This window comes from Talpa europaea, assembly GCF_964194135.1.
Source record: "Talpa europaea genome assembly, chromosome: 14".
Taxonomy (NCBI): Eukaryota; Metazoa; Chordata; class Mammalia; order Eulipotyphla; family Talpidae; genus Talpa; species Talpa europaea.
In genome coordinates, this window is record NC_140082.1 from 60,868,517 (window position 1) to 60,940,605 (window position 72,089).

Sequence of the window (72,089 nt, forward strand, 5' to 3'; positions counted from 1 at the left end):
TTAATATAACCTCTTAGAGGGCAATTACCTAAATAGATTTACCTAAGAGATGTTTATCATAGAGCTGTTTATAATTCCATAAAGCTAAGAGCAACTTGAATATTTATTAATAGGAATCTGGTGAGATAAATTATGATACAGCCAAATAATGAGATATGTACTTATATGGAAAGCTCTCTAAGATATATTATTCTTTTTTTTTTAGGTTGTAGGAAAATATGTCATTTTATGGAATTATGAAAATATATATATTCTTATAGAAAATATGTATGCTTATATATGCATATGTATGCATATAAAAACATCTGTGTTTTAGATTAAAAACCCCCAAATTAAAGCTTTGGAAGAAAACATACAAACAACTGTTAGCAATGATTACCTGATAAGACGGAGACTTGATGCTCTTACATGTGGGCAAAGTGGCTTTAATTTTATATTTTGTTTCCTTGTACCTTATGGTACTGTAACAGGGTGGTCCCCAGGAAAGGGGGAGGTTCCCTGCCCCACCCAAGGGAGGGTGGAGCTGAGCAGGAAGAGGAGAAGCTGCAGAAGAGACTGAGGAAGGAAGGAAACAAAATGGAGCCAGGAGACCTGGAGGAGGCGCATGGAGCCTAGAGACACGTGAAGAAGCTGCGCTTGTCTTTTGGTCGTGGACTGGGTGACACAGATGTGGGTGAGACCCGTGGGGAGGTGACAATGGCAGCTTTTATCTTGATGTTGATTTTGCTCTTTTCCTTCCGGGCTTGTCTGGTTGTTTCTGACCCTTTTCTGTGAGTCCCATGGGGAGGTGACAATGGCAGCTTTTATCTTGATGTTGATTTTGCTCTTTTCCTTCTGGGCTTGTCTGGTTGTTTCTGACCCTTTTCTGTGAGTCCCCACTGGAAGATGCTTTAGACTTGGGGCAGGCTTTGGGGACTTGCTCTGGGCCGATCCCATTTGGATGGAGTTTTACCCACCAGGGGACGGGTAACTTTGGGTGCTTCATTTAGAAACTAGACTCTTTGCCTTACCTGTATTGTTTCCTAGTTTATTAAAGTTCCTTCCCATTAAAGTCTCCTGTGTTTTGTGTTGATGCGGCGGATGGCAGAACCCATTTAGAATAGGCAGGTTTGCGGGGTTTGGGCTGCCCCTCTCCCTGTCCTATAACAGTACTATTTTGATTTCTTCACCATATTCATGTTTCTTAATTAGTTTAAAAATTCAATTTTTTTAAGTTGCAATTTTTTTTTTAAGATTTGTTTATTTATTTATACAAGCACTGTCAGGTACAGTCAGAAGTGTGGGAGGGTGAGAGGATTCACCAGAGCCAGAGTGGGGAACAGAGCAGGCAGACTGACGAAATATACTGCTGAGGGGAGCAGAGGGCGTGGCAGGAGAGGTCTGCGTGTCATGTGGGACCCTCACCAGCGGCCGGAGATTAAACCAGCGCTGCAGAGGCTGCGGGCAGCTTCGCAGCCCAGCGTTCAACCGCTGCCACCAGGGGAGGCCCTAAGTTGCAAATTTTTACAAAGAAAATATAAAACTTCTTTTTCCAGTAATGGCTAACTAGGTTCTTTGGACCAACTTCTCGATGAAAAGTACTTCTTAAGAAATTTTAATATTAGTAAATACACCAAAGAACTGCTAAACTAGTGATGAATTAGCAGGCAGGCAAACTTTAAAACAACTAAACAGAATGACTGCAAGTCTGTAAAGGTTAGAAAAATTCCTACTAATGTTACCCTTTCCTCAATATAATGATTCCAGTGTTACTGGGCAACCCTGCTATAAAACAGGTTGCCTGACTGTGGGTCCTTACCCGTGGGCTTAAAGGGAACTTAAACTGCAGGCACACACAAAAGGTTAGCAAAAGGTTTATTTACAAGGGAAGGGGAAATGAGGAAATGAACAACTGAGGGAGAAAGAGAGGGGGGATAAATTCTTAAATGCGTCCTACCCATTCTGCTGACCTGGAATCCCAAATGACCCACTAAGACCAAGTGCTGCCTAGCCAAGAGCAAGACCCACTCGTGTGGCTGATTATAAACACAAGCCAGAGAAAATGACTGCTTAACTCTGCCCTTAGGTCCTCACAACCTCCCTTTGGGGATCACGGGATTTGTAGTTCCCAGTGTCTTGATGGAGTGGGGGTGGAGTCCACAAAGCCTGTATGGAGTTTGCTCAGGACATCCTTTCCCCCTAACACCAGTAAAAAGAAAATAGACAGCCAGATAGAGCACAAATATTTTGCATTGAGGGTTTTTGCTAATCCTGACAAAACCGCTGCTCAATATGGAAACTTTTTGGGTGGGAAAGGACATAAACCAATCCAAGGCTCACCCAAAGTGGGTGTCTGAAAAAGAACACCCAACTCACAGGGCTACACTCTAACACTGAGGGTGAGCGGGAGGAAGGCCATGTCCCCTCCTTCAACTCTAGGGGCCTCAATAGAGAAGCACCTTTGCACAATAAAAAACAGGGGGTGGGTGGGCCTCCCTGGTGGCGCAGCGGTTGAGCACTGGGTTGTGAAGCTGCCCACAGCCTCTGCAGCGCCGGTTCGATCCCCGGCTGTCGGGTGAGGTCCCACATGGCGCACAGACCTCTCCTGCCACCCGCTGCTCCCCTCAACAGTGTACCTCGGTCCTTCTGCCTGTTCTGTTCCCCGCTCTGGCTCTGGTGAATTCTTTCACCCTCCCGTGCTTCTGACTGTACCCAGTGCTTGTATAAATAAATAAATAAATATATATATATATATATATATATTTAAAAAAAAAAAAACAGGGGATGGGGAGAAGAGGAAAGAAAGAAAACCTGTTCCTGAGTCTTGGTAAATTGCTTTACCTTTAAAAGGACACATAGCCCAAATTTAGTGTGTCCTACACACTGAAAAGCAATCACAAAGACTCTCAGGGAGGAGAAACCTTCATTCTAAGTCTCAGGGGATTCCACAAATATTTTGCAAAGGGAATGAACAATCAGTCAAAAATAGCCAAGTGTATTTGAAAACAAGGCACCATGAGTGAGAATCACAATAAAAATAAGGACAAACTGACCCAGATACTTCAGAAATAGGAATTATCTGACATAGACTACAACACAGTACTTATTATGTTTAAAGGAATAGAGATTTAAATAAGCTATGTATTTTCAGGGAACAAGAAACTATTAACAGTGATAGATTTGAATTAGAAGCCAGTAGAACTTTCAGAAATAAAATATATATATATATATGTTACATAAAATTTAAAACTCAGTGGACAGGTTTGACAAGAGAATTGACAAAGCTAAAAGGAGAATTAGTAAAACAGAAAATAGATCCCAAAAATGTATCCAGAAAGCAACTCACAGAGACTAAAAGATGGAAAATATGAAAGAGCTGTTAAGTAAGATTCACCAATGTCGAGGATATTTCTCCATGTGTTTTCTTCTAAGTCTTTTAAGGTTTCAGTTCTTACATTAGGTCTTTGATCCATTTCAACTTGCTTTTTTAAAAGATTTATTTATTTATTTATACAAGCACTGGGTACAGTCAGAAGCGTGGGAGGCTGAGAGACTTCACCAGAGTCAGAGCGCGGAGCAGAGCAGGTAGAAGAACCGAAGTACACTGCTGAGGGGAGCAGCAGGCGCGGCAGGAGTGGTCTGCGCGCCATGTGGGACCCTCGCCCGGTGGCCAGCCGGCCGGCAATAGAACCGGCACTGCAGAGGCTGCGGGCAGCTTTGCAACCCAGTGCTCAACCGCTGCGCCACCAGGGAGGCCCCCAACTTGTTTTTTGTAAATGGTGTAAGGTAAGGGCTCTGTTTTCATTCTTTTGCATATAAACATCCAGCTTCCAGCCCCATCGAAAGTTATTGGCAATATATCCATGGGTTTGTTTCTGGACTCTTTATTCTGTTCCACTGACTTTTTGATGTGTTTATGCCAGCACCACACTGTTTTTTTGTTACTATAGCTTGAAATCCAGAAGTGTGATACCTCCAGCTTTGTTCTTCTTTCTCAGAATTGCTTTGGTTATTTAGGGTATTTTGTGGTCACACACAAATTTTTGATAGCTTGTTTATTTCTGTGAAAAATGCCATTAGGATTTTGATCCACACTGCATAATCTGTAGATCATTTTGAGTGCTATGGACATTTCCACAATACTAATACTTCTAAGCCAAGAAAACAAGAAGTAATTCTATTTGTTTGTGTCTTCTTTTAGCTCTATCATCAATGTCTTACAGTTTTCAGCACATAGGTTTTTCACCACCTTGCTTAAATTTATTGTTAAGTATCATATTGTTTAGATGCCATTGTAAATTGTATTACTTTCTTAATTTTTCTTCCAGATTGGTTCTTGTTATTTATAGAAATGCAGCTGATTTGTGTCTTGATTTTGTATCCTGCAACTTTACATAATTCATTTATTAGTTCTAACAAGTTTTTTGGTGGGTTTTCTTCTATAAAATAATGTAAGCAGAGACCATTTTACTTCTTACTTTCTGATTTGGAGGCTTTTTCTCTCTTCTTTTCTATTGACTCTGGTTAGGATATTCAATACGATGTTCCTGATCTTAGAGGAAAGACTTTTAATTCCACCACTGAATATGATGTTGGCTATCAGTTTGTTGTGTATGGCCTTTATTGTGCTGAGGAACACTCCTTCTATACCTAATTTGTTGAGTTTTTGTCAAGCCAGGATATTAAATCTTGTCAAATGATTTTTCTGCATCTACTAAATGATTGTAATTTTACCCTTCATTCTTCATTAATTTGCATACATTAAGCCATTCTTGCATCACAGGGCTAACTTCCACTTGATCATGGTTTATGATTCTTTTAATGCATTAGTGAAATTGTTTTACTAGTACTTTCTTGAGAATCAAATAAGTAGGACTGAGTGTTGGGTGGTTTGTATACTTAAGATAAAAGAGCATGCTAATAAAGTGACAGAGGATGGAATGCTGAAGCCACAGAAGAGAGAGAAAATATTCCAAAAGAGCTGTGAGCAGGGATCAATTTGACTCAGAACTTATAGGAAAGGCACAGGGGGTGAAAGGGGGGAAGAGTAGGCAGTGAACAGGGATTTATAGAATTTAGTATAGGGGAAGGACAAGAAGTTAAAATTGCTCATTCCTAAGGAGAAGGTAATCTTCCTAAGTGAAGGTAATCTACCCAGATAAGGGGGCAGGGATGGCAGGGAGGAGGGGTGTCAGGGAGGGAAAGGGTAGATTAAAAGACTAGAGAATACTATTCAGCAATCAAAAAAAGATAAACTCATGTCATTTGCAGCAACATGGATGGAGCTGGAAGGGATTGTGCTCAGTGAAATAAGTCAGAAGGAAAAAGAAAAATATCGGATGGGTTCACTTATAGGAGAAATATAGGGGAAACCAAATAAGGGATCAGGGAAAGAAAAAAATGCAAAACTAGCAGGCAACTATAAATTGGAGACATTTAGCAGGGAAGGAGGAGGGAGAGGGATTAAAATGGGCAGAAAGAGCACAAGAGACTATGGTGATGGTTCACAAGTGAATTGGTGGTGGGAATTTTACAGGGACTATAGCTGAGAGGAGAAATCAAACATTGTACAAAAAGTGAACAATGACGTAAAGTGTGTATGTGTGTGTGTGTGTGTGTGTGTATATATATATATGTGTGTGTGTGTGCATCTACATATACATATATATACATATGCATACATATAAATACATATTTTTTAAAAAAGACTTGAGAAGAGTGATGAAATCCTTCATCTACTTTGGAAAAGTACAATTGTCTTGTCTAAAGCACTGTTAAAAGAATGCTGTTTTGCCCTGGTAATTATTTTCAGATTTCTCATTATGTGCTTACAGCTAGAAAATGACATTTTTCTGCTAAGTTACTTCTCTCTGATGATTGAATCTGTTACCAAAGTTTGCAGATATATCCTAATGACCCCAAAGACAAATCGAAAAAGAACGATGTGCCTGCCTCTAAATCCTAACATTAATAAATATGTTCACAAGTCATGTAAGCCCCAAATTCCTGAGTTAATGCTGTCATATAGCCAGTGAATTTCTTCAATACTTGGGCCATGGTGGCTCACACAGCAACACATCAATGGTATGGATCAACGTGCTCTGTTTCTTCCCCATTTTTGCTTAGTGTTTAACATTTTGCAACATAATTTCCCATGCTTGGCCTTTTTGGGTTCTCAGAGCTACTGTGGAGTAAGCATAAGAGGAAGTCTCAGCCTCACTTAAGATGAGGAAATGGAGACCTAAGAAGTTGAGAGTCTCATCCAAGATCACTCTGCTCTACGAGACAGAGATAGGACCAGAACCTCATACGTTTCTCTTTCCATCATTCTACATCATTCCTTGTGAGAGCAGAAGGGGCAAATATGAAAGAAAATAAAAATTATCTACATGTAATTATAGATGTGTTTAATATATAACGCAAAATAATTTGAAATGAATGAGTAGTTAATACTTAATGAGAGCCTCAAATATTTTACTAAGTGCTTTACTCATACTAACACACTTAATTCTCATAGTCACCATGTGATATGAAGTGAGTACTATCATTTACCACCATCATTTATCTGTCATTTTACAGATAAAAAAACTGAAGCACGGGTGACTTGAGCCAAGTTTCACCACTGAGAAGTGTAAGTGCTGAGATTTGAACCCAGAAAATCCAGTTCCAAAGTCTGTGCCAAATTGCCACCTACACCATTTAATTGTGAGTGTTACTCCATATCCTTTTAGAGTAGTGACTCAAAAATGATCCATGAGATTCCGTGAGACTCCATCAGGATTCCAGCTCCAATAACAATATCCCTTGTTATCCTTTGCTGGAAAAGGATCCCTAGCTGGAATCCAAATCAATCACCTTCCAGCACTTTGTGGTCTCACTTTTCACTATAAAGCCACAGCTGTGTTTAAACCCATGATGGGTTTCCATTTAAGTGCAGGGCAAGGGTCCTGAGTCTGGGAGCTCTTCAGAGGAAAAAAGAGGGGTGGGGGGGAGCCTAGAAAGGAGGAAATTGTTCCAAACATCTGAAGGCGTGCAGTTATCATGCCCTTAACCACTCCAACCTGAGGCCAGCCTTCCAACAGGCACCTGACGTTAGCTGAGTAAGGAAGCATACTATTCCCCCAGCCAGCCCAAACTCCAAACTCCCTGATGGTCCAAAGAGGGATTTCCTTGACGGGTTTCCCACAAGATACTGGCTGCCAGCTTCCTTCTTCCCACAGGGTGAATATGAGACCCAGGACCAGCCCCACACCTCACCCAGGTAAGTTTGTCCCCATCCCTCTATCACAGTCTCCCTTTTCTCCTCCCCATAGGATGACAGCATCTGCACCCCACAAAGTCCCTGGGCCTCTTGTGTGCACTAGGGCAGACTCTCTTAAATCATTGGCAATTGTCAACTGACCCAACCTGGAGCCCCTCTCTCTCCAGGAGGTCTGGGAAAGGGACTGGAAATTTTAACCCTCTAATTACATGGCTGGTTCTCCAAGCATCCAACCCGTATGTGCTGGTGTTTTCCAAAAGTTACTTCCATTGACATAATGAAAACAACTTTGTCACTCTCAAAACTTGAAAATTCCAAGGACTTTGGGAGCTGTAAAGCAGGAACTTTGGATGAAATGAAAGTAGAAATTGTCTAACAAGAGAGGTCTGGCTCCTTGGTGTGAGAAGAGAGCAGACTCTCTTTTCCTTCCTCACTCCACACCCCTCAAAAATAGACCCATTCCTGTCAGACTCACCTTCACCTTGAAAAAAGGTGTCACTTTTTCATCTCTAGGCCATGGTGTCTATGATGGCAAAGGTCAACGCTCAATCCCTCCCATAGGCCACCATCGTAAGAGGGCACTCCTGGAGATGGGCACTTAGCCGAGGAACTGATTCCTTGCTTCAGCCATTGACATTCATTTAGGCCTTTTACAAGAATTGATGAGTGAAGGTACAGGGGTAAGGTATAAAGGGGCCACACTAGACTGTAAGCACCACAGGGCAGAAGCCAGGGCCACTTTCACACCCTGTTGTATCCTTAACACCTCACACAGCTCACATTACGTAAAAGCTCTCGATAAATATTTGAAGACTAAATGCATGCCTTCAGATGTGTGAGTGAATGAATACTTTTGGAGCATAAGACAGGTGACTTCAACTAAGGACTCGGGAAAGACACTGAGGAAATGAGTTCTAAGATGAGATTTGGAGCTTGTCACCAGTTAAGTATTGTTGAGGTGGGAATAATTAGCACTCGTACATACTCCTCATTGGGGTCCACAATCAGATGTCTAAAGCTGTTGGCATGTGGACAATACCTTTTTTTTTTAATTCTTTTATTTATTTATTTATTTATTTATACAAGCCCTGGATACAGTCAGAAGCGCGGGAGGGTGAGAGAATTCACCAGAGCCAGAGCGGGGAGCAGAGCAGGCAGACCGACGAAGTACACTGCTGAGGGGAGCAGCGGGCGGCAGGAGAGGTCTGCGCCATGTGGGACCCTCGCTGACGGCCGGGGATGGAAATGGCACTGCAGAGGCTGCGGGCAGCTTTGCAATCCAGTGCTCAACCGCTGCGCCCCGGGGAGGCCCTGGACAATACCTTTTCTATTCTTTCTACTTACAAACCCACTCCCCTCCCATCCCTCAGGCTCATTCTGCTATCCAAGGTCACTCATATTGCTGGAGAAATGACTGAGACCTCCCTATCACATCTAAATGCTAAAGGTGCTCATCCCTTTTGGGCTCTATTTGATGAAAGGTCTGAAGTAGGGCATTAGTACTTAGTGACTGAGGCTCTTAGATCTGGGGGGCATCCCTGGAGGCCTCATGTTGTCTTGCTGGCCTTCTCTACTGAGGCAATAAGAACAGTGTCCTCCAGAGGGTTCTGGTTCTGCTTTGAGAAAAGAAATTAATTATATTTTTCTTCTCTTCCAATTTGTTCTTTCAAAAATGTTTTTTGGTAATCTGGAAGCCCAAGGCCCCTGCTTCCTCCTCTTGTACCCCCACCCGCACCCCAGCACACCCATCCTCACATGCGCTACTTACGGGCATAGTGGGGACAAACCCAACACTGTTTAGGTGTGTCGTGGACCTTCCACATGGGCATATATTAAGTCATCCAGTTCCATGACCATCTTATGAGGTTGTTACTATTATTACCCCTATTTTCAGAGACGAAGTTACGTAATTTGCCCAAAGTTACTGAGTCTAGATTTTAATTTACTTTTTGAAAATTCACTTTAACCACCACACTAAGTTGCATATGGCATCTGATTAGTGAGAACACCACTCAAGTTTCAGCCGTGAGAGAAAGAAAAGCTGTTCATTGTGTTCATTGTGTCCCTATGGCCAGAGCAAGAGACCCGCAAAAGGAGACTGGTGTAGGACAAAGCTGAAAAGATGGGCAGAGGCCAGCCAGCAGGGGCCAGCCAGAAGGGAGCTGACTCCATCCCAAGGAATGGGAACCACTGGCATGTCTCAAGCAAGGGGTGTCACAATCTGATGTCTGTAGCGCGGAAAAAGGGCAAAGGTGGATTGGAGAAGTGCAAGGCTGGAGTCTGAATCCCGGTCATTTAGGAGTCTGTTTTATTCTCCAGGTAAGAGTTGGCTTCAACCATGAGTCGGACAGTGGAAGTATGCACAAGAGCAGTTGACTAGAAGGATATCTAGGAAGCAGAACCAACTGGACCCCATGTTCGAGAGGGTGGGGTGAAAAGGAGGGGAGTCAGTTTGCTTGAGTTTCAGGGTGCTGGCTTGGAGAGTTAGGTAGGCACTGATGTCATTCACTGCAATAAATGACACAGGGAGAGGAGCAAACTGATGAGGAGAAAAATGATTAGCATGTCAAGTTGGAGTTGTTGGAAGAGACAAATACAATGTGTGAGAAGTAGTTGGGTCATTGGGGCTGGAGGCAGAGAGCGGTCCAGGTTGGAGAGAGGCCATATGACTGGCAGTCACTGAACACTTCAGGCAAGACCACAGTGTGACAGCTGCCATCACAGGCACAGGGATGGTCAAGACCCAGGTCTTATCTCCTGCAGGCCTCTGAGAGCTGCACACAGGAGGGCATAATCACCTCTGCTTGGGCCACCAGACATGCCTTCTCGGACCTTGCAGAATGATAGGGAAATTTAAGAACGATCATCCAAGGCAGGTGGCATGAACAATGACACCAACTCAGGTGCCCTGGGTGGATATTTCAGGGAAGAGCAGAGTAGAGACGTGCCAGTATGGCAGGGTCAGGGAGGACAGCTGGGTTTTAATTGTCCAGTAAAATTTACTAAGTGAGCATTGGTGTGGCAGATTCTAGACAGGGGCGGTTCACCATCAAGAAGTAGCATGAAGTTACTGATCTGACCATTTATGCAGAAAGGATTAACAAAGGGAAAGAGGGAGTTTGTGGCAAGGAGTTTGTGGCAGTTAAGAGTTGTGTTAGGTATCCTCATATCAAGATACAGAAATGCAATCTGAACTTGCTTGAGGAAAACAGAGTAAGTTATAGGCACCTACAAGTGGGAAGGAAATAAAAGGCCTTACCTCAGACATGGCTAGATCCAGGTGCGCCATTTGTCCTGTGTCACCCTCTACCTGCCTCCTCGTATCTCAGCTCTGTTCCCACTATATTGATCTCATTTTCTTCTTGCTGCACACAGCTTTTCTCTATGCCCTTGAGAGAGCATCATGCTGGGCAGCCAGCTTCTGCACACACCTTCAAGAGACCATTGCTTTCCAGGCCCACCCAAGGCACATCTGGAGTTACCCAGAAAACTAAATTTTTGGTTTAACAGAACTTATCACTCATTTAATCCTTTTCATATCATTCAAAAATATGATCTATGATTCCATATGAATTTCATCAATAATTCCTGAAAAAAAAAGAAGGGAATGGAGGCATCACACTCCCAGACTTCAAACTATACTACAAAGCCATAATCATCAAAACTGCATGGTATTGGAACAAGAACAGACATACAGACCAATGGAATCGAATAGAAAATCCAGAAATAAACCCACAGATTTATGGTCAACTAATCTTTGACAAAGGAGCAAAGACTATGCATTGGAGCAAAGAAAGTTCAATAAATGGTGCTGGGAAAACTGAGTCGCTACATGCAAAAGAATGAAGCTTGACCACTACCTCACACCATACACAAAAATCAACTCAAAATGGATTAAAGAACTAGACATAAGACCTGAAACCATAAAATATATAGAAGGAAATATAGGCGAAACACTACGTGATTTGCACATCAAAGACATCTTTACAGACACATCACCCAAAGCAGTGATAGTGAAGGCAAAGATAAACAGCTGGGACTACATCAAATTAAAGAGCTTCTGCACAGCAAAAGAGACAATAACAAAAACAAAGAGAAACCCCACCAACTGGGAGAACATTTTTGCACCCAACACTCATGATAAAGGACTGATCACAAAAATCTGCAAAGAGCTGATGAGACTCAACAACAACAAAGAAAATTATCCAGTCAAAAAATGGGCAGAAGAGCTAAAAAGAAACTTCTCTGAAGAGGAAATGCAAATGGCCAACAGGCATATGAAAAAATGTTCAACATCATTTGTCATCAGGGAAATGCAAATCAAAACTACCATGAGATACCATCTTACACCAGTGAGAATGGCACATATTAAAAAAACTAGCAACAACAAATGTTGGTGAGGGTGTGGAGAAAAAGGAACTCTTCTGCACTGTTGGTGGGAGTGCAAACTGGTCCAACCACTGTGGAGAGCTGTGTGGAGATTTCTGGACCTACTAAACATAGAGCCTCCATATGATCCAGCAATTCCACTCCTAGGTATTTACCCAAAGGACACAGAAACATCAATTCCAAAGAACACCTGCACCCCTATGTTTATAGCAGCACTGTTTACAATAGCTAAGCTTTGGAAACAACCCAAATGCCCAAAAATAGATGACTGGATCAAGAAGATGTGGTACATATATACCATGGAATATTACTCAGCATTCAAAAAAGATAAACACATGCAATTTGCAGCAACATGGATGGCGCTGGAAGGGATCATGCTCAGCGAAATAAGCTAGAAAGAAATACCGGATGGTCTCACTCATAGCAGGAATCTAGAAAACTTAAATAAGGGACCAGGAAAATGAATAACTATAAGAAAGTGAAAATCAAAATCAACAAAAAACTATGAACCAGAGACACTTTTAGGGGGGCGGGGGCGGCAGGGGAGGGATTGGGGTCAGAATGGGGGGGCTGCAATTGTATGGGGAATATAAAAATAAAATTTATTATTTAAAAAAAATAAAAATAAAAAAAATAAACTAAAAGATTACTTTAACCTAAAAAAAAAAATTAAAAAAAAAAAAAACAAAAACAAAAATATGATCTAAAATCCTTCACAGTCTTTCAAAACTTTCAGGGCCTAAATGAATATTTGTAGCCACAATGGAAGTAGGTGATGAAGTTTGAGTGCAGAGTATTATAATTTTTCTCTCTTCTAAATAACTGGGATAAGGAGTATTCTAGAAAAGTACGGTCTTAGTGTTTGAAATATTTTGCAGCCAAAGATCATCATATATACACCAAAAGTTACAAACTTGTTCAAGCACCAATATCATAAAACCCAGGAAAACATGTGTTGCATGGGGACAGTCCCACGCTGGGGCGGTATGGAGTTGACCTCCATGGCAGTCCTGTCCTCTGGATGGAACTTCTACTGAAGAACACGTCCTGCCTGGGGACATGATGCCACCTCTCTTTGCTCTTGAGCACAGACCCCACTCACATTTTTGGTTTCTTCATCAAGAGGGCAATGCTTAATCATGAACAAAAAATACTGAAAGATTCACTGCCTCTTAGGTGTTATAAGTACCTATAGGTACATAGTTGTTATAGGTACATAGTGTTATTTCTCAAGAATACTTACTGTAAGGCCTACCTTGCAGCCTAGGGGTTAAGTCTCAGGGCTATCACTGCTAGGGCCTGAGTTCGATCCCTAGCCAGGGAGCTAACCCACATACGGCACAGCAGACCTCTCTTAGCTTGCCCACTACTCCCCTCATACAGTGTATTTTGATAGATCTGCTTCCCACTCTGTCTCTGGTGAATCCTCTTCCATCCCTCCCCCTGCACCTCTAGCCTACATCCCAGTTCTTCTATGCAAAAATAAATTTTTTCAAAATATATGTATTATAAATTCATGATAATTGCTCTTTAAAATTAATGATTCGGGCATAATTTCTAAAAGCTGTTATACAACCACCTAAACTTCATCACTTTTAATTTGTAACAAATTTAACATATAAAATATCTGAACAACTGATTTGCTTGAACTTTGCTGTTTGACTTAAGGATTTTCTTTTTCAGGTTTCTATTGAAGACCCAATGCTTCTAATCAGATTGAGAATACTATGATTTTGAAAACCCAGTTCATCAGACACCTCAGAGTTCAATTTTGACAACTACTAGCTTATCCTCCAACTTTTTTTTTTTAAAGATTTATTTATTTTTTATTATTTATACAAGCACTGGGTACAGTCAGAAGCGCAGGAGGGTGAGAGAATTCACCAGAGCCAGAGCGGGGAGCAGAGCAGGCAGAAGGACCGAAGTACACTGCTGAGGGGAGCAGCGGGCGGCAAGAGAGGTCTGCCCGCCATGTGGGACCCTCCTCCGGTGGCCGGGGAGCAGCCGGGGATCGAACTGGCACTGCAGAGGCTGCGGGCAGCTTCGCAACCCAATGCTCAACTGCTGCACCACCAGGGGAGGCCCTATCCTCCAACTTTTAACATCAGTCTATTTGCCCACAAAGAAGTCTCCTAGTCACTAGAACACAGTGTAAGTTGCATTCCTGTGTGAAAATGAAACATAAACTTCACACCAAACCATTTAATTTTTCGTTCCAACCAGATTTACCTGTTTCCAGACTCTCACATGTAGTCAACAGCCTTCATAAAAACACTGATGCAACATGCAGGGAAATCCTCCAGCTGCTTTTTATTCTAGGCAGTGTCTCTGTCATTGTTGGGCTCTGGTTCAAGTGAGTGAGGCAGTCCTGGAAAGCAGGTTTGACTTTTCCCAAAGTAAACCATGGCAGCTGACAAGGTATCAGGCATATTTTCATGAACTTGATTCCAGGTAGTGATCTCTGCAGTTTTGATAAAATGTTCTCATGAAAGGTAGTTCTTTGGAATACTTTGCTTCCCAGCCTGCTCTGAGAAAACAAAACATCATTGCAGGCCTGATCATGGACTTCAAAGACCTTTAAATACAATCTTGTTCTGACTTCATTAGATCAACTCTTCCCACTGAAGAGCCAATTCTGAGAATTCAGCTAATTGGGTTAAAATCGAAATTTATTTCTGTAAGCATAATTTTTATTATTGAACACTATGTGGAGCACCGATGAGAGTCCCTATGTAATATCAGACCACCTGTGGAACACCAGCCAGATTTGATAAATGATAAATGATAGACAAATGCTCAGGGAGATTAAGTGACTTGCCCAAGCTCACAGTGCCGCGGGAGCAGAGCCAGCAAGCAAAGCCACATTCATCACACTTCACCATGTCAATGGGCCCATGGACAGAAAACATATCCCCATGTGCACACAAGATCAAACAAACAAACAATCCTCTCTGTAGTAAGAAAAGTGGGGAGGGCGGGGCTCATATTCAGAACTAGACTATAACAGCCATGAAGAAAATGTTACCATTTACTTCGGTGCCTAGGAAATTGTAGTTTCCAAAAGTAACCACCAAATAACTATACATTTTCAACTGAATTTACATTTAGAAAATAGTGAAAGATTTTAACAAGATGTAAGGTGAAGTCTTTTTTTGGTCCAATTCATTGGCTACAAGTTTTTTAAAATGATCCACAATTTGCTAACAGTCCATGATTAGGACAACCACAATTCACACAAAGGCCTTTTTCCAAAGCAAAAGACCAAGAATCACAGCGTGGCATTTTTAATACGTTTGGTGTGAGCGCATATTCTGGCACCACATCCTGTGGTCCAGTGTGACAATGGAAAGGACATGAAGGTAATGTTTGATCTCATTTCACTGACACAGAAATGCTGCTCTCATACACGGACTTTCAAATGTGCAGATGCTTTTGTGGTTGATAGGTTTGTTTGAAAATAGTACTGTATCTACAATAGTCTTGACCATTTCTCTACTCTCTCCAACACCAAATCCTAGTAACTATATGACCATTTTCTTGGAGTTGGGACCAACCCCTTCAAAATGCTAACTTTCTGAGATCCTATTTGTAAACAGCAATTAGCCCCATTTGCCTATGGTCCAGGAGGGTTCCAAACAAATGATCCCAGAAAAAAAGGAGTTTTCATGGGGAGTTGGTACACAGGCCTCCTGTTTTGGTCCCCGATGATCCCAGCGGGGGGTGGGAGGAAGATCCAATAAAGAAAGCAAACAAAGCAACATCTTTTTATTTTCAACTTTATTTCCAACTTAAGACTTCATTATAAAACTTGTCAAATAAACATGTCAAAAAATTAAAAACAAAGTGTAGCTGATACTCAGAAACTGAAGCACTGTGTTAGTAATAGACTCTTTTTCATTTCCAGAAAAGAAGTAATATCCTCCTTCCTCCTCCAAAGCTTCCCTGGCGAATCTTGCACAGAATACGCTTATATCTTTCTGATGCAGGAGAAATAATTAAAAAAAAACCTGCTTGTATACATCAGTACTAATTAAACACTGATAATTTCACTAAAACAATGTTTCAAAGACTACAGGATGCACAATGCTAAAGCAAACCGACCTCATAATGGCATTAGCATAAACTAAGTCATATACACTTCAAATCACAGTGTAGAACACTGCAGATCTAAATGGCTCATATATAAAATGTATCATTAAAAATCCAAACATATACACTGTATTTATAATATTCCCCTATGTTTAAGATAGTGAGAATACTCTTAACTTTGAATACAAAAGCTTAGTAAGTTTACTGCTATTCCTTTATACGATAATTAATGAGACTACGTAACATCACTAGGATTTAATGGCTGAAGCTACCTTATACAATTCTATTAAACTAAAAGATCTTAAACTATTAAAATGTTTTAAGATGAACAGACTTCTAAAGAGGAACACAACACTCCCGTATAGGAAGTAAGAGTTTTGTAAATACAAAGGATATACAAAATACAGTATAAAACTGCATAAGCTAAAACAGTAGCAAAAACATGGTTTAATTAAAAAAGTCAAAAACATACAAAAATATCAGCCTGAAATGGCAAATTTTCAAAAACCAATCTGTGTAAAAATGTTTAAATAGTGATGTTACTCTAAAAAATATATATTTATTCTCTTTTATCTATTTGCAACAGTTTGTAAAGGCAAACAAACACCTGCAACTGAGGTAGCAAAGCCAAATTCACAAACTTTGGATTAAGAAAAATACCCTTCTATGTTTTAATAGCATCTTTTATACAATATTGAGTTCTAATTGTTTCAAAATTTTTAATTCACATGTATTACTTTACAAAACTTAATTTAAAATACTGAAAATGTTTTTGCTAAAGATACTTAGTCCTGATAATTATCTCACATTCAAAATACTGTACAGAAAAAATCTGAAGTCACCATATATTACATAAAAGCTATATATTTACATTTCTAAACGCAGTTTTGGAAACTGAGGTTAAGCAAACTGCTTTTACCAAGTCTCCCTCACACAGTGTCTGCTAGTTATCTTTTACCCCTTTTCACATAGAGCATTTAATATAGGACTGGTTTTTACTTCCAAATAACTAGTGAAGATTTAAAGGGAAACAAAGAAACTTCTATTCCCCAAATGTAATAAATCATAGGTGTATCTTGAATGTAACAGAGTTTTCATTTAAGAAAAACCAAGTGGCAAGAAAACAAATAGTTGAAAAGCAATCAAAATCATAAATGTGAATAGTATTCTTTTCAGTGCATTTATAAGACTGTTTCCAGATTTTTAAGGATCAAAACTTTCCTATTGGAATACAGATTCCAACAATCTTCCCTGTTGTTAACTGTTATGATTTAATAAAAATAAGTTCAGCATAGTAAAAGATTTATTACTTGGCTCTATAGTCCTGACTCAAAAAGAAAAGAAAACTTAAAGATCCTGTCAGTGCAATGAAAGAAGGCTATTTCATTTTGGATTTTTCTTGTTTTTGCAAATGGAAGTCAAATGGCAGGGCCTGTGACAATGCACCAGAGCAGAATCAGTAAATGTATGGGAATATGCGGTAGGGCACAAGCTGGCAGTACTTCTCCCAAGCCAGGCCGTACTTCTTCCTGCAGATTTGTTCATCACGTGCTTCTCGGTGGACAAGCAAAGCGGTGAAATAAATCACGTAGAAATAAGGCAGAATGTGATTAAAACCTGTAGACAACAACAGTAAATAGCGCTAGGTGTTTTTATTATTACTACACAATATTAAATTTTTCCTGTTTTTCCACAAATCCTCTAAATATGAACCATAAGATTTCATTTTTTCCAATAACGAGGAAAGCAGATAAACTGATTAATAGGATCCCACTACCATGTGGCAGAAGGCAGTATTTGAACTGAAAGTTATTCAAAGAGGAGTGATTAATCCATTATGAAAACCCATCACTAGCAGAATATCTGTCTTCATATATAAAGCAAATCTCCCCAATTTTTCCCTCCACCCCTCAATGAAAAACACTGCCAACCCCCATTGCAGGGTGGGGTGGGGTACGGCAGAGCAGGGTTCACCAAGCCTGCAGGCCTGCACCACAGTCCCTTCCACACTGGTGTAAAACACAGACAAAACAGAACTGTCTTCTTAAGAACTGAAGTTTTTCAGAATCTATGTACAATGGAGTCATGAATAAAAATTTATGTCCATATATTCTGCTTAGAAAAAAAGCTTTCAGAGCCTCCATGGTGGCACAAGAGGTTGAGCACCGCACTATGAGGCAATCTGCAGCCTCTGCAGCACAAGTTCAACCCCCGGCCGGCCAGGGAGCAAGCCACATGGTGCAGCAGACCTCTCCTGTGTCGCCCACTGCTCCCCTCAGCAGCGTATTTCAGTCAATCTGTTTGTTGTGTTCCCTGCTCTGCCTCTGGTGAATCCTCTCACCCCCCACACTTCTGGCCTGTGCCCCAGTTCTTGTATGCATAAATAGATAAATCTTAAAAAAAAAAAAAAAAAAGCTTTCAGGCATAGTTTAAAACTGAAAATTTTGCAATTAGAAATTTTGAGGAAAAGTTCAGGCTCTGTGAATTCCTAATTCTCCTCAGAAGCGAGATAATGAAGGGTTGCATGCTCAGAGCACAGCACCCAGGTCAGGAGGAACTTCCGCCATGATGGCCCTAAAGTGTAACAGGGCAGAAGGACTCACGGCAACTCTGCCTGCGCTGTCCCATCAAAGGACACACACACACCAAGCAGGCATTTAGCACATGCTTCTTTACTTACCACATGGGAGAGACCACGCCAGGGCCATGATGAGATCACCCAAATAATTGGGATGACGAACATAGCCCCACAATCCAGAAACCAGAAGATTTTTTCCCGTTGAAGTAGGAATGGTTTCTAAATCTACATAAAAATACAAATATTATTTTAATGATCTCTATACAAACGAAAACATAAAATGTAAATACAAATAAAGTAATGTAAAATAATAGTGTAAATATAAACTAACACTTACGCGCAAGCTTTGGATCAGTGGGATTTTTCCGGAATGCATTTTTCTGTGAATTTGCCCGTCGGAAGATTATGTATCCACAAACTGTAATTTTTTTAAAGTTTCATGTTAACAACTTAGATACAGTCAATTATTTAAAGGCATCTTCAACTTTACTTGGAAATTATTCTAATTTCACTTATAAATTATTCTAACTTCTAAAGAAGCTTCCAAAGTACAGAATAGTTTGATTACTTAAGAACAATTCAAAACCTCTCAATCTCAGAAGATTAAATGAAGAAAACTACACTGAAACCTTACAACCATAGTGTTCTCATCATCCACCTGGGAAGACCCTAGACAAAACTAACAAATAGTTACATTTGTGAATAAGATGTAATACTGGCCACAATACAATAGAATTCATACTAGAGTCCAGCATAGTCCAGAATAGAGGGTATCTCAAGGGTATCTCATCTGTTAGTTATGCTGCCCACTAATAACATGAACACTATTTTAATAAAACCAGATCTCCGAGTCACTAATATCTTGCACACAAATACATGCAGGATCCCATTGTAAGTCTACAAGTTAGCAGTTTTATTTCAAAATCAGCCTTGACATATCACTATTAACTATTATACTGCCTCAATGAAGTAGTAAGAAATAAGACCACTCCCTATTTTCAGCTTCATTGTAAGAAATAACAATACTCCCTATTTTTTTTTAAAGATTTGTTTATTTATACAAGAACTGGGGTACAGGTCAGAGGCGCGGGAGGGTAAGAGAATTCACCAGAGACAGAGCGAGGAGCAAAACAGGCAGATGGATCAAAGACACTGTTGAGGGGAGCAGCGGGCAAGACAGGAGAGGTCTGCCGCACCATGTGGGTTTCTTCCTGGCCGGCAGGAAATCAAACCCACACTGCAGAGGCTACATACAGACAGCTTCACAGCATGGCACTCAATCCACTACGCCACTGGGGAGGCTCACCACTCCCTATTTTAACTGTAAAATACTATCTGGAATAATATATAAGCATGGCTGACAAGGGCAGCTGGACTAATGATGAAACTAAATTTTATTTTTAAGATTTATTTATTTTTATACAAGAACTGGGGTATAGGCTAGATGCGCGGGAGTATGAGAGGATTCACCAGTGACAGAGCGGGGAACAGAACAGGCAGACTGACGAAATAACTGCCGAGGGGAGCAGTGGGTGAGACAGGAGAGGTCTGCCTCGCCATGTGGGATTCTCACCGGCCGGCAGAAATCGAACCCATGCTGCAGAGGTTGCAGACAGCTTTACAGTGCGGCGCTCAACTGCCTGCACCACCAGGGAGGCCCAAAACTAAATTTTAATTTAAACAAATATTTTGGCTTCTTCTTCTTCCATGCATACCAATTAATGGTCAAAATGAGCTGTATTTGAAGTTCAATGTTAGTTTTCCACACCCAGCCTCCGGTGGAGGTGTGGAATAAACAGTGCCATGAAAGAAGAGCCATCTCCAAGGAATCCACCATTGCCCTTTATGGATCTTAGCTCAAGCCAAAACACTTCGCCTGGCTCTTCCAAGCATGGCTTGTACTTTCCCACACTTCTCCCTTGTTGAGTTTGCTCCCCCTGTTTAATTCACCTATCTCCCCATTCCACTTTTGCCCACAAAAATTCAAATCAAACACTGCATTCTTCAATAAGTTGACACCGATATTCCCCGGAGAGTTCTCTTTACTTTAAATTCCCATCAAACTTTGTCTCTAACTTCCTCTTCTAGCACTCTTCCATAGGCCTTGGAGCAGTGCTTGAGTCTTACTTCTCCTGTTAGAATATAAACTCTATGAAGGTAAGAAAACCTTCCTATTTTTAAAGAGGTGTATCGAGGGCCTCCCTGGTGGTGCAGGCAGTTGAGCGCAGCGCTGTGAAGCTGTCCGCAGTCTCTGCAGCGCCGGTTCGATCCCAGCCAGTCGGTGAGGGTCCCACATGGCGCAGCAGACCTCTCCTATCACACCCGCTGCTCCCCTCAGCAGTGTATTTTGTCAGTCTGCCTGTTCTGGTCCCCACTCTGTCTCTGGTGAGTCCTCTCACCCACCCACATATCTGGCCTGTACCCCGGTTCTTGTATAAATAAATAAATCTTTAAAAAAAAAAAAAAGAGGTCTACCGAAAATAGGTACCCAATTTAAAAAAAAATCATTATTAAAACAGTTAAGTTGTAAATTAATTTAAATGTATTAAATTTAAGAACAAAATGAATTGTTTAAAACTATGTTTGGAAATCTACTAAAAATCTGAGTATATAGTCTTCATTCTCTTTGCAAGATACAAGAATCATTTTATTACTCACCCATAAGAGATTACTTCAAACTTGAACTAACTGGCTATTGAAAAGGGCATGTTACAAATATGTAGATATGAGAACAAAACAGACTCAGTACCTACCATTTAATATACAGAGAATAAAATTAATACTCACATTTCAAAGCAATAATCAGAGAAGCCACTGGCCAAGACACTTCATTTGGATGATGGACTAAATAATAGGCTTGGAAGCTATAGATAAACGGAACCCACACTAAATCTCCAAAAGCCAGCATGAATCCAAATCCATCATGGGTAATATCCATGGTTGTCAATAATGCTTCCTGTGGAAAGAGGGGAAAAAATTTTTTACAAAATTTTGGGGGAGAAAAACTTCTAAATTTAAAGTATCCAAAAAAAGTACTAGTTTATAGTCAAATACATAAAGCAATGAAAAGTTCTTTGTGGGGGGAGATATGTTTCTTGGCATGTATATCACACTAAGTCATTTTGCCAGCTTCAGCTCCTGTCAGTCTCAGTCAGAGATCCTAAAATAAGAGGTCTCAGAAACATTTATGCTGCCATGCCTTTTTCCAGGTAGTTCCCTCTCCAGTTTGAATACCCTTCCTCAACCTCACTGAAGCTGCTGCTTCTTGACTCCACCCCAGCAGACTGGGTATTCCCAAATGCTACCACCTGCTGGTAGACTAAAGCAAATGTGTTATGTCTGCAGCTGGCCAGAGCACCCTCTCTCCACTTGACATATCACCTGGGCCACACCAGCAACTAGCATACTCCCTGCCAAAGACTAAGGGTTCAAAGTCTGACTATTGAAGGCATAAGAGATACCAACTCCCTTTGTTTCAATTTCATGGGCATCAGCCCAATTTCTGATCACAATCTGGCTTTTCATGTAGAAAAATCAGAAAATAAATATCTGGCAACAAGGTAAACTACCTGCTTTACCTCTTATGGTAAATTAATAGACATGAATGCCTGCTCTTGTGGGAGTTGGTTAGCATGAACAAGTAGCCAGATGACATCAGAACCTGGATGCCTGAGGGCCAGACTCTAGACTGTGAGACACCACCAAAGTCAAAACTCACAATGTCAGACCTGAAGTTATTTTAAAACTTCAGAACGTACTCTAATGTAGAAGAAAAACTAGCTAGTTTAAGTTCGGTTGGAGAGTCAATGTTCTAGGTTAAAGAAAAAGTGACACCTCCAAAGAACATCTTTCCCTCAGAAAGAAAGCAAAATGATCAGGATGAGAAAAATGAATATCACAAACCCAGTGGGTCTCTAGGGTTTGTGACTCTTGTCTCTTCTCTTTGTGACTCTTGTCTCTTCTCTCTGTGACTCTTGACTCTTTAGTCAAGAGTGTCAAGTCTTAAGCACAGATTCTCAAGACCTGCAATCTGGTTTTCTAGGCCAAAACAAGTTAAAGGTGATTTTCTTAAAAAGATGAGAATGGATTAAAAGGCAGATGCAGTGATAACTGGATGTGGCCGAGAATGAGAAACAAGGTATGAGCTCCTGGTACTGGACAGGACCCTCAGCCCAGCCCAGTTCCTAAGGCTTCAGGGCTGAGGACAGCCCAGCAAAGGCTCAGATGAAGGGTTATTTATATTTAAACACTATTCTCAATTTCTTACAGTTCATATATAGCTGAATTTCAATCAACCAGCCTAATAAAATTACTAAGCATCTGCTAATTGCCCAGCAGCATGCCAGATGCTAAAGAACACACACTGCAGTTCTGTCCTCAAGTTTACCACCTGCTGAGATACTCATAGCACACAGAAAAATACTAACATCCCAACTCCAACCCTCTACCTGTTAAAAATGCCTCAGTATGCAAACATTTTCTGTTAACTAAGAAAAGTCAATGTTTGGCTAAATCTCTAGAAAAATATTAATTTCTAAGCCCCTTAAAAAGTGACTACCACAATAGTACAGAAATCTAGAAGGAAGAGACCAGAAGGAAAGAATCACTGATCAGTTGAAAAGTTTCAGAAAGGAAGCTTAAAAAAAAATCTGAGGTGATAAAGCAACAGTGAAATATCATTTGGCATATTTAACTTTGCGCAGACCTAGAATTTTTAGAGGACTCCGTATCAGATGCTATAAACATCTATGTAGCTCCAAGCCTAGGTCTGTGTTATATGGTAGAAGCTCAACAAGAATTTGTAATTTGACTACTTGTAACTGAGATCTGTTTACCTCAGAGGTGCTAATTCTCCCCCCAAAAAACAAAGACTATCAAAATATTGAGTTTTCAGGCCTCCCCTGGTGGCGCAGCGGTTGAGCGCTGGGTTGCGAAGCTGCCCGCAGCCTCTGCAGCGCCGGTTCGATCCCTCACTACTCCCCAGCCACCGGAGGAGGGTCCCACATGGCACGCAGACCTCTCCTGCCGCCCGCTGCTCCCCTCAGCAGTGTACTTCGGTCCTTCTGCCTGCTCTGCTCCCCGTTCTGGCTCTGGTGAGTTCTCTCACCCTCCCGCGCTTCTGACTGTACCCAGTGCTTGTATAAATAAATAAGTAAATAAATAAATAAATTTTAAAAAAAAATTGAGTTTTCAAAGTCATTTTCAAAGACTATTCTCTGTGATCCTCCATGTAAGGCCAAAATCAAAGACTAGTCTGTGTGTTGGGGGGTGGGCAGGGGCGAGGAAGGTAAGCAAATAAAAGAGTTTTTTTAAAAATGCCTCTACACAAAGGAGAGGAACCCTCTCTAAAAATGTTAACAGACTACCATGGAAACTTGTTTTGGAACATTATAATATAGGCTGCCAATTTTGTTTTTATAATTGAAAGATAACTCAACTTGGAATTTGGAGATGATTACAAACCCAGCAATAAATTAATAAAAAGTACTGTAAAACAGGCCTGAGGAAAAAATAATTTTTAATCTGTTTAGCTAAGACATAGAAGATTAGCAAAATACTTACCAATCTCCAAGTAACAGAAAAGGACAATGGCTTATCAATGTTTGGGAAAAGCCATACATTAGGAACTTAACTTTATTTAAACTGGTTTCTTCAATGTGTCATCACTTCTGATTTTATGTCCATTTCATCAGCACTATTCTTTGTACTTTGAATGAACCATCAACCATAAAATATCTTACCATGATTTAAGAACTAACTTCCTCTTCACAATCCAAAAGACACTATCCTAATTTGATTATCCATCTATTTTCATATAGTAATTAAGAAATTAAATTCTATTTATAGGAATCAGTCACATCCACAAAGCCAAAGTCCACAGAGCTTAAATATTTAGCACCTAAAAGAGCAGCTGATATACACAGAAGTATCACCAAGTCTCTAGTCATCTAATCACCAAATCTCTTACCATCTGTTGGTGCTCATTGTTAGCAGAATACAACCCATGGACCAACATCTCATCTAATGCTCGCAAACCCTGCAGGCAAGGTTGTATTCCCCTCACTTCATGTGTAAGCAGCAGAGGGTCAGAGAAGTCAGGTCACTCACCCATATGCAAAGCTTTCTGATGCCAAGGCATCTGCTCTTAAAATTAATTACCTCATTCCAGAGAGCATCCACTACGTATACAAGCTGGAAACTGTTAACCAAAATCATTGCTAAGGATGGGACAGCACGATTATATACCTTCATCTCAGTCAAAAGCATCACCAGGTTAATAACCACCTGAAAAAAAAAAAAGGAACAAGTATGTCTCCAAAGTACCTCTCTGAGGATCATTAGCAACCACAGAGGTAAAGATGATAACTCCCAGCTGAGAAACCTGCAGATAGTACATTACCAAGTAATTACCATCAGTAACTAGGCACATCAACATCACAAATCCCTTGATATGATGCACTGAAGACAGATTATTTCTATAACATTCTTGTAAAAAATTCACTCCAGTCCAGAAAAAACATTGGACTAACTCAAACTACGGGACTCTCTTATAAAATAATTGAACAATACTCTTCATACTGTCAAGATCATGAGGGACAAGGAAAGACTAAAGCAAGTATTACAGACTAGGGGAGACTAAGACAAAATAAAAATAAAAGACATTGTGGAACCACATAGAATACCCTGGAACAGAAACAGGTCAACAATGGAAAAACTGGTGAAACTTAAATAAGATCTATGGGTTTAGATAACAACACTGTAACAATGTTAATGTGGTAATTTTACTATGGTTATGCCAAATATTAACACTGGGAGAAGACTAGGAGAAACAAGGGCACTCAATTTTTACAACTCTCCTACAAGACAAATTAGATCAAAAATTTTTTTCTGGAGGTGAAAAAATACTTTTTCTTCTTACACGAATTCATCTACCCTATCACTTTCCTACACAAATACAAACTGATATAATCAAAATGAAATAAATCCTTTAATTTTTAGTAATATTTAACAGGGCATTTTACTTTGTACTATATTTACAGTAAGAAAATATTTGGCTTTAAGTAGGCAGGTTTATGGAAAGCTATAATTATTCCCCAAAACATATTTCATTTTAATTTAACATTTCTTTCTAAATGCAAGACTAATTTGTACTACTAAAATGAAATTTAAAAAAAAAAAAAAGACATACCCATCCAATCAATCCAGGGCGCAATTCACAAAAATATTTGAGATCAAAATTACCAATCCGAGGATTTAATTCACGGCCAATGAAGAAATCATAGATGGCATTTCCTGAGAAGGGAAAAGTTTTTACCCAAACAGAATTCCAAACCCAATTATGAGGCACAATTCCAAGATTGTCTAATATCCAGGGGTCATAACTCAATTGCATTCAAGAGCTTGACTGAGGGGTTTAAGAGGTAGGGTGGGGATGTGGCTGGATCTGGAAGTATCTATCCTGCTACACACAATGGGAGTCTGTGGGGACAAATCCCGATTTTAAGAGACCTGGAGATTTTTTTAAAAAATGTTGACTCAAAATTTTTTAAATAAGCAATTTAATTATTCAAATGTTTAAATATTTTATCAACCAATTTATATCCTCTGTTTTACTGGGTCTTTTTTAAGGATATTTACTACTTTAGACAAAAAAATACTAATCATACATTGTAATGCTACTAACATTATTAAAATGTTACTCTAAGTTCCTAAAATGTCTTTCTGTAGCAAGTGACTAATAGTAAAATAGGAAAGTGTGAGGGAGATAAAAATGAAACATACTTTCTTCCTTTAAATTTTTAAGAAATATCATCTTTTTTTTCTTATTTCTCTTCATTTCTCAGAAACTGAAGCTAGAAGAAAAGCAATCTACACAAGCGTAGAAACGGCTGTTAAAGGGCTATAGGATGCTTTCATGACACAATTTCTACCCTGCTCACCAGAGCTTGCAGGCGACAACTCATCCCGGCATGCTTTCAAAGCCCGGGTGTAGAGATACACACTCAAGACCACAGCAAAAACAGTGGCTGCGAATGCAAGCTGAAGGAAATGACGGTATACATAATTCAGGTCTATGCGCCAGTAGAGACAAGCTCCAACCACTGCAGATGTCAGGATGAAAGCACAGAATCCTTAAAAAAGAAAAAGGCAAAATATTCACATTAGCCCAGGGTTCACATGAGATTCACACCATCATAAAACAATGTAATGCTATTTTAAAAAGTCTTAATTCCGTTTTTCAAGTCAAATACACATAATACGTGAACAATGCCTCTGAGGGCTAATCTTCAATACAGATATTGTGTATCTCTCACACAATTTTTCATATATTCTGACATACTAAGTTGTTCTTTTTCATTGTGAGTAGTCGTTACCTGCTTTTAATTAAGCTGAAAAGTACACAGAAAGCCCCTATTAGAAAGCTGCAAAGAACCTCAAATTGACATAATTCAAACTCTCAGACCCAAAGTCAAATGGCTAACTACTAACAGAAATGGATCACAGATTTTAGAGTCTTTAGGGCAATTCTGGTAAGCATCAAAATATAAATATTTTTACTTGAAATAACTTAAATCAATAATGGTTTCAAAAGATCCTGGTAATATTTTTACCATCCCAAACACATATCTTAAGACCCTGCCCTCAAAGCGGTGGCCACAACACAAATATTCCTGAGGCTAGGCAGGTACTGAGGGGCTCGAGTTGGTGGGGACATCAGATAGGGTCTGTGGACCCAGAGACTTTCACACACAATTCCAAATTTAAAAAAAAAAACAAACCATGAGGTTCATAGAGGAGCTCTTGTTCCAAGTGCACCCTGCTTTGGTCGACCAGCGCAGTGAATGAGCACACTGACAGGCTATCTGGTTTTTTCTTTTAGCTAAGGAAATAGCTTTCATTTCAGGAGTTCAGTGCCTCCAAGGGCTGCGTTCTGAGTAAGTTGTCAAATTACAATTGGATAATCAGTCAAACACATAAAAGAGGTAGCTATTAATTATAAAAGAATTCTAAAATCAAAACTTTTATAAAGTGAAATAGTGATCTCTAATTTATTATTTTTTATTTCCTCTTTTTTTTTTTTTAAAGATTTATTTATTCATGCATACAAGAACCAGGGTACTAGCCAGATGCGTGGGAGGGTGAGAGGATTCACTAGAGACAGAGTGGGGAGCAGAACAGGCAGAGTGACTGAAATACACTTGTGAGGGGAGCAGCAGGCGAGGCAGGAGAGGTCTGCCACGCCATGTGGTATTCTTGCCGGCCAGCTGGGATCAAACCAATAATGCAAAGGTTGCAGGCAGCTTCACAGCGCTGTGCTCAACCACCTGAGCCACAAGGGGAGACCCTCTGATTTATTATTTAAATCTACATTTCCACATATCAGGCTTATTCAAAAGTGTCACTCTGAACTTCTGTAACTTTTCCTTTAACTTTCTGAACATTTACTTAACTCTCAGAAAATGTGTGAATATTAAAAAAAAGAATTACAAAGCATTTCTTACCCTCTAGCCTATGTGGATTTAAAATCATCTTTCAGAATGTCTTAGAAATCTCCTTAGTTTGTGGGCCTCCCGGTGGTGCAGCGGGTTGAGCGCAGCGCTGTGAAGCTGTCCGCAGCCTCTGCCGCTCCGGTTTGATTCCTGGCAGGCCAGGGAGATTCCCACATGGCGTGGCAGACCTCTCCTATGGTGCCCGCTGCTCCCCTCAACAGTGTATTTCTGTCCTCTGCCTGTTCTGCTCCCCGCTCTGTCTCTGGTGAATCCTCTCACCCTCCCGTGCCTCTGGCCTGTACCCCAGCTCTTATATAAAAGTAAATAAATCTTTAAAAAAAAAAAGAAATCTCTTTAGTTTGTAACACCAAAATCTCATGAAGAGAAATCTTATACCAGAGCCAGAGCAACCAGATAAGGAAATATTTAAAAGGATCAAACAACCAATCCAGCCACTGCCAACTGGCTCTCTAACAGTTCCAAGTCCAGGTACTGCACTCACAAGTATGAAATCACTTAGAAAAGTAATACAGTAAATCATACACTAGAAGGAATCCCATGAAACACTAATATCAACAGACCTGATGGCAATATATTAAACACTCCACCCTCCCAGACTCAGTCTCACTGGATCTGCAAGGCAAGAGAGTAAGACAGAGACAGTGATAGAAAAAAGAGACACAGCGATTCTAAACCTGGTTCCAGCAACAAGGAATTCAGTAAAAGTAAATAACAGTAACAGTAACAGCAAATTCGATGGGCCAGATACTGAGCTCAATTTGATGCTTTACATTCTCGGCACAAAAGGCAGAAGGCAGATCTAAATTATCTTTGGCTTCCTTTTTAGAGTACAGTAGACCAATTTCAAATAGAGTGGATTCTAGATAAGACACTGAACAAAAAGTATCCAAAGTTAGAAAGGTAAGCAATGACAGGTTAAAAAAAAAGGTCAAGAATTAAAATTTATAATGTAAATTCCAAGAAAAGGCAAATAAATGTCTACTCAATCTAGTTAACATGAAAAATTGTTTAAGGATAAACTAGCCATACATTTCTTAAAGGCAAGTTACTTGCACTTTATCAAAATCTTCATGTGGCAAAGTTGGACTGTTCTCACATACTCCTAACAAAACAGGAGAGAAAGGGATCTGAGGCTTCCCTGCGCACAGATGCAACAGGAATGAAGCAAGCACTATCAGATATTTGGGGGGTTTCCAGGCAAAAGCACTCTGAATATATCAAAGAAACTTATCCAAGACTAAGATTGGAAGTCAGTGGTGGAGCAAAGGTCCAGTGGCTACCTGAGAGCATGAAGCCCACAATCAGTGCAGGACTTTTTAAGTCATAGTGATGAATCAGAATAAAATACATAAGACAAAAAACAGATTTCTATAACTAGCGGTAAATGCTCCTAAAAAATAAGGCTGGATAATGGGAAAGAATGACTGGGGGGCTATGTTACTATACACAGCATAACTGTTACATGTTGGCTACAGATATAAGCAGTTTATTTGCATGTCCTTCAAAGTAAGAGAAAATTTACTATTTTTCTACTCTAGTGTAATCAGCTTTTGACAGTTTAAAGTGTACTATGCTCAAACATTTGAGCTATCAACATGAGTTTTTCAAAAAAAATTACCATTTAATCTATACTTGAGTCTTCTTCCATCAGTGAGAAGTGTCCCTTCCACAACCTTAAAAGAAAAAGTTTTTTTTTAATTTAAAAAGCACAACACTTGACCATCGTATCTATGTCTTCTAATAGTACTTAAATTTCAACATGCCCATGGAGGAGATCATCTTTTAATAGGGAAATTTAGCTTCAAGTTTCAAAAATCTCAACAGCATACTCTTCGATGAAGTAATTCCACCTTCAGGAATATATCTTAAATTTAAATCTAATAATAACCTTTCAGTGTACTGACTGTAATAGCCACCCTTCCTCAAACCACCCCATGTGCCACAAGACTAAATGTGCTTTAAAATATCTACTGGCTCTCTAATTCAAAAATCTTCCATAACTTCACCCTACTTACAAAATAAAATACAGGTTTCTTGTCTTACATTTGCGAGGTTCTTTTCAATCAGGCTTTACCTACTTTCCCAATCCACTCTAGCCCATGTGATAGTTAATATGTATTTATATATTTACTTGCTCTACTATCTAAATATATGTTCACCTAATTATTCAATCATTTCATGTCATTTTTTTATCTCCTATAAGAAATTGTGAGCATGTGTAAGATCATTTCATCTCTTCCATCCACAGCATTCAGTACAGAGATAGACATCCATACAAAAGGTACTCAAGAAATACACAACTTGAGCTGAAAGAATCATATTAAAAATACTTGCAGCAGCAAGTCACATTTTTACTCCCCAAAGTAACTATTCAAAAATGTTACAACTCACTTTCAACTGTAAAATACTAAGACGGTATCACTTCTCTTTGGGCTAAACTACTTTACTCTTGCATTAGCTATGAAAGGGGCACCCAGAAGAAATTTAATACCTGTTTGAGATCATAGGATTAGTAAAACCCCACATGCTAATTTCTATCAATCCCTAGCTACTAAAAGTAACAAACATTATGTTGGGTTTTAGTCTGTGACTACACATATACAAAATTCTTAACTATCAAAATTGCTTATATTACCTAGTTTAAATGAGTCATATCCTATGTTAATCTCAATTTGTGATTTTTATTGCAGTTTTACCATAAAATGCCTAAAGTTCCACATCACAAAAATCCTTACAAGAGTCCATAAAATTATGGTTAGATTCCAAAATGTTTAAAGATTGTAGTTCTACCCTCTTATCGTTGGCACTTGCCTATTCTAATAAAACTGACCCTTTGGTTTACAGATAGTTGATAAACTTGCAAAGTCCTTAGAATAAGATCTCTAAGTGAATTATTTATTGTTTAGAGAATCTCATGTTCCTTTAAATATATCCAAGTTGAAGTATTCTACTAAAAGAAAAACTACACTTAGCAATGAGAACAAACTTTAAATACACTGTGTGAGTTTTAAAAGAACAAAAATGTTGCTGACAAAAAATGTCTGGAATTCACCACATTAAGAAAAAAAAGTAAAAGATACAAAAAAGTTCATTAATAATTTAAAATTCTGTGTCTGAAACTAGAATTTTCAGACAGGGTGATTTCTTTACCAACAAACTCTCCCATTAGTCAAGCTATTTTACAAAATAACTTATTCTTTCCTATTTGGTTTGGAAGGTTACACAAAAACCTCAATTGGACTTTAAAGTTCTGCTTAATAAGCAAGTGTTAAATGATAGAAAAGTAATGGCTTAATAAACTAAAGTTTTGTTTTCAGTAGTTATAACTAAAAACAACTCATAACCTTGAAACTACTGTACATTTCTTTATGTAAACAAGAGGAGGAAGGAAAATCTCACAATATTATGCCATAACAAAAACTTACCTTCCCTATTGGGAGTAAGTAGAATAGAGACTGAAGGAAAAACCAGAGTAGATAAACCCCAAATATTTTGGGTTCCCATAAGTCAGAAAAAACTGGCAAAGGAGGTGGTAAATTCAGAAGACTGGGATCCTTCTGTTTACACATCAACAGCAACAGGAAGAGGAAGACAGGCAGGCTAAGCATGATGAGAAACACACCTGCAAACAAGCAGTGCATATTCAAGGCTCAAACTTCAATCCCCTTTTATTTATTTTTTTTAAAGAATCATTGGGTTTTCTTAAGGTCAAATTTCAAGTCTGGCTAGCTATTTAAGTCCATTTCTAATGTACATCAAATAACTCCTATTCTCTACCTGTCAAATCCAGTGGACAAGTAATCAAGGACATTAAAGTGGTAAACCAGCAGATGTCTAACTAAATTACACTTTAGAAACCAAATTCTACATTTATAATCCATCCACTACGCAAATGTATTAGAACTCCAACAAATCAAAAATCAGAACATATAAAAGTTATTAGCCAAAGTTTAAAATAGTTTTAGGTCTCGAAGTTTCTAACAATTAAAATAATATCACATTCGTGGAACATATGTACAGATTTTAAGTGCTGCTGGATACTAACTTTAACAGCCCAGCTGCCAAGCGTTATCACTTACAAAATACAAAGTGATTAAGCCAGGCAAGATTTTCAAACATTTCGCATTCCATTTCTTTTACTAGCTCATTAAATTTCACCAGCTCCACCTACTTAATAATCCCAAGTTTTTGAAGACTTGACGGTCTTTGACCTTCACACTCAACCTGTCTAGCAGGTAGACTCTATGACTTAACTTTATGCATGTAGCTTCAGCTCACTGCTCCTGCCCAAGACAGGCCCTGTTGCCTCAGGGTTGATTATTAGCAGATTCCTGTGTTTCTGATAATTCACCATCTCTCCTATTTACAACAGTCATGTTAGCCTTGCCTTTTTCATTTCTTTTACATGTCTCTACTCATGTAATAGATTGCTAAATTTCAAACAAAGCTGCATGAGCACTCCTTCTACTCTATAATAATCCTCAAAAATACTCCACCTCAGGTCTTTTGCACCTGCAGTTCCTTCTAACTAGAAGGCTCTTGCCCCTACTTCCCCAAGCTCATTTCCTGGACTGCGTGACATTTCTTCAGAGAAAGGCCTTTCCTGTCCACCTGATGACAACTACCACTTGCCTACCCTGCTTGCCCTCCTTAAACCCAATTCTGGTGCCTACCAGGTACTCCTCCAAATTCTAACTCTTTCTTCTGTGGGGGTGTCACTTCAAAGGTTCTCAATGATGGAGGTCCTTTTGTAACAATTTTTTCTTCCTTAAAATCGATGTCTTTTAATTTGAGCTCATCTCTTCTCGGACGAAGGCTGTGCTGTGTAGATATGTAACTACTTTCTTGTGACAAATGGAATTTTTCCTAGTGAAAAAAGAGAAACTATATGAAATAAGTGTAGCCAATAATTATCACTAATAGTACCACATTAACTAATTCAGTATCTTAATATAGCTATATACTAGTAAAAATACTAGGACAGAATTTTAGAAAAGATTGTAAGAAAATATTGTGGTTTTCAATGTGCTTCTTTAGGGAAATCACTTTAACAAAGAAAACAATTATCTGAGATGAAAATGAAAACTTTCAGACCTGTGTGTTTTTGTGGGGTATGTCATTCTTCTCCATGTGCTCAGGCTCCCCATTGTATCGGCTAATGCTGTTTCCAAATGGTTTCTAAATTGAAGACCATAAAAGATTTTAACCATAAGAACATGATGGAAAAATTAAATTGAAAAGGAACATGACAGTAAAGTTTATTATTATGAAATTAAACAATAAAGATTTCTACCGCCTTAATTCCGAAGAGTTTCAGCCAACTTTTATCAAAAACAAAAAGGAATAAAATAGACTAAATTTTTGAGTCTTACAATGTAGATTTCTACATAAACCTTTCATCTTTTCAAAGCAATTAGACTAAATATTATAATTTCATTGCTCAACAACAGATACTCTAATATTTATAAGAGGTAAAGTAAAAATTGACAAATTAGTTCATTATTTCCTATTATTAATGGAAAAGACATTTACTGCCACTAATGGAAAATTATAAAATAATAGGTACTTATGAGCATTACTAGTGACTGACAAACTACCTATTTCTGGTTCTCAGGCTCTGTGGTTTTTACTTAACCACAAATTTCTGTCCCTATAACTTCTCTCAACTCAGTCTCTTTCCTTGAATGTACATACTCTTCAAGTAGCGTAGGAAATTTAGCATCAGACTGAACAGGGATCATACTTTGACTTGCGAAAGATGTTTTAGGCAATGCATGGCTGAAATCTGTCACTTTGCTGCTGTATATGCCCCAGTAAACTATAAACACTAATAAACTAATAAACTAAAACTAGTAACTAACAGGAGGAAAACAAATAAAACATAAGCACATCCTTGGGAGGATAGCTGGCAGAGCACAGCTTTAATATAGTATCAAGTTTTAATTCCAATGAAGGTCTAAATGTGCAGTAACAACACTGGACATACACTTTTTAGGTTCACCTAAGTACCTGTGAGTCATTTAGCAGCAAATGGACCCACCAAAAAAACTATATTCTCAGTATTCAAATGTCTAATATATAATCTATAGTAACCCAAATGTAATCCTGTAACACAGTTAGCCAACCCTAAACTGTATTGACTACAAATTAACAGGATACTCACACAGTGAGTTTGTGAAAGGATTATTGCAAGCGATCATGATCCATCAATTAGAACAGGTAACATGATGTTCAAAGCTAGTGCACTGTAAGTATTGTTTTTCCCATGTGACACACCACCCCCAACTCCAGTACATGGTGAGTCCTGAACTCCACCAATGAGCAACAAAGCCAGTCTCTAGCCTTTGGTTAGCCAGGACTATAAAAAGGTGACACTTTAGAAAAGATAAAGGTCACTGAATGCTAAAAAAAAAAAAAGAAAAAAAAAAAGAAGAAATGTGACAGAAAGCAACATGCCTTACCTATTCTTTTAACCTGACTCACCTGACCCAGAGAGTCATTCACTGACAGTCAGAATATTCAAACTCACCAGTAATTAATTACCAAAATGCAACTTTTTTAAAACAGTAAGTGGAAAATCCCCAATAATCATATTAGGAAAAAATATATTACTGTAATACTTGGAACAGGATTTCAGTATTCAAAGATTACTGATAGGGTATAAACTTGAAGAAATCTGGCAATTTGTAGAAGAGCCTCAAATCTGCTCTATACATCCGACCTGGCAAATCCACATGTAAGAACTTACCCTAAGGAAGTATCAGAAGTTGTATAAGAATTTTTATTGATAATAGTAAAAATTTAGAAAGAAAAAAAGTAGAATGTCTATCAATAAGGGTTCTAACTTTAACAATTATATCTATATACCTTATAGTATCCAAACAATACAACAACAAAAATGCAAAAAATATGACACAGATTGTTCCCAACATTTTAATATTTAAAAACCAAACTACAAAGTAGTATGTATATAATCTAGTTTTTAAAGATTTTTATTATCTTTTATTAAAGGTATGAGTGCATTTTACCTAGAAAGGAGGTAATGTCAAGTTCACTAAAATGACCTTTATTCTATTCTATTTACTTAAAAATATTTTCTATTTGGTCTGCCATCTAAAATACTCATTGTGTAGGGTACTACAGGCTTTACAAACCAGGATTTTTCCAACTTTATATGTAAAAACTAATTCCATTAGAATGATAATCTCTGACTAAAGAAAGTGATCACATATAACGATGCTAAGAGAACATGAATGTTTCTGTAATTTAGTTATGCCTCATTTCATACATAAGCTTTTATATAATATAAAAACATATTCAGTTCAACCTGCAATTCCTATTTTATATTTAAACACTGTTTTTTAAAAACCCCAATAGTAAACAGCACTCTAGAAACTTAAGAACATTCTTTTTCACTGGTGTTTAAAAAGCTTTCCAGGGCCTCCCTGATGGTGCAGCGGTTGCGAAGATGCCCGCAGCCTCTGCAGCACCAGTTCGATCCCCAGCTGCCGGGCAAGGGTCCCACATGGCACGCAGACCTCTCCTGCGGCACCCACTGCTCCCCTCAGCAGTGTACTTCGTCAGTCTGCCTGTTCTGCTCCCTACTCTGGCTCTGGTGAATTCTCTCACCCTCCCGCACTTCTGACTGTACCCAGTACTTGTATAAATAAATAAATAAATCTTTAAAAATAAAAAATAAATAAATAAATAAAATAAAAAGCTTCCTAAATTCTATTCTTCTGAATATTCATTTTTCATGTATTTTCATGTATTAGTCATCACCTTAGATTTGATACTTCACTGACATTTTAATATTATTAATTGCAAATAATTTGAGTAAATATATACATGAAGAGGAAGACTATGTTTCAGACAAAGTACTATGTAAGGATAAAAATCTCCCAAACACAATTACCAATACCAGTGGAGTCAATGTAACTTCCAACACTTCTTTCTTCATTTCCTTAATATCTGGCTGTTTCGAAGCTGAGGCTGAGGCTGATCTGCGGGGATTTCTGGGCAGCCGGCCTGGGGATCTAGAGCGTGATCTTGACCGACTACCTCTACTACCTCGACTCCCTCGACGCCTGGAGGGAGAACTGGAAGTGGAGCCACTTTTCCTTTGCCTAAAGGAAGTCAAAGGCTAGAAGGGAAGAGAAGGTAAAGAGCTTTACCACAAATTATGATATGGGCAGACAGGCCCAAAGAAGAAAAAAGAAACATGGTGCTAATAACTCTGAAACCATCCCAGAAAAAGCCATCAGATGAGGCCAGGGGAAAAACGGTAATGTCAAAAGATGCCTTTCTATCCCTAATTTTTCTTTGACAGTTTTGCCATGAAATGAATGTATCTAAACCAATCAGCTATACATTTTCCCAATAACTACACAAGAGTTACAATTAACATTGATTAAAACTGAGTTGACAAGACAAGAGAAATTAGCGTAAGAACAATTAAAAATACTAGTCCCACAGTTTCACTCTGAACAAACTACACAGGCAGATCTTGAAAATGCTTACAAATTTGAATTACTTAACAATGTCTTAACTCTGTCCTCACCCACTCCAGACTATTCGTCCAGGATTTTCCAAGACCTGAAAGGCAAACCACCCTCCAAGCCAAATTCCTCCCACACACTTTTTTGTGCGGTGGACCTATGACCTACAAACAGCTTTACATTTTTTAAGTGACCGCCAACAAAATCAAAAGAGTAAAACTTCATGACATGTGAGAATTATCTGAAATTCAAATGTCAGTGTCCATAAGTAAAGTTCTACTGGAGCACACATATTGCCTGGAGCTTACATATTGTCTAGAGCTGCCCCAGCAGTGTAGAAAGTATTGGGCCCATAAAACCTAAAATATTTACTGTCTCTGTACTCAGAAACATTGCTGATCACTGTCTAGAGCACTCATACAGGGTCCAATAGGCTAGGGGGTTCAAGAACTGTTTATTACTTTTCTGCAACAAGAGTGAAATTCAGAATAGGTGTGTACAAATTTTTATAGCATTCTGACAAAGTAATTTTATGTCTGGTGAATCTGATAATAAAAAGTTGAGGCTTTCATTTTGTACATAATTTTTTCCCGTTTTCTACTAATTCATTTTCATTATATTTTATGTAAGTATTTGTACATCACACATCAGATTTTTTTGAAGCCCAGGCCCTATGCAGGTAGTTAAAAAGCCCTAAGCTAGGGTCAAATTATTTAATGCCATTCTCTTGAATAATCGTACATTATTTATGAACACTCTCGTTGGTATTCACAATGAAAAGACAATTACAAGGCAAAAAAAAACTAACAAAGCACAACAAAAAGTAACTGTAAAAAATGCTGGTTACCAAAAAGGGGGGAGGGGAGGGAAGGGGAGGGGTCAATTCGATAGTGGGAACAGCAAAAGAATTTTGATGATGGGTAAAGCAAGGCCTATATACGGACTAAGGTGTGAAACCATACTCCAGAAATTTATATATTATTGTAAACCAATGTAAATAAATAAAATTTTACTTAAAAAAACATTTGTTGTTCAGGATGAAGTGCAAACTAATCCACTTCTGATTCCTGTTTAATCCTTCTCCTACCACACTTGGCTTCCAGCACTACCTATCTATCCCCCTGCCCCAAGCCTTTGCCTTCTGTAGAAGCTGTCCCTTCAATCTCCAGTTACTCCCATTTGTCCTCAGCGTTCAGCTCAGGTGTCACTGCCTCTGAAATCCTTCCCTGAAACCCAGTGCTCCTTCTCTCACTTCATGTGCTCCAACACCACCCATGACAAATTTCCATCAAAGAATGTAGTAGGCCTAGCAGCTGACCAGTGTTAAGTATCCGTCTTCTCCAGATACTTCTCCCTGAGGACAGAGTACTACGCCTCATTCATACATGCCAGAGGCAAAAACACTGTCTGACTCTGGACCACGACCTTTGCCTTCAAAAGGCCAAAACTGAACACTCTAAAGCCGAAAACCAAACCAATAATTATTTCCCACTTACTAAAAATATGCTCTGGGAAGCCAAAGAGGCACTTACCTTGATATCATTCTCTTTCAATTCAAGTTCTGTTCCATCTTTGTATTTTACAGTGTAAACTTGGGACTTGCTGTCATGGCTCAGAATTTCTACTTCATAATAAAGTGAACTCCCAGGCCACCGACCTCTTACCACTTCACCATCGGCAAATTTCCTACTTGGCATTTTTAAAAATTAGTCTGAATAGTTTAAAAAAAAAAATGAGAGTTAATGCATACACATTTGCCTTTTTTCATAGCTTGAGAAAAAAAAAATATAACTTTCAAAAAAATTTAACTGTTCAAGATTGTAGGGCCAGAAAGGACTCTGGAGAAAAAAATAACCCTCATTTTGGGGCCTCCATGGTGAAGCAGGGGTTAAAGTCTCAGCACTATCAAGCTATTGCCAGCCATTGCTGCATGAGTTTGATGGTAAGCCAGGGAGCTGACCCACATGGCCCAGCAGACCTCTCCTGTATCACCCACTGCTCCCCTCAGCAGTGTATTTCAATAGATCTGCCTATTCTGCACCCTATTCTGTCTCTGGTGAATCTTCTCACCTCCATCCCGCACCTCTGGCCTACACCCCAGTTCTTGTACGCATAGATAAATAAAAATAAATCTTATAAAATAAATAATCCTTATTTTAAAAATGAGAAAACTAAAGCTTAAAGATATTAACCACTTTGTCGGAGGGTATTAAAATAGACAGCATGGAATGACAGAGTTAGGATAATACAGAGGTTGTTTTTTCTACATCACATCTCATTACTTTTTAGAGATGGTATATGTCATATGGATACTAAGATTAATTATGATAACACATGAAGGCACCAATTGATTTGCACTATGCAAAATGCCACCCACCTATGGTGACCATATTTTTGGCTGACTACAAGGCATAACCTCAAAAAGGAGGTTATGAATTTGCATATAGTCTTACAAAGGCTTAACTTTTAACAAATTAACTTTATTAAAAATCATAAACTCTATGAAACGTACTGGGAAAATCAAGGAAGTATAATTAACAATACAATAGGGGGGAAATAATTTCAAATCTATAGTGAACAGTGAATTTGGGATTATCTCATAAAGCTTTCAACTCTCACAGTTAAAGCCCAAAATGCAAGTTAGTGCCAACATCACATATCTGGACCAGTACATACCTGGCCTTCACCTCAGCTCATCTCTCTCAAGCTATAGCTGACATTAGTTATAACACTCTTTTCCACTGAATGAGAACATGCCCCATAAAGTGTTATATAAATAATACTCCAAGAAACCACAAGCAATCTGTAGGGACTGCCTCTCACTAAAGGCCTGTTTCCCACCCTTTTTTTCAAATATCAACTGATCGCTGGTTGCTTCCAGCTCTCAGGTAGTAGGTTTCTCCCTCCACTGACCAGCAGATTCACATTTCCACCCAACACCAGTGCCTCTGTACTCCAATATGAACTGAACAAGCTGGAGCTGGTCCAAAAAGCAGACAATACCTTAAAAAAGATCTCCCCCTAAGTCTCCTTCATCTCACCAACTAAGCAACCCCCCATATTTCACCAGGGCATACAAATAAACATCCTTCACCAGGCTCCTGTCAAGAATGATTATACAACAACATTTAAGAACTTTTGAAGACAATGGGGAGTTAAGAAAGGAGAAAGTTACATCACCCAACCTTTCCGGAGAAAAAGTCTTTCCTAGTGCCACCTTTCTTCACTGTTAATCTCCTGAGAAAAAACTTAACAAGTTTCACTTGTTTAGATAGACAGTAGCTAGTTTGGTAGATGAAAGAAAACAGGACTACTTATCTGGTGATTAAAGGATGTCAGTCCATTCATGCATTAGGTAAAAGACTGTTTCTTCTAACAGCTACCTGAGATAGCATCACTGGGATAATGAGTGGGTTTGGGCTTAGAATGGGAGGAAGAAGAGGGAGTGGATCCAGAAGTTGAGGGAATGAAGTCACACCTGGAAAGGAGCCACCTGAGGGGTAACTGGAAAGCAGGGGGTAGTGTACACCTTGGGATGTGGAGGAGGGGTACATAAAAGAAAGGAGACAATAGCAAGCTTTGCCAATTTCAACATTTGGCTGCAAAATCTAAGAAAGAGGAAGGAAATGTGCCCTTCTTCTCTCTGCTCTTGTGCCCCACCCCCCCTCCTCAGATGCCCCCTAAAATCAAAACATTGTTAATTGGTACTAGTTCTCCAACACTGGTCACATAGGTCTAGAAGAAGGCAAGTATGTCCTTTTCCATGAAGATGCCATTCAAGCTTCAAGCAACTCTTACATACTTTTGAAACACAGTCCCTCGGGACTTAAAGGCTACCCAGATTTTTAAAAATGTTCTTGAGCAGATTCTTTACCTTTCTGAAAATTAATTTATTGGCATCTTTCCAGTGTAACTCTTACACACCACATACACAGTATATCTGTGCAACACTAAACATAGGTAAATGCCAGAGGTTTTCCTGCTACCAACTAAATATTTTGGGTTAAATAAAGGTATCTGGAAAATAGGTTAGGCCTCTAAGCTTAAAGTTTTTTAAAGACAAGAATTGGGGAGTTGATAGTGATCTGTTATATGGTAGTTGAAAAAGAAAAAAAAACAAACAGCACTCTCCTTAGGGGACCACTATCTTACAGATAAATGCTCCATAAAATGAAATCAGAAACATTATATGTATCCCATTTCGCACAAGAGGCATACACATTGTCACATGGGATGCTACAGTGTAATTACACCCTTCTATAATCTCCTACAGGAGAGAATTAGCCAGGATAGTACACAAAAGCCTGGAGATGTTTGTGCATACACTCATCTTAAATGAGTCAAAAGACATATGGATTGGCGTCCCTTCGAAGGGACAGTTTACAAAGAAAAACTGTGTTTGCTGAACACAATGTCTTCATTTTCCACAAGGAGTGGGAATGTGGGGACCCTCAATCTTTTCTCTATGCAGTCACTTTAGTGTCAGTCAACTGGTACTGGAATCCTCACACATTTCAGTTCCAATATGTTATTTGTCAACACAGCAAAACGCTGCAATTCTGTTCATCGCAGTGCTACTCGGGTCTTCTGTCACCTTTCCTTTCCTCAATTAGTTGAAATGTTGCACGGAAAGGGAAGCGCAAGGAAAGATAGACAATCTCCCCCTCAACACCTGAGCCCAAGGTTGGCTTATTAGGCAAAATGCAAATACGGACCCCTGGCCTGGTTCCAAGCCCCAGCTGCAGGATGCAAAAGAAAAGCCACCTTCCTGGCGGTAGAGGCAGAACGGCCTGAAGTTTCCCCGGAAGATAAATACCTGAAGATAACGTCTAACTAGTCACTCTCGTCCCTCCTTCCTGGACAGCTCTTAGAAACTAAACTTAAACCATCCAATTTGGAAGCTCCTGTTCTCCTCCCATAGCACCCATCTCCACGCAGTGAAGCTCCATAGTGTAATTAGTTAGGCAACTTTATTTGCAAGGTCCCTGGGGGCCGGAACTAAGAGAATGCGGCCAGACTAGCGCTTGCTCCACTCTGGAGAAAAACGCACCCGCTCCAGGCTGAATGAACCCTTAGATGATCCACGTGCTGTCCAGTATATCTACTGGGTCCTTCTGAGACCCACAGCGTGACTCCCCACCGTGCAATCACTAGCGTGAAGGCCCTGGAACCAGGCCCTCGCCATCAAGGGCTCACTAAGTGCCCCCTTGAGACTGCTGAACGGTATCAATATAAATAACTTTTTTTACGCCTTAGGAGATTTGAAAACACAGGATCACGATTCAGCAGAAGCACGCAAACCCGGTTAACTGTAGGTTTTTGGAAGATGCGGCGACACCAAGCAAAGGATTTCAACACACACAAGCGAGCAGCCCTTTTTGCACAAGAATCTGGAGGCACCGGAGGATCACCAAACCCAGGCGGCACGCCTCGCAAGGCCAGTGACAGCCCGCGCCTGCTAAAGTCAACTTTTGCAATCGCACTTCCCCGTCCGCCGGCTGCCGCGCCTTTCCCGCTAGCCTCCGCCGGGCAGGACCCGCCTCACCACCCACTAACCTGTCAAAAAGGCGCCGCGAGCGGGCCCGGGGGTGCAGGGCGGGGACAAAAGGGCCGAGGAGGGTCACCCACCCACAGATCCTCTCCACCCAGCATCATTTTACACCGACGCGGCGCGTCCAAAATGGAGGGAAACGTCCGCAATTTAAAACCGGCAGCTCCATTTCCGCAGAGGCAGGGCGCGCTGCGCCTCGTCAGCCGCGGCCCCGAGAGCCCGGGAGGAGGGAGCGCGAGGCCGCCGCCTCGCCAGAGCCGGCGCCGGGAGATCCCGGCCCACCCGCCGCGCCCCGCCTGAACCCTCCCCCGCCGGGGCCACGCAGGCGGCGCCGCAGGGAGCCGGCGCGGGTGGGGGAGCTCACCTGAGCCGGGCTCCGGCTGGAACACGAACCGCTCCGGGAGAGTCGCGGAGCAGCACCCTGCGTCGGTTCCGCGCGCGCGCCGCTCCCCGCCGCGTCCTCGCGCCCTCGCGCCCCGCGCCACCGCGGCCGGGCGCGCGCCTCCCCGGTCCCGCCCCCAATTCGCCCCGCCTTCCGGGGCTTCCATTGGCCCCTCGGCCTTTTGAATCGTCCCCCGTGCCGTCGATTGGTTGTGCGCCGTGGCGCGTCCGGCCCGCCCCTCGGCCAGGCAGCCCAGCCGAGTTCGGGGAGCAGAGCCAGGCGGGGCGGCCTGTGGTGCGGCCCGCTGTGCTCTGTTTGTTTCCGTCTTATCGCCCCCGCTCAGGCGCCCTCGCTGCCTCAGGACCCCGCGCGCTCCCGCCTTTTTCCTCCCGCCACTCGCCTCAGCAGCCGGGCGGTGTGCTGCAGAGGATTTGGGGGTGCGAGGCGGCGTGGCGAGAGAGATAATAAGCTTCAAAGAAAATAATAAATTCGTATGGTGATAACTAAAGATCAACAGTCCAAGACCGAAAGTGCTTCTTACTAAAGACACGATTAGTGTTCTCCTTACCGGGCTTTAAATATTCCAGCGGCCTCCGTGCCAAGCAGTGGCTCCGAAGGCGATCAGGGTCCCCTTTGTCTTGATGTTGCCTGTGGTTGTATAGAAACCCACCCGAACCCCAGCGTGGGGTTCCCAGCTTGGGGTCCGGGAGGGAAGGGTGGTAAAGAATGCCCAAGGGCTCCCTATAACAACTCCAGTGAGAAGGATTAGTACTAAGGGGAAGTCCTACCTAGAAATAGAAAATGCTCAATAACGTGGGTGATGGAACGGAAAAACTGGTGCCTTCCTGAGATACCACTTGATCTGCATTCCACAGTCTGATTTTAATTAGTCTCTAAAATGCTAGATCTTTATATTGTTAAATCCAAATCTGTTATGAACCCCAAACCTTTTTTTCCTTCCAATTTATAATTGGTTTCCTTCCTTTGAGGTTAAGAGTTTGAAGCAATCCATTGAAGTTCCGTATTTTGCAATACGGTTTTAATCAAAGTATTTCTTAACACCCTTACTAGGTAAGTTTAAGTGAATTTCTATATTGGAAGCATTATCTGTTAAAATATAATAATGAGTGGGCCTTTTCATTTATAGCACAGGTGCATTTCTTCAGGTGCAAGAGTTGTTAGTATAAAAACAAACACCCAGTTTTACCACCAAAAGAAAAAAGTACACTGAGACTTCTCTGTCACTCACATCCAGTATGAATGAGTTCATCTGAGCGTTTCCTGAGAACAAGTTGTGACATGGAATTGTCATCATTGATGTTAAAATCGCCCGGGGTGAAAATGTAAGCTACAGATATGCACATTGCACTTCAAAGTCAGAATAGTTTTTTGATGGCAAACCCTAAACCTGGGTCATCTAAACCTTAAGGTAATGCAATATTAGTGCTACCTCTTTGTTTTGCAGCAAATGACACAGAAATGAAAATGATACATCAGGTCATTGATAGTTAATAATCCTAATAGTCAAAGAGTGTGACATTATTCCTTTCTCATATGTTCTACCCAGAACCAAGACTTCACTGAAGTATACATTTCCCAGATCATTTCCATTGATGAAGCTCCATTTTAAGAAAGAATTTCATTTCAAAGATCAGGTTTATAAAGTCTCATTATTACAAAATGAAGTTAAAAGATTGTAAATTACTAGAGTCAGCTTTGTTATCAATACTTTATAGGTTACCTTTTACTAAAGATTTTTTTAAAACATGATTTTTTTTTAAAGATTTATTTATTTATGCATACAAGAGCTGGGGTACAGAACAGAGATGCAGGAGGGTGAGAGGATTCACCAGAGACAGAGTAGGGAACAGAACAGGCAGACTGACTGAAATACACTGCTGAGTGGAGTAGCGGGCAAGACAGGAGAAGTCTGCTGCACCATGTGGGTTGCTCCCTGGCCGGACTGGGATTGAACTTGTGCTGCAGAGGCTGGGGATTGCTTCATAGTGCGATGCTTAACCCCTTGCACCACCAGGGAGACCCAAAACATGATCTTGGCATCAGAAAATCTAAGCAACATTTCTAGTTAGTGGATGGAAGCACATTGCAAAATGACAGATGAATATCTAGGCTACTTTCTCAGTAAAGGAACTCTTGATATTTTCCTCTTCTTCTTTTCTTTAAGACTGGTAAAAAGTATGTAGATTTGGGAATGGAGAATTTCCAGGCTTAGTTCTCAGAGAGATTTTTGTCAATTAACAAGTTGTGAGTTTCCAGAATATATAAATAAAGTCACTTAAACACCCATGTCATGACAATGCTATTGTTAATGTGCCATGAGTGGCATGGTCTCCTTCCCCATTTACAAGGAAAATGAGAAAACAAGCAAAGTCTGTCGATACTGCCACTAAAGCAGCCAAAAAAACACAGGAGAGACCAAGAAACTTCACATAATACAGGAATCACAGTGTTATGAATTCAATTGTGGCTGTTATTTGATCCTGCTTCCCAGAGGATCTTGGCTATTAGGACTGAAACATCTCTTTTAGGAAACAGGTGTAGGTAAAATTTGTCACGGTATGAAGTCCAGTTGGATTCATTTGGTACTGTTTTATGAGGAACAAATTTTTATACACTGGGAGGTGTAGAAAGGCTTTGTTCGCAAAGTAGAAAGTACCATAGAGCCATCTAATAAAAACACATTTCTACTCATGTTGTTTGATCTGAATGGTTCCTATTCACACAGAAATAGAGTTCATGATTAACATGATGAAATAATGATATCCAACCTATTAATGATTTTCCCCATTTTTATTTGAAACACACACACACACAAACATACACGCATATGGAGCATTTATTAGTCCACTTTTTTCTTAACATTTAACTGTGAGGGGGCAAAGGGAAAACTGATCCAAGCTCAATGTTATCCTCAACTTTAATGGAAGAATTACAATAAGCGAGGCATTTGTCAGTGATAGAGAAAGAAAAGTAGAAGCAGAAACTGCTATAGAAAAGTCATAATAACTAACATATATTTATTAATTTCTTACCTCAGCTGCCAGGTGCTCTAAAAACTACTGTGTCTTCATTTATTTAATCTTCTGATAGCTCTGGACCAGGTAGCTGTGTGACTTCCAGTTCTGGCGCTCACTTTCAGCCCTTCTCCAACTAGCTTTCTTAAGTCTTAATTTCCTTATTTGTAAAATGGGGTTAATGATTGTACCTAGTCTACAAGTTAGTTGTAAGGATTAAATGCAATTATACATTTGATTGGAAGGTATAGCACGCAATAATTCTTTGCATAACTTCGTTTTATTTCAAGTTCATTAAGCCATCATTTTAAAATCAATTATAAATAAAGGAAGTTTTTGCCTGCCCCCACAACCCCCTTGGTGCAGCTGGTGGAGCATCCTGCTATGAAGCTGTCCAAAGCCTCCACGCACCGTTTAGATTCCTGGTGGGCCATGGAGATTTCCACATGGTGTGGCTGACCTCTCCTGTCCCGCCGGCCTGCGGCTCCTCTCAGCAGTGCTTTCCATCCATCTGCCTGTTCTGCTCGCCACTCTGTCTCTGGTGAATCCTCTCAACCTCCTGCGCCTCTGGCCTGTACCCCAGCTCTTATACAAATAAATAAATCTTTTAAAAAATAATAAGAATAATGGAAGTTTTTAATAGCAGATATGTCAATAAATGCATAATGCATTTGTTGTTTTTTTATCTAAGTGTTTAAATTATTTGAATCCTTCTATAATATACACTTAAATATGAGCCCCTCTTCAGTCTTTACATTTGTATTATCCTAACTAAAATTTAGCTCACTTGGCTTATCTTAAAGCCTAAGATCATTTGTTCAGAAAGTGTTATTATTCAGACTTATTTTATGTTAACATTTACTGATTAATAAATGTAAAAAAAAAAAGGTAAATGTAAAATTTGTTTTGGTGTGTTGGGAGTCCTTAAACATTTGTCTACAGGAAAAAAATAGAACTTCATGCCATGAAATACAAGAAAGCCCTTTAAAACTCTGTGCCACAAAAGGGAAGGAAGGACAGAGGGAGGAATGGAGGGAGGGAGCAGAGAAAGAGGAACGAAGGATGGATCATGGACTCTGGTGGAAGACTATGGTGCCTTGGTAGCAGGTGTGGTGTAGTAACATCTGAAGAGGTATGAACCTATACCTCTGAATCATATACAGCGTTGTATATGATTTCTAAAATTACATAGAAATTAATGCAGGGTCTCCCCTGGCGGTGCAGCGGTTGAGCACTGGGTTGCGAAGCTGCCTGCAGCCTCTGCAGTGCCAGTTCGATCCCTGGCCACCAGGGAGGGTCCCACATGGCGAGCAGACCTCTCCTGCCACGCCCGCTGCTCCCGTCAGCAGTGTACTTTGTCAGTCTGCCTGTTCTGTTCCCTGCTCTGGCTCTAGTGGATTCTCTCACCCTCCCGAGCTTCTGACTGTACCCAGTGCTTGTATAAATAAATAAATAAATCTTTATTTTAAAAAATTAATGCAATTTTTTAAAAAATAAAAAGAAATGATGCTTCAAAAATAAAATTCTAAGAGAATCTGCATGCTTTCTGCAGTGTGTTTTATAATTCAACATAGGTGTCATCACAAAAACTTTGTAAGTTTAATTGCCTTGTATATACATAGATGTTTACATTTTGACAACCAAAGCTTCTGTTTAGATGGGTGTAGTGACAGAGTTTTGTTTGATGCACTTGTACATTGTGTGTTTTGAGAACCAATTCCCAGTACTTTTCCATAGATTTCTTTATTTTTACACAAGGCTAGTAATAATGTCCACTATGTTAGATGTTTTGCCTTTGACATAAAAAATTCTCAAAGGCTTTATTTTTTTAAAGATTTATTTATTTATGCATACAAGAACTGGGGTACAGGCCAGAGGTGTGGGGGTGAGAGGATTCACCAGAGACAGAGTGGGGAACAGAACAGGCAGATTGACCAAAGTACACTGCTGAGGGGAGCAGCGGGCGAGTCAGGAGAGGTCTGCTGTGCCATGTGGGTTGCTCCCTGGCAGGCCGGGGAATGAACTCCTTCTGCAGTGGCTGCGAACAGCTTCATAAGTTGTGTCTTAGCCCCTTGCGCCACCAGGGAGGCCCTCAAAGCCTTTAGTTTGAGAATTCATCCATGAATTGAACAAAAAAGTGAAACATTGGAATTAATTTAACTGATTTCATATTGGAATTGTTTGATGACAGTGATATAAAATTGGCAACATTTACCTATTTAAGGAGTATGCTAATGAAGTAAACACGTTTACATTCTTTAATAGTTTACTTATGGTGAGCTAACATTTTACTTTTCCATATCTACAATCTACATATTTCTTTTTTTTTTTAATAAATCTTTTTTTTTTTTCAAAGATTTATTTATTTATTTATACAAGCACTGGGTACAGTCAGAAGCGTGGGAGGGTGAGAGAATTCACCAGAGCCAGAGGGGGGAGCAGAGCAGGCAGAAGGACCGAAGCACACTGCTGAGGGGAGCAGCGGGCGGCAGGAGAGGTCTGCGCGCCATGTGGGACCCTCCTCCGGTGGCCGGGGAGCAGCCGGGGATCGAACCGGGGCTGCAGAGGCTGCAGGCACCTTTGCAACCCAGCGCTCAACCACTGCGCCACCAGGGAGGCCCCTACGATCTACATATTTCAAGCAGTACAGCTGAAAAGTATATTGGAAAACACAATACTATTAATCAAATTTTAATTCAGGTGCATTAAATGACTCAAAAACAAAACTCTTGTCCTAAAAGAGATGTGATAGCTATTCCCCATGCATTTAGAGGAGAGTTTAAAAACATAAATACTATAGATGGTGACAAGAGTGCTACCTGCTTGCTACATAATGAATAGTATTATATAAGGGAATAGCTGTAATAGTCACTTTGAAAGGCATTCATAGAAATACTTGAAAACACAAAATAATGATGACTGTGAATGCCACACACATGCTATTTTGGAAGAGTTCTATTTCACAGAATGGACACGATTGCTATTCAGTAAAACATATATGGAAGTGTATAAAATCCATTTACTAAAGATGGTTATATGTACTACAAAAACAAATACAAAAAACCCTTGACCTCATGGACTAATGCCTGGCTTACCTTTCCAATCCACTTCATCCTCCTAATCTACAACATTCCTGATGGGAATACTTTCTTTTTATTTTATTTTACTTTATTTATTTACTTATTTACTTATTTATTTATTCACTGCCTTCCTGCTTCTTTTGAGACCAGCCTGTTCTTATTCATGCCCAAAGAAGCGTCCTCTGCCTCTCTGCTCACATGCATTTCCCAGGCACACAGTCACTGCCTTACCCTTTACCATATTATCACATCCACACTCCTGGAAGGCAGGAAGCATAGTTCATCTTTGTATCACTCCACATTAAATGAAGAAATGAATGATAAAACACTGCCATATATGTTCTTCTAGAAACCAGACTAGTAAATTAATCTATAAAAATCTGGGGCTGGTAACTGAGTTTCTCCAAGGCTTGATTAAGGCAAGAAGCAACGGAGTTTTCACTGGCGTTAATTTGCTCCTACTAACTAGGGGGGATAAGGAAGCTCATTTGACTGCCCTCCGTCCTCTACCCCCTGCCTGTGGCTCTGCTTCCCTGCCATTGCTAGCACCATCTACTCTGCCAGCTGTCCTTCCCTCTGCTTTGGTCTTGGCTCAGCATCCTCATCTTTCTTAACCCAGCATAAGTTGTTCAGTGTTGGTGTGTGGGTTATGTCGTGTTGGTCCTGTTGCTATGCCGTGAGACCCTACCTTTCACCCCCATCTCCCAGCTAGAGCCTGCACTTAAAGGCAGACAGTGTTCAAGTGTGGGCAGAAATGACTGATGTAATACATAATTACGGTGTTGCTTCCCTTCTGAAAAAAGGTACTACTTAGCCCATTAGATGTTAATGTTTATAACTTCATTTCTCATCCATTTGTTCCAATCCTCTTCCTGAAACTGCACCCTGACCTTTAAGGAAAACTGGGGAAGCAACTACAGTTGTCATTCAGGAGGTTGGAAAGGGAAGGGGTGGAAAGAGGACTGATATCTAAGGAGATCCTCCTGAATAGAAAGCACTTTTCATCCCTAACCTTATCTAAGGCTCAGAGCAACTCAATAAAATTATCCCCATTTTTCAAATGAAAAGAACTGAGATTTAGAGAAATGAGCACACACACACAAAATATCACAACCAATGAGTAAGTGCTAGGGCAGAAACTCTAACCCAGGTCTCTGAACCAAATTGTCTGCTCTCCCAACTCCTGAGCTCCTCACAGCCTCTAGGCATGACAACTCTCCTTGGACAGACCTGAATATGCTTCCACCTTTTCAGTTTTTCGTCCATGACTCTTCCATTTTGATGCCCCAGTTCTGGATTCTGCAGGCTGGTCTATATGTCTTTCTTCCAAGAGGCTGTTTTAGAAGATTCACTTTTAAATAACAAGAGCAGAATAACTGCAATCTTTTACCACATTTATCTGGTGCAATTAAATCAGCTTAAAACATGATTGAGGATGATGATATAAAATACTTGAGATGAATGTTTAAAATCAAATTTGCATAATTGCTTTCAATTTCTTCATTTTACTTGAGCAAGAACATCCTAATTGATTGTGTAACCCAAAACGTATTTGGAGTGCAGTAGCATGTTGATATTTTATTTATAACACACACCTACATAAATGACTAAAAATATATGCAAATGTTATAACTCTTTAAACAGATGAAATATAATTGCAACATAGATCTATTTGAAAGTTATAAAGAGTAGGCTTGAATAGCTATTGAACAACTCAAAATATTAGTTATGAATATTTAGATAGGAAGAATTATATCATATTAAGCTGTGTAAGGTATTCTTTTCCCTGTTTATTTTTGATACAAAAGACTCCCAGGGACTACCACTGCTATAGCAAAACATAGCATGTACTCAGATGAGAAGTTTCCAGCCTTTTTCCACGATGAGTCGTGTCAAAGAAAACACTGTTTTCAGATTTACTTTAAGGTTATTTGAATTTTCCATACTTAGATTTCTAAAATCTCAGTAAAAAAAGATTTTCTCCATTTCGTGTAATAAAAGGCTTACCTTGGATCACTCAAAATGATCCAATTTGTAAAAGACCAGATGTATTTTATGTAATTACCATGTTAGAAGACTTCCCATAGCATTAATTTGCAAAAGAGCATTCTAGCAGCACACGTGAAAAATGTAATACCTACATTTTATTTTTTATGATTTTTGCATTCTATTATTTTTTAAAATATGAACATTTTAATTTTTTATCTTTTATTGGGGAAACATTCACTGACAGTATTGTTGCTATTTTGGAAGTGTAGGATCTCCCCTCAGGTAAGGCACCATAAGGTTCTCTCCACCAAATCACCCATAGTCCACTACCATAGTCCATTGTTCTACCCTCTTTTTCCTCACCCCTCTCACCCACTGCCCCTCTAGATGCTTTGGTCTATAGTCAGCTATCAAGGGCTAGTTTCTACGCTTGTCTTTATCTTATCCCTAATTTTGTTTCTCTGTATTCCACATATAAATGACACCATGCAGTGTTTATTTTCCCCCTTCTGACTTATTTCACTTAGCATTATCCCTCCAGCAACATTCACGTTGCCACAATGACAGGAGTTTATCTATTTTGATCTCTGTAGCTCCCCTTTTTAAATTTCCACTTCTTTTTCCTATCTTACTTCATCTGGTGTTCTTTGTTTTAATTTTTCTGACCTGGAAGAGAATTCCTATTGCTCCATTAAGTCAAAGCCAAAACACTCAGGCTGACCAGAAGGAAAGATGCTGCTGGTTAGTTCCCTCTGGGGCTCCTCCCGCTGGCCAGGGCAGATTACTCAAGTCCATTAATTCTCATTTTTGAAAGAAACTGAAACAGTGCCAAGGTTGGGCACAAGTCCTATCTGTGGATTCTCACCCATGTGCTAACAATTGCCAGACACCACTCAGGCTCAGGGTGCAAAAACGATCAGGCTTATTCACCAGGCCACAGGTGACTGGCTGTCTCACCCTGGAGACTGTCCACACTGTGGAGTGGTACAAAACAAAGGCCACTTATGCAAGATGGCAAGGTCCCAATGAGAGCCTGGAGCTGGTGGCAGACCAGTAAACAATGGGACAGGATCCAACTTGTGGTGGCAGCTGGAGTTGCTCACTGGTGGGGTTGCTGAGCTGACACCACAGCAACCCATAGTAACAGTCCAAAGGCTGGACTGGACAGAACCTGACTCAATAGTACCAAGACCAGAGCCAGACAATTAGAAGCTGTGGACAGCCAGCACAGAGTGCCGGTCAGCAGTGCTGCTCAGCACTGGTCATCAGGAGGTAGTGCCAGAGACACCAGTGTTACAGCTATTTGTAAGCTGTTGGCATACATCAATAGTGAACAGCTCTTTTAGAGACACAGTGTTCAGGCCAATAGTGTTCTTTTCAGGTGAAATCAGAGGCAGAACTGGAGGCAGATGCAGGGCCCAGGTCCCCACAGCAGTCTGTGGAGGTCTTTATGTCTGTGGAGGTCTGTATCTGCAGAGGTTCGAAAGTCTACAAAGGTCTGAAAATCCATGCAGGTCATCTGCTGAATCCTCTTCTAAAGTCATCCAATGAATCCTCTTCAGGGCTTTCTGCTGAATTAATCAAACTGTATCCTGCCTAGCTTATATCCTCTTAAGGATACCTAACTCATAAGCCTGGTTGATCCACTTTCAATCCTGTTTGATTTGTGCAAGCTAAGCATCAATCAGCTCACTCCATTTTTGATTCCTTAATGGACTCAAAGTTTGAATGAGGGCCTCCCCTGGTGGTGCAGGCGGTTGAGCACAGCGCTATGAAGCTGTCCGTAACCTCTGCAGTGCCGGTTCGATCCTGGCTGGCCGGTGAGGGTCCCACATGGCACAGCAGACCTCTCCTGTCTCTCCCGCTGCTCCCCTCAGCAGTGTATTTTGTCAGTCTGCCTGCTCTATTCCTTGCTCTGGTGAATCCTCTCACCCACCCACACATCTGGCCTATACCCCGGTTCTTGTATAAATAAATAAATCAATCTTAAAAAAATAAAAATAAAGTAAAACAGTTTAAACTTCTTTAAAAAAAAAAAAGTTTGAATAAAACTGGAGAGCTTGAACTTGATTGGTGCACTGAGCTCAAACCTGATTGGTCCATTTACAATCCAGCAGCATATTCAAAAGGGAAATATCAGGAACCTCTCCAGACATGACATGCACTGAGGTCAGGGCAGGGTACCTGGGAGCCTTGGCAGGGCCCACCCCAGTGGACCTGCAGGCCTATTGCACCCAACACGCTTCAGCAGGGCCAAGTGTAATGATGCCAAGGGCCCCACTGTAGGATTGGAACACCTGTTTGAATGGCTGCAGGGTGGGTCACCACTAGAAACTGCCATATTGGCTTGGCAAACCACAGGCTTCTCTCCCTAGGCTTGTGTTGGGTTGAAGTTATGGGCAAAAGCCGATCATGCCCCATCCACAGCTTGTGCTGCAGGGGCCCTCTTTCAAGATATTTTTGCTTTCCACATGCCTAATGGAAAATTAGTATGCTTATATGAAAGTTCTAGAGTGCTTACCATGGAGTTAACAAGATGGAGCTCTATCCTTAATGTTCTCAAATCATAAAGTAAAATTAGGGATTCTTATCAATAATGCCGTATTTATTACATCCAAGAGTATAACTTGAATTTCTTCCAGTTACTATGAAAATATTTTCCTCATTAATAGTTAATATCTATAAATACTACCTATCTTGGGTTTTTTTGCTTTTTAAAATTTGTGGTAAAGGACACTAAGATAAAACTTACCATTTTAATCATTTTTCAGTATACTGCTCTATTGCTTTAAGTAAATTCACGTTGTTGTGCAACCATTATCCGCATCCGTCTCCTCCATAACTTTTTCACTTTCCCAAACAGAAACTATTAAACAGCAACTCCTCATTACTCCCATTCCCTAGGCCCTGACAACCACCATTTTACTTTCTATTTCTACAAATTTGGCTGTTCCAGGTACCTCACACAAATGGTCCTTTTGTGACTGGTTTATTTCACTTAGCATAAAATCCTCCAGTTTCATCCATGTTGTCACATATGTCAGAATTTCCCACCTTTCAAGACTAAATGACATGCCATTATATGTATGTAGTACATTTTGTTTATTCATTAATCTACTGATAGAAACGGGTTGCTTTCTTCTTTTGGCTATTGTAAATAATGCTGCTATGAATATGGGTATAGAAATCTCTATATCCTTGCTTTCAATTCCACTTAAATTTTTGGATAAAATGCCATACTGTTTTTCACAGGGGCTGCACATTTTACATCCCCTCTCACTAGTGTACAGAGAAAACAGGTTTATAATATTATATATACAAAGACAAATGATACAGAGGCTCTTGGAAGTCTTGTGCTCATTAGATTAAGATTATTGCTCCGAGAGTCTGAATGGCATTTGTATGAATGATACATTTTTTCAGTATAATTCAAAACGGCTTCATATATAGTATAGCTCAAAATTTTGTTATAGTATAGCTCAAAATTTTGGTTTTTGTTTAACAAAAAAGGAAAAGCAAGAAGAATGCCACAAGTTAGTGATGAAATTTTCGGATTTCCTTAGGAGTTTTAAAGTAGTTCAAATATAAAATATTGACAAGAGTAATTAACAAAGAAGCAAACTATTGCCTCAAGTTACTTTTATCTCAAAATTAAAGGTGGAGGAGAATAAAATTTCAAAATGCTTCCTTTTTCATGAAGGCTACCAGAGAGAGAAAGTAAAGTGGGGAGGGGGCACAATGGACTACCGTGGAGGTACCCTTGGTGGTGGATGTGGTGTGGTAACATATACCTAAGGAGTGGTGTAATCTTGTAGCTTTATATCATGTACAGTATCGTAAACCAATGTTACCTCAAAAAAAAAAAAAAAAAAAGGTTTCCCTCTTTCAGAGAACTGTCCTTCCTAAAGCGAAGACAATATTCCAATGGTGAAAGTGTTAGCAAATGCTAGTGAATCAGTAGTTAAGCCATTGGGTTTCCAAGGAGAAAGAGAGGTTTTAAACCATGTTAACTGTACACAGTTTTGCAGGGAAAGTGTGAGGGAGGAATATTAAAAGAGTTAGAGAAATACCGACTGAAAGGATAGAGAGACTGTGACTTCAGTAATTTGATGTGTTAGGGAACTTTTCACCATCTTTAATTTTTTTTAAAGATTAATTTATTTAGGGCATCCCCTGATGGTGCAGGCAGTTGAGCGCAGCGCTGTGAAGCTGTCCACAGCCTCTGCAGCCCCGGTTTGATCCCGGCCAGCGGGATCTTATATGGATAAACAAATACAAGAGCTGGGGTACAGGCCAGAGACGCGAGAGGGTGAGAGAATTCACCAGAGACAGTGTGGAACATAACAGGCAGAAAGACTGAAGACACTGCTGAAGGGAGCAGTGGGCAAGATAGGAGAGGTCTGCTATGTCATGTGCATAGGTCCCTGGCTGGCCAGGAATTGAACCGGTGCTGCAGAGGCAGTGGACAGCTTCATAGCGCTGCGCTCAACCCGATACGCCACCAGGGAGGCCCTTCAATTTTTTTGGAAGAGTTTGAGTACAACAGATATTCGGTCTTTTTTGAACGTTTGATAGAATTTACCAAAGAAACTTCTGACCCTGGGCTTTTATTTTTAGGGAGACTTTTAACTACTCTTTCCATTTCTACCTTTGTGATTGATCTTTTTCATTCTATTTCAGCCTTGAAAGGTTGTATAATTCTAAAAATTTGTCCATTTCTTCCAGGTTGTCCAATTGTTTGCATAAAGGTGATCATATTAAGTTCTTATTATCTTTTGTATTTCTGTAGCATGCATCATAATTTCTCCTTTTTCATTTATGACTAATGGTGCTGGTTTTCTCTTTTCTTAGTAAGCTTAGCTAAAAGTCATCAATTTTGTTTATCTTTCCATTTTATGAAACCATCATTACCCTGATTCCAAAACCAAGCAAAGACAGCACAAAAAAAAAAAAAAGAAAACTATAGGTCAATATCTCTGATGAATATAGATGCAAAAATCCACAACAAAATCTTAACAAATAAAATTCAGCCATATACGAAGAAAATCATCCATCATAATCAAGTAGGTTTCATCTCAAGATTAAGTCAACATATCAATCGATATCATTCACCAGATCAATAAAAATGAAGATTTAAAAAAAATCACATGATAATCTCAATAGATGCAACACCATTTATGTTAAAAATTTCCAATAAAATGGAGCTAAATGGAATTTACCTCAACATAATAAAGGTCACATACAACAAACCCTTTGCCATCATCACACTCAATGGTGAAAAGCTGAAACATTACCCCTAAGCTCAGAAATAAGATAAGAATACCCACTACCACCACTACTGTTCAACATAGCATTGGAAGTCCTAGACAGAGTAATTAGGGAAGAAAAAAGCAGTAAAAGAATCTAAATTGGAAAATAAGTGATACTATCATTATTCACAGATGACATGAAAATATACTTAGAAAATCCAAAAGACTACAAAAATACCTACTAGAAATAATAAATGAATACAGTAAAGTGGCAGGATATAAAATTAATACACAAAAATCAGTTGCTTATTAATATGCAAACACTGAATTAGAGAAAAGATTAATTTAAAAAATTCCATTTACAACCATACCAGAAGAATAAAATACCTGGAGAAAGGGGAGGGCCCCTGTACATTAAAAACTATTAGACACAGTCAAAAAAAATAGAAGAGAACACAAAGAAATGGAAAGATACCTTGTGTTCATGAATTTGAAGGAAAAACATTATTAAAATTACCATATCACCTAAAGCAATTTTACAGGTTCAATGCAATGCCTATCAACATCCAAATGTCTTTTTTTAAGGAAATAGAAAAAAATTATAAAATTAGTATGGAATTACAAAAGGCCCTGTATAGCTAATGTACTATTTTGAGAGAAAAGAAGAAAAATGTATGTATCACACTCCCTGACTTCAAACTATACTACATAGCAACAGTAATCAAAACAGTATGGTATAGGAACAAAAACCAAACACAGACCAATGGAATAAAATAGAGAGCTCAGAATTCATCCCACACAAATATGGGCAGTTAATGTGTGACAAAGGAACCACGATCATACAATGGAAAAAGGAAAACCCCTTTAACAAATGGTGTTGAAAAACAGATAATCTCATGCAAAAAAAATGAAACTAGAATCTTACTTAACCCCATACACAAATACGTAAAATGGATTTGAACTTGGATAAGACCTAAGACCATAAAATGCTAATAGAAAACATAGGTTATGTACCACTAAATATCACCCACAAAGATGTATTTGGGGACACATCTCTATGGCAAGGAAAACAAAAGCAAAAATAAAAAAGTGGGATTACATCAAACTAAAAAGCTTTTTGTACCTTAAAAGAAGCCATCACAAAACAAAAAGGCAACCTACAGACTGGGAGAAGATATTGCACATCTGACAACGGGTTAATTTCCAATATCTATACTTACACAGCTCAACAACAAAAAACATACAACTCAATCAAAAAATGGACAAAAAAAATCTAAAAATACATACTTCTCCAAAGAAGACAGTCAGATGAACTACAGGCACATGCAAAATGTTCAACATCACTTATTATAAGAGAAATGCAAATCAAAACTACAATAAGACATCACTTCACCCCTTGAGAATGACCCATATCAAAAAAGACCCAAAGAAAGTGTTAGCAAGGATACAAAGATATGGAGGGAAAAAAACAATAATCCAACATTAGTAGGAATGTAATTTGGTACAGCATCTATGGAAAATGTTATGGTGATACCTTTAAAAATTAAAAATGGAAATTCCATATGATCTAACAATACCACAACTAGGTATTTACCCAGAAAATATGGAAACTAATTACAAAAAGATTTATGCGCCCCTATGTTCATAGCAACATAATCCACAAATAGCCAAGACATGGATAAGAGCCAACTTGAACAGATGACTGGATAGATAGATTGTGGAATATATATTCAATGGAGTACTACTCAGCCATTAAACAGATGAAACAGTGCCTCTTGGGACAAAAATGAATGAGCCTTGAGATGATTATGCAAAGTAATAAGTCAGAGAGGGAAAGACAGATACCAGATGGTTTCATTTATTTGTGGACTATAAATAAACACAAACTGGCAAAGTATAGCAAAAATAAGTCTCAAACTCTGTGAAAAATATATTGGTTACCAGAAGGAATAGGGGAGGAGGGAAAAGGGAATAAGGGAAGGAAGGGGATAGGACATTGACTTGGGAGTTTTAGTGGCGGGTGAGTGAAGTATGTGCACATATGGAGATGTGAAAATGTACCCCCAAAGTTATATACATATGTAAACAGCTGACAAATTCATAAAATTTGAGGGGCAAACTACTAAAAATAGATCTACCATATGACCCAGCAATTCCACTCCTAGGAATCTACCCAAAGGACATAAAATCAATAATTGAAAAGGACACCTGCACCCCTAAGTTCATTGCAGCACAATTTGCAATGGCTAAGCTATGGAAACAATCCAAATGTCTAAAAACAGAGGACTGGACCAAGAAGATGTGGTATATTTACACCGTGGAATACTACTCAGAAATCAAAAAAGGTAAACTCATGCCATTTACAGCAACATGAATGGAGCTGGGTTTATGCTCAGTGAAATAAATCAGAAAGAAAAAGAAAGATATTGGATGATTTCACTTATAGAAGGTATACAGGGAAACCAAGCAAGGGGTAGGGAAAGGAAAAAACAGAGAGTGACAAAACTAGCAGGAAAATTATAAATCAGAGACATACAGTGGAGAAAGGGGAGAGAGCGAGATCAGAACAGGGGAGGGAAAAGCACAAGGGACTATGGTGACAGTTCACAGGTGACACGGTGTTGGGAATTTTATGGGGATTATACCTGAGAGGAAAAATCAAACATACAAAAAGCGACAGGATGTAAAATATATATATATTTAAATAAATATATTTAAAAATTTAAAAATAAAATTTGAGGGGGAAAAAGGTCTCTCTACCTACCTTAGACAAGATACTTAAATTTTATTTCACACTGCTTTCTTCTCTGTAAAATCTTAAAAATAATAATAACCACAATTCACAGGGCCCTTGTAAGGTTTAAATTTAATAATAAGTAATCACTAAATAACTCTGATTTGTGCATTTACTCAATCATTCAGCAATTAGGTATTAAACTTATGATGGAAGAAATTTAAAACAAACTTTTCAACAAGTTCTAGGAGTGCCTGGGATTTTTATGTTTACCAGAATGAGGTATAGATTATGGGGAGAGGGATGACGTGCACTATTGGAGGAATTACTTCACTAAGGTTTGCCAGCAAGGATCACAAGGCTGTGGTACCATTAGCCTTCATGCAATTGTTTGAGAAGCCAACTAGCTGTTATGCAGTCCTCCACAGGCAGGAGATGGTGGTTCCCAGATCCACCACCTGGGATCTGGGTATTAAATGAATTAATACTTTGGGTTGGAGGACCTCCTTGATGGCGCAAGGGGTTAAGCACAGCACCGTGAAGCTATCCGCAGCCTCTGCAGCATGAGTTGCCAGGGAGCTACCCACATGGTACAGCAGACCTCTCCTGTCTCGCCCGCTGCTCCCCTCAGCAGTGTATTTCAGTCTGCACCTCTGGCCTGTACCCCAGTTCTTATATGCATAAATAAATAAATCTTAAAAAAACACTTAAGGTTAGAATATCATCACCTTATCACCAATCCCAGTGACATTGGACTGACTATAATTAGATGAACTCTTTAGCATCCTTAAGTCATCTTAGAATGACAAAGTCTAAAAACTTTCTTTCTTAGTTTGTAGAAATGCTTTAGAATACAAAAATGTCACCCCTAAAAATCCTTACCGTACTTGGGTCTCTGTGTGATTATAAAATGCAAGTGACCAGAAAGCCCTCTGAATTGCTTGTCCCTACAGACATACAGGGTCCCAGCCACATTCTTTGCCTTTGAATAGACTTTTCAAAGTATACTCACTGAATTCACACCAGGGTCTTTGAGATCTTACCCCCAGGTCAGTGTCAACTGAGGATGGATGGAGCTATGGGAAGAAAGGGCTAGACTCTGACAGAGGGGTTGTGTGGCACATGCCAAGTTTGGCAACCGGTCTTGGGGTGGTGAAGGTCACAGCAACATGCAGGCCCAAGCACAAATGAACTTGCATTCAAGTTTCATCACAACTTTACTCCCTGTGAGCAGATTTGGGCCATTTTTAATGTTAACTCCCATATGTTAGAAATTCTAACTACACTTAATAATGTCATCCCTGAGCTCCCTCTGCTGGCTCTGTCTCAGCCAGCTGTGGCAGAGGATATCTCTGTTTATATGCCTTTCAAGAGAACAATTCATAATCCACAAACAAAAATAGAGCAAAGCAAGGAAGAGCAGAGGATTTTTTAGAAGTGGTTAGAAGTTAGTGGGCACCTATGGGCAGCTTCCCATTTTCAAGGGCTTGCCTGCGAAGCTCTTGGCGCTGGGAGGTGGTACACAGCCAGGAACCCTTCCAAAACCTTATCACAGCAAACAGATGAAACTGAAAGCAAAGGGACTAAAAACTTTTCCGTTTGTTATGCACCTGAAGGCGTTCAGAGAAAAGAAAACAACATCTGACGCCTTTGTTTTCTGTTTCAAGTTTCTAAATAGGAAGAACAAAAAATACTTGATTCTCAAGAGAATCACCCCAAGCCTGACATGTCGGGCCTGGAGATGCTACCTGGATCCCAAGGCTCCTCAGGAGGAGGAGGAAGGGGCCTCCACTACCATGCTCTCCTGACCACAGCAGAGAGCACCTGGGGAACTGCCAGAGCCCTAGGGAGCACTGTTCCAGGGTAGACTAGACCCAGTGCAGTTGGCAGAAGGCCACATCTTGGCTAACTAAGACTTGTGTCATGTTGGCATGACGTGTGTACTGACTTCTCACTCCAAACTGAAGACAGGCCTATGTTACCATCTTACTGGTCTCTGTGTCCTTGACATGTATAAGCTAATAAAGATTTGTTAGATGGTTACAGACATAAACAACATGTGGGGTGGGCGGGGAGGGAAAGGGTACGGTAAGACAGAATGAGAACAGAGGAAGAAAATGTACCATTCCAGAGGTGATGTCATTGCTCTCATGATATGGACGCGGCTGAGCCAATTAGGTGACTATCAGGGTCTGCCCAAGTCACCGCCCTGGCGCTACCCAGAAGCTTGCTGTGAGGGAGGTGACGCAGGGCTGGCCGAGTGCTTTGAATCCCTAGGAGCCTAGATCTCAACAGGCAACCCCATGGAAGTGTTTAGGGGTTGGGGTGGGGTTATATCCTGGCATGATTCTTTAGAAGGGGAGGGTAGAGCAAAATAAGGAAATATAACCACCCCCTATCCCACGTATATTAACACCACAGCCCACTGCAGGCCATATCTGGGAACACAAAGATGCATGATACTTCCTAACCATCTTAAAACTCTAGTAGATGCCAGCATTTTACATGCAATACCTCAGTTAATCCTCCCAACCACCCAGTGAGGTGGGAACATGTATCCCCATTGTATACATGAAGAAGCTAAAAGAAGGGTGACTTTCTGGGTTGACATAGGGAGTTAGTTAGACAAAGGGTGTCTCTCTCACAGCCCACAGTGATGCACCAAGGACTACGAGAGGCCACCAAGAGCAGATGAATTCCTATCTGGCTCTCAAAAGAGCTGGAACTGGACACAAATATGTCTCTGTGAAGGGCAGTGTCTGGCCCCTCCCCTCAGAACCCATAACTACATACCCAGGGATGGTGGTGGCTTCAGTGGGTATGGACTCTTCAACCATAGGCACTCTAAGAGCTGCATCTTGGCATGTGACCTCAGTATATGTCCCCCATGCAGGCAGCCCAGGACTGCCCACAACTGTGCTGAACACACCCACTCACTTGATTGCTTGAGGGCCCAGCTGTCTTTTCAGGACACTTTCTACTTGCAACAACAACAGCAAACAGTCCTGAAAAATATTTTCCTGTCAGGAAAATAAAACAAATGTAAACATATTGTCAATATTCACAACACACACACACACACATGCACACACACACAGAGTAAAGAACAAAAACCCCAGCCCCTCCAGCACTATCTGACCTCAAAACACCCAAACTGAGAAGAGGACCTGCTTCTGTGTCAGAAAGGTTTTCTATAACAACTCCCCCGGAAACGCCAGCAACACCTCCAAAGGCGTAAGACAAATACAAGAGGTAACAGATCAACATCTTTGTGCCCAGATGTAGAATTAACCTAAATTTAATCTCAAAGGTCTGGAGTTTTTGGAATTGCCTGGGGTTTGCTATATATGTAATTATAATTCCTTTTGAAGATGGGGCAGCTCTGATGAGGTGGCCAGGGCTGGTGGGTTTGCTCAGGGAGCGGCCTCTCTATTGTTCAGCTGCTGCTTTTCACTTCACTTCCTGGAGTAAAAGGTCGTTGCAGACCGCACACGTGAGCAGGAAGTGGGCAGGGCTCGCTGCACTGCCTGGTGGTTCAGGAAAGAACACAGAGAAGTCATAACCTCTGTGGTTTGGTTTATGTTGCAATATGAAAACCAGGAAGCTTATCTCAGGGGAGGCTGATGTGTAGAAGCTGAGAATGGAGGGGAGTCTGCCTTTGTTCTGTGCGCGAACACCCAGGTCTTAGCACCCGGTATAACCAGAAAACTTTGGAATCATTCCCCCAAATGTAATCATGCAGTCAGAATGAGACATTCAGAAGAGACTTTACAAGAATGCAATCTGATTTTTAAAAAAGAGTTTGATTTTTGTCTAAAAAATAATAGCCCTTTCCTGTAGTTGAAATTGATGAGCAGCAATTTGGGTCCATGGTGATAGGAAAAGGGGAAGATGCCCCCCACACACACACCCCCCACTACCAATTCACTGAGCACTTCAGTAAGCAGAGTCCTGCCCACCTGCTTTTTTAAGTCTGTGCATCAGCTTGTCTTACAAACCTGTCAGGCAGACTCAGATCATCTCAAATCGCCACGTGAATACCGGTGCCAACACAAATGCCAGGCAGTATTGTTTAGTTAGCCAAGAACATTTTTTTTGACCACAAAGCTGTCTGAAGAGAGACCACAGAGTTTCAGTACAGATAGGCTGAGTAAGGCAGAAATATAGGAAGGCTAGTGAAATGGAACATTCGGATGGAGCCGTAAGAAGACATACTCTCTGCCAGTCACATTCAAAGGACCCTGAGAGCACAGGCAGGGTGATCCCCACTCACTCCCATGGTCTCAGATACCATGAAGAGGGAGAGAAAACTTGCCTCTCTAGCAGCTTTCTGCTGCCTGCCATACCTGGCTCAGCAAGTAAATAATTCCAGACAAGCAAGACCAGGAGTGGTTCTGCCACACTTGTTTGAGGAAATATTTGAGAATTATCTGTCAACATCATTCCTCCCAAGTTTCTCAACATTCTTAAAGATTACACACCATTCGACTACATTTTCAAGTGCACACCAAAGGTGGATTATGTTGTTGAAGGTTCTCTGGGAGAACACACACCCCTCCCAACACCACACCACACACACACACACACACACACACAAAACCACCCCCCCTTGGGGGGCTGACAGGGATTGCGTTGTAAAACACCTACTCAGACTGCAGTGCCTTCAAGGTGAATGTCAAAGTCACTTTGATCTTAATTAGTATTTTGGCTATTAAAATAAATACTCAGCTCCTAGGGCAGGGAAAGAATTTAAAAACAAAAATCCTAGGAGATGATGTTCTCAGGGTTTGGAGCCGGCTGGCCACTTGGAGTTCTTCTTCAGCTAACCAAGCTTGCCTCTGCCCAGCAATCCCAGATGTTTCCTGGTAGCCCCCTCCCTGGCTTAGGCCTGCTGGCTCTGTTTGGTTTCTGAGAACAAAGAGAACAGCTATGTGTGGAGCTGTGCCTGAGACATGTGGGAAAGCCATTGCTGGCTTGCAGACAAGTGCTAACACACACTAGCCCTAATGCTCCAAGAGGGCAATCCATTTTTCAGGGACAGTTACTGATAAGGAAGAGAAGACTATGTCTGCAGACACCCCTTAGATCCCCACTTTTAGGTTTTGGTCCTAGGGGAACTCTGGGTGTTGGTGAACATGTCCCAAGGCAGGCCCCTAGAGGAGAAGGAATTTCTGCCCTGGGGCCCTTGTTCTTCCCTATGAGGCCCTTCACCCAGCCAAAATGCCCCCTGCCCAGGCTCTCATTTCAACAGGACATCTTGGTTTGAACATAGCTCTGAGTGTTCTCTGGGCTGTCTTTCCCTCTGAGGCATCCTGCCAAGGAGTTCCTGGAGCATTTGGAAAAGGTTTCCTTCCCAGGGGTGGTATCCTTCATGTAATTAAAAGGTTGCATTTCAGAGACACTTAGTGATCCAAACGTTGGTGCCAGAAAAAAATAATATAGTTTACATGCCCGAGGGACTGCTCGGAGAGCACAGTGTCTGATCAGTGCAGAAAAGGCTGCGCCCCTCAGGATGCTAGAGCAGAAAGTTCCACAATCTTGTGGATTGATAGTTGACAGATAATCACTTGTTCCAGGCAACATCTATTGAGTACCAATAGTGTGGGGAGCAGAACATGCTCAAAATATGTCACTTTGGCAGGTAGATTAAATTAAAGGCAAGTAGAACCCAAAAGAATTAGGAAGAGATTTTTTCCTCCCTCCTTTACCTAACAGAATTTAGACAGAAAGCCAGTCCCAGGAAGCAAGTTATCAGTGGAGTTAATGCCAAAGAATTTGAGTGAAATCTGAGAGATAGGGGAACACTCCGTAAGACCTGTGCTCAGTGTCCTCTCTGCCTCCATCATTCCGCATGACCCAGCAAAAAATCTGTTTACCAAAATTTGATTTCCTCACTTTCCGGTGAAATGCCTTCCTTCTCCTGGAAGTCACAGACCCCACCCCCTGCTCCTTAGTTCAGGACGACATCTATCTATACCTCACGGTGCCTTAGTGACTCTGGGTCTCGCATGTCCGCGAGAGCCCTGTATGTTTGTTTTCAAATTGGCTTTTGCTCCTCCTTATTTGCGTCATGTCAATTTAATTATTTTTCAGCCAAAAGAACCTCCATGGTAGAGAAAAGCTTCTCCTCTCCAATAGCAGGCACTGACCTAGGGCCTGACTCTGGCCTAGCGAACAGACAGTCAGAGGGACACAGTGGGGCACAGAGTGGTGATGTCTCACTGGGACCCAAGAGGGGTACCCCTTTTTCTCCTTCCCTTCCTGCTTTGTTGTCCCACTGCCACCCAACACCCAGTGCATGGGCCTCAGTGGGTTGATCTCCCACCCAGCCTCACTGGACTATGAGGCATCCCCACTTTCCAACCTCATCTGCTGCCCTTGGGGTGTAACCTTGAGCCATCTCCTTCCCCAGATAAGGAGCTGGTCTGAAATTGAGCACACACCACAATAGTGGGGAGAGGGGAACAGTAACAACTTGTCAGTCTGTCCTTCTGTTCCTTCTCATTCAAAGATTCAGAATAATACTCACTACAATGGGCTGCATCCCACAACAGTTACTGTTGAAAGCATCCCTATAGAATCTGATTCCATTTTTTCTTCCCTGTAGAATTAAACTTGGTTTCGAAAATGAGATGGATTTTGTTTAGTGTTTAATTGACCAAACACATTTTTAGAGATCAGGAGATCTTTGGACACCCACAACATTTGATAAAAACATTCAGCCTTTTTAGCCACACCTCTGTCATTTGCCTCCAGACTTGTCATTCCTCAGTTAGGACAATATTTTTCCACTGCAGCTAATGGAAATGTCCATGTCTTGAACTAAGTGAATGTCCATGTCTTGAACTAAGCACACAGCAGAGGGTCATGGGCTGGGAGTTCTGTGAAGCTCTTGGGTCAAGGGTCCCTCAGAAGTTCATTTCCCTAGTGTAAAAGCAACTTGGTGATTTCTCACAGCTCTCAGTTCTCAGAAGTCTCTCCTGACAGGAATGTTCCACAGCAGGATAATCAAGTAGAGAGTCCTGTCTCCTCAGGTCTGGTCCCTCCACAGGCCATGAGCAGATGGCTTGAAGCCAGACCTAAGCTTTTCTTTCCTCCCCAGCCCTCACCCTTCATCCTGGTCCCTGCCAGAGATTTAAGACAAAGGAAGCTTAATTCAGTTGGTTTTCAGGTATCCCCACTGGTGAGAAAAGAGAGTCAAACTTGGTGAGAAAGGGTAAGCTGCAGACTGAGAACAGATTCTGTGTCTGAGTGTCCTGGGTGCCTTCCTCAGAGTAGGAATTCTATATGTCTCTTTCTGACAGCTGAATGGGTGACAGCACCTCGAAGGGGCGGGGAGCTGGCACAGAACACGGGAGGGCTATGTCCCAGAAAAAACATGCATGACCTTTTCTATTCAGCTTCCTCATTTGTAAAGATTTGAGCTCAATGCAACCTAATTTGTTGTTTTATTTTGTTTTAAGTGGAGGGACACTGCACTCTGCCAATCCAATTCAAGTGTCACCTCACCTGCTGAGCTCACAGCAAGAATTTGTCTTTGTTCCCAACACCTCCTCACCACAGCCCCTCCCCCCCAGGCCCCCCCAACACACAACACACACACCCAGTGCAGGCGTGGAGGAAGTGCGCCTGCCTGACCACAGTGGTGCACAGATCACTGCTCAGGCCTATCCTCCTCACCTAGACTTTGCCTCTATCCTAGTCCCCTGCCCCGCAAGGGACAGTGATGGGTGGGGTGAGGGTTGCAGCAGGAGGATCCTGGAGAGTCAGCAGCTGCCTTCCATGCTAGAGCACAGGGGCCTAGGAACGGTTGCTTTGGCCACTCTACCATCATTCTCTGGAACCCCATTGCCTCTCCGGGGCCTTTCATCCAAATTCTCTGATGTCTATATCCTCAAAGTAGAGCATCATTCCCATACAAAGCCAGGCCTCAGCCCTCCTGCCCGGCTCTTCCCATTGTGCATCACCCACCCCACCCCCTGCCCTCACCCCCACCATTGGGCTCCCTTGAACAGGAGTGAGAGACTTTGTGTGCAGGGATGAAGCTCAAGGGTGACAGGAGGAGGTGACATATAAGATAGGGCCTTTACAGAAGGAAAAAGAAAAATATCGGGTGGTTTCACTTATAGCAGGAATATAGAGGAACGAAATAAGACATCAGTGTAAAAAAATAATAACAGTACAAAACACAACAAAGCAAAAATGGACAATTATAAACCAGAGACATCCTGCAGGGGAGGAGGAGGGAGAGGGATGAGAGGGAGGGAGGGAGGAGCACAGGGGACTGAGGTGATGGTGCACGGGTGCACTGGTGAAGGAAACTCTGTGGGACTACACCTGAGGGGGTGGGGAGAAGCAAATATTGTTTAAAAATGAACAATGATGTAAAAAAATTTTTAAATATATAAAATAATAAAATTAAAAAAAAAAAGATAGGGTCTTTAGGGGTGGGCGGGATTTCAGTGGATGGTTAAAAAAGCGAGAAGGTAGATCCAGGGAGAGCAAGTCAGGAAGGCAAGAGAGTGCAGGCCAGGCCCAGGGTGCCCCAATGGCCCAGGGAGGCACCCCTGCATCTGACCCACCTGTCCCCTCTGAGACAGGACACATTTCTCACCATTATCCAGAATTCCAGTGGAGTCTTTTTCCCTTTAATCCAAAACCATAAAGTTGTGCCACAGAGTGAAATAAATAAAATAGGTGCAGTAGAAGCAGCTATTTTTCTTAACACTGTCGTGTGAGTTTGCAGGCAGTCTGTGCAACTCCAGCCTTACCCACTCAGCTTTCTACTACCAGCAAGTGCGAGGTCACAGTGACCCATGTAGCCCTCAGCTCACATAGTTGTGGGTGTGACCCACTATGAACAGCAGTCTATAAAGAAGGACCCAACTCAAAGTGGCTTATGCAAAAAGGGGAGCAGGGAGGAAATCACCTTATTGCAAATAACTGATGAGTCCAGGGATAGATCTGGCACTTCCAAAAAGCATGATCCAGGAGCTCCGAGACTATCAGGAGATGGTGTTTTCTCAGCTCTTGACTCCAGTTAGGCTAGAGAGCTCATCGGGAGGGCTGGCTTCCTTGTCAGCTCCCAGCAGCTCTAGATTCAGACAGTCTTTCCTGTTGTTAGTACAGTAGGAAATGTCTGACCTCAAGGTCCCCTGGAAGGTCTTACTTTGCCTCATGGCTCTGAAACTGGGATATTTGACCCTCTTCAATAAGTTCTTAAGTCCTGTCCCCCATGCCCCATCACTGAACCGAATCTCACTCTAGAAGTTCATGATCTAGGAGTGAGTGAAGGAGGGATGTTTTCCCAGAAGGCTTTTGGTCACTGTTTCTGGGGACGCTACCTACAGGCAGGATGGCAAATACCAGAGACTCACCCTACACCCAAGTCACCATAGAGCTTGCTGAACCAAAGCTGGTTCTCATCTGGCTTGGGAGACATGGATGACAGTTAATGACCTTGAAAATGTGTGGACTTATTGCAGTTTGAGGCCAGAGGAGGTGACCTGCTGCCAGGACCAACTCACCAGCTCCAGCAGGCAGCTGCTGACCAAGTGGGGGGATGAAAGAAGCCAGCCCATAGGAGCTACAGCTGAGCTTCAGGGTCAGGAAGTGAGAGGTCCAAGTAAGGGGTCAGGACAAGGTGGGATGTGGCCCTCAGCACCATAAACACCGTCAAGGGTGAGCAGCAGTGAGTCCATTCTCCTAAGATCTGAGCTACAATATTTTCCTATACACGCTGCCCTGCCCTTATCCTCTTCCACTACCTCTCTGCTCATCCCCCCTGCTGTTGGCCTCAGGGCCTTTGCAGGTGAGTGCTGCCTTCCCTGCTAGAACACTGCCCCAGAACTTCCAGGGCTCTCTGCCTCTCCTCTGCGGGTATCGCCCCAGCGTCACTTTCTCAGGGGCGCCTTCCCTGATCACCATTTTGAAAATTACAGCTCACCACCAACACTTTCTTTCCTTTTCTCCATAGCACTGTCAAATACGTAGGTTGCCCATCTTTCCCATTAGAACAGCTCCTGCAGGGGGGAGGGTCCGTCTCTTTCCCCAGCCCCTCCCAGCCCCTGAACAAGGCGGTGGGACACGCCTCCTGCGGGTCAACGCTAAGGAACAGTGAGTGTCCAGAGGCAGCACGGTCAGCCACAGACTGCCCCGGGCGGCCCGCTGGTCTCTCTCCACCGGGACAGGCCGCGCGCTGCAGTGAGACGCCCTCCGAACAGCAAGTGCAGAGAAAGCGAAGTCTGGCGCCTGGACCGGTAACCACCTGCTGTCAGCCCTGCGGCTCAGGGACCTCCTTCCGGCGGGCTGGGTGATTTAACCAGCCCGACCTTGTGGAAGCGAGACACTACTTCGTCCGAGCAGAACACTATCTCCTGAAGCCTTTATTTAAATTTTTAAAAAAGAGAAAAATTTCTAAGTACTGCGACTGTCAGAAACCTTCAGATTTCTGACATACAGCTCCTAACACGCAGCAAATCCTCCACAACAAATGTTCATTCCCATTAGCCGCTCTAATTGCACAGAAAAGAGCAGAGGATCTCACAGGAGAAGCAGCTCCCGAAACCTGTCCTCCCGCGCACTGTGTCTCCATCTGCCACGGACGGTCTGGGGAGGAAAAACGATAAAAAGCGAGTCCAGGAGCCGACAGGGGGCGGCGCGGGTGGAGGGCCCGCCCCACCGGGCTCCGGCGTCGGGGCCCCGCGGGGAGCGGCGTCCGCAGGGGCTGGGCTCGCGGAGCCCCCGCTGGCCTCCGAGACCTCGGCCCGCCGCGCACGGCGCCCGCCCCGGGCACCGCTGCCGCCGTCCCGCACCGCCCCGGGCCGCCGGGGGGCGCTGTGGGCACCTGCCCCGCCGGAAATCCCGCCCTCGCCCCGCCCTGCGGGCTGCGAGCCGCCGCCTCGGAGCCGCCCCCTCCCGGGCGCCTCACCGCCCCGCGGGTGCGCGCGCCCCTGGTTTCTGGGAGAACCTGTGAGGACAAGACAATAAAACTTAGCCTTTGTCCTCGGGGTCTTCGGAGCCTGTGAGGGAGACCGAGGCCCAAGATGGCGATCCAGGGCGGTGGGTGGCGGAGGGCGCCGCGGAGGCTCTCCCCACCCCGCCCTCTGCCCCTCCCTCCTCTCTGGTCTGAGCCCCACTGAGACCTTGATTTCCTGAGTCAAAATGCTAGAAACGGGCTGCTTTCACCCATAATCACAGCAGCGTTATTCACAACAGCCAAAACGTGGAAGCAACCCAAATGTGACCCACAGAACGTGTAAGAAAATGTGGCGGGTACACACATTAGACTACTATGAAGAACCCTTAAAAGAAGGAGATTCTGATGCAGATTAAAAAAATGGATGAACCTTGAAGACATTATGCTAAGTGAAATAAGCCCTTTACAAAAAGACAATCCTTCATGATTCCACTTATTTGAAGCATCTAGTCAAATTCATAGAAACAAAGCAGAATGGTGGTTGACAGAGACTGCAAAGGGGTATGAGGAGCTGTGTACTAAGTAGACAGTTTCGGTTTGGGAAGATGAAATGTTCTGCAGATGGAGGTGGTGATGGTTGGACCACAATGTAAATGTACTTAGTGCCATTGAAATGTACACTTAAAAATGATTACAATGGTAAGTATATATATATATATATATATAAGTTTGTATATATATAACTTTTTAAAGATTTATTCATTTATTCATTTATTTATGCAAGCACTGGGTACAGTCAGAAGCGTGGGAAGGTGAGAGAATTCACCAGAGCCAGAGCGGGGAGCAGAGCAGGCAGAAGGACCGAGGTACACTGCTGAGGGGAGCAGCGGGCGGCAGGAGAGGTCTGCGCGCCATGTGGGACCCTCCTCCGGTGGCCGGGGAGCAGCCGGGGATCGAACCGGTGCCGCAGAGGCCGGGGGCAGCTTCGCAACCCAGCTCTCAACCGCTGCGCCACTGGGGAAGCCCTATATAACTTTTTTTTTAACTTCTAAATTCAGCTGTTTTTGAGACTATGGGTTTGGGTACCATCTGCAGAATCCATTGGCTGGGACACTGTCAGCCGTGTGTGTGTGTGTGTGTGTGTGTGTGTGTGTGTGTGTGTGTGTGTGTATGCACTCGCACATAAGATCTATACATACATACATACATATATCCACATATATGTAAATAGAGGAAGGGGCATCGCATCTGGGGCATTGCATAGGGCAAGAGCAACAGTTAAAACACTTCATCTGGAAACCATGTGACCTTGGAAGTCAATGCTGCATTTTCCCCATCTGCTCCTAACATATAGCAAATCCTCCAACACAAATGTTAATTCCCATTAACTGCTCTAATTGTACATAAAAGAACACAGAATTTCACAGGAGGAGCAGTTACCAAAACCTGTACTCTTGGAAATTAACCACATAGTCTAAAGTTTGAGCTGAGGAGAAAATCCATCAGAAATCAGCATGCCCCATCATGCACAGGGGTGTCTATTTTAACGGTTGCCAGGAATCAGAGTAAGTAACCAAATTAAGTAGTAGTTGATACAGCACCATTAGTTCATTCAGCATATACTGAGAACTTATTCTGGGGACTGAGAATACAGATGGAAACAAAGAGATGACCTCTGCCCTTAGGGAACCTGTGATCTAGTTGAGGGTGGGCACCCTTCCCCCATTAGTGAGTAATAATAAGACAACCAGGAAAGAATGTGACAAGAACACGACTAAAAAATGGCCATTTTTGGAAGAGGATATGGCTCCAGTCAGCTTCGGACACCCTTTAGTGCAGATCATGTCCAAGGTTAGTGTGGTCATTCTGAAAGACCACCTCCCCACAGGAATCTCCTTCTGGCACTCAGATCTTATAGCTGAAATGTCATTCTTCTAGAAGATCTGCTTTTAATACCTAACCTAAAATAATATGACTGTTATTTTCTTCAGAGCGCTTAGTGACATACAATATTATCCTATTCATTATTGGCCATTCCACCTCTAGAATGAAAACCCCACAAGAGTAAGGACTTGGCTGTCTGGCTCAAGGTGCATGCCTGAATGATAAAACTCTGGTATCTGTATGTTAATAAGCTCCCACAGTGATACAGAAGTGCATTTGTTTAAGGTCTACTGCCTACCAGGAACAGTTTGTCAATTAGCTAACATATCCCAACTTGTGATTCAAACACTAGTGACTCAGCCATTCATTTAGCTGGGGTGATGGAGACATCAGTGAAATAGCACAACTGTTGTCCAACAAAAACTGGCAGCTCCAGTTGGTTCTTCCACACCACCTACTCCTTATATCAAGTCTCAGGAAACCAGAATAAGTATGACAGTTGCCCTGTAATTCACAGAAAATTAGAAGAGATCTTTAAGCAAAAGAGTGATCCAGATTATTAATTTTAGAGTATTGTTCTAAAACACAAAGGAGTGAAGACTTATTGTATCCCACTCAATATCTATTTACAGGCATCTCATCGTAAAAGGGAGGAGGAGTTAGAATAATTTAAAAAGAATTATCCATTCATGTAAATATTCAAGGGACCCAGAATAGCCAAAACAATCCTCAAAAAGAAGAAAGGTGGAAATCTCATGGTCTGATTTCAAAACTTACTGCAAAGTTATAATAACCAATAGTATATTATAGGGGCATACAGATAAATGGAAGAGAATTAAGTACAGAAATAAACCCTCATATTTTGGGGTCAGTTGATTTTTGACAAGGGTGCCAAACAATTCAACAAGGAAAGAATAACTTTGAAACAAATGGTGTTGGGACTACTAGACATCCAAATGCA

At 41.1% G+C, this 72,089-nt stretch overlaps 1 protein-coding gene across 4 annotated transcripts; it reads right to left on the minus strand.

Moving 5' to 3' along the window:
- Window positions 1-17,174: 17,174 nt before the first annotated feature.
- Window positions 17,175-38,006, minus strand: LBR (lamin B receptor; the record flags this gene model as incomplete). Of its 4 annotated transcripts, XM_084253043.1 has the most annotated exons (13): window positions 17,175-17,335; window positions 18,399-18,521; window positions 18,634-18,714; window positions 21,084-21,252; window positions 24,456-24,581; window positions 25,486-25,589; window positions 26,237-26,428; window positions 29,427-29,481; window positions 31,234-31,430; window positions 32,482-32,674; window positions 32,903-32,986; window positions 35,724-35,951; window positions 37,839-38,006. In XM_084253043.1, 13 exons carry the CDS (start codon window positions 38,001-38,003, stop codon window positions 17,175-17,177), a joined length of 1,878 nt encoding a protein of 625 aa, XP_084109169.1. The 4 variants fall into 4 exon arrangements, with proteins under 4 accessions (XP_084109169.1, XP_084109167.1, XP_084109168.1 ...); XM_084253041.1 differs by lacking the exons at window positions 32,903-32,986; window positions 35,724-35,951 and having other exon boundaries at window positions 37,839-38,003; XM_084253042.1 differs by lacking the exons at window positions 31,234-31,430; window positions 32,482-32,674 and having other exon boundaries at window positions 37,839-38,003.
- Window positions 38,007-72,089: the final 34,083 nt, after the last annotated feature.